The sequence below is a fragment of the Mobula hypostoma genome, chromosome 20, assembly GCF_963921235.1.
Source record: "Mobula hypostoma chromosome 20, sMobHyp1.1, whole genome shotgun sequence".
NCBI classification, from domain to species: Eukaryota; Metazoa; Chordata; class Chondrichthyes; order Myliobatiformes; family Myliobatidae; genus Mobula; species Mobula hypostoma.
In genome coordinates this window covers 35,401,703-35,473,791 of record NC_086116.1, presented here as the reverse complement: position 1 = coordinate 35,473,791, position 72,089 = coordinate 35,401,703, and positions in this window count along the sequence as shown.

Here is a 72,089-nt window from a genome sequence, read left to right as displayed (position 1 = left end):
ATGGCATAAAAAATGTTGCGAATCCCCTGCTATAAATTATTGTAAAAAATGTGGATTCTGGTTAATTGGGACACTTCAGGGTCAGTAAATTTTGACCCATTTAGGCAGCTGTCCCAGTTAACAGAAATTTTGTAGAAATAGAGTCTAGTGTTTTCCCAATGCATATGACTGATGAAGATGGCAGAGTTGGTCATCGAAACATCAGGTATAATCGATACCTATACCCAGCTGAAAGTCTGAGAAGAGTTTATTTTTAATGGAAATAATTAAAAAGGTTTAAAAAAGGCAAGCTACTACTTAACTGAGTAATAAATTATGTATTTAAATGACATACAGAACAAATTAGAGCACTACAGTACTATTAAACTGTGTATTAGATCCTAACAGTTTTTTAAATTTCAAAATATACTTTATTCAAAAATAAAATTGTACACAATAAACCATTCAATAACTTCCCATCCTTTACATATGTTTCCATTATAGTCAGTATATATCCATAATTATGGCCACCCACGTGGCACTCCAGTTGTTCACCTTACCATATCATTGTTGAGGGGTATACTCCCCACCACCCGACCCCTCCCACTCCCACGGGTGAAGAAACCTATACCGTGGTCCTTCCCCACCAGGCCCTTGCGGTGGCTGCACCGAGTTTCAGTGCGTCCCTCAGCACGTACTCCTGCAGCCGAGAATGTGCCAGTCGGCAGCATTCTCCCACGGACATCTCCATGTGCTGGAAGATCATCAAGTTTCGGGCCGACCAAAGAGCATCTTTCACCGAGTTGATGATCTGCCAGCAGCACCGGACGTTGGTCTCTGTGTGCGTCCCCGGGAACAGCCCGTAGATCAGAGAGTCCTCTGTTACTCAGCTGCTGGGGATAAACCGTGACACTAGCCCGTCCATCCTCCTCCACACCCTCTTTGCGAACTGACAGTGTGCAAAGAGGTGGGTCACAGACTCCTCCTCACTGCATTCCTCCCGTGGGCAGTGGGGTGCAGAGACGATGTTCCGGGCGTACAGGAGGGCTCTGACTGGGAGGGCCCCTCTCACCGCCAGCCAGACGAGGTCAGGTGAGATCTGGCGATGAGGCACTTTGGCAGATGAACTGGATGGTCTACTCAGGGAACCACCCCACTGTGTCCATCACCTCCTTCTCCTGCAGTGTCTGCAGGACATTACGTGCTGACTACTGCCTGATGGCCCTGTGGTCAAAGGCGTTCTCCTGGAAGAACTTTTCTACGTAGGACAGGTATGCTGGCAATGACCAGCTGACTGGGGCGTTGCGCAGGAGTGGAGCCAGAGCCATCCTTTGTAGCCAGGGCAACAGGTAGAACCTGGGCACATAGTGGTACTTGGTGCCCACATACCTGGGTTCTGCACACAACCTGATGCAGCCACATACGAAGATGGCCATCAGGGTGAGGGCGACATTGGGGACAGGAAATCGACAGAGGATTTTATCCAGTGTATGCTGCTGTGTTCTTTTGATTGACTGTAAATGAACAAAATCAGTGCAGACAACACACATCAAAGTTGCTGGTGAATGCAGCAGGCCAGGCAGCATCTCTAGGAAGAGGTACAGTCCATGTTTTAGGCCGAGACCCTTCGTCAGGACTAACTAGAGGAAGAGATAGCAAGAGATTTGAAAGTGGGGGGGGGGGGAGATCCAAAATGATAGGAGAAGACAGGAGGGGGAGGGATGGAGCCAAGAGCTGGACAGGTGATTGGCAAAAGGGATATGAGAGGATCATGGGACAGGAGGCCCAGGGAGAAGGAAAAGGGGGAGGGGGGGAGAAAAGCCCAGAGGATGGGCAAGGGGTATAGTGAGAAGGACAGAGGGAGAAAAAGGAGAGAGAGAGAAAGAATGTGTGTATATAAATAAATAACGGATGGGGTACGAGGGGAAGGTGGGGCATTAGCGGAAGTTAGAGAAGCAGAATTCCTCGTGTTTGCAGTTTTAAAATCAGTGCAGATAATGGACTGCCATCATTGCCTTTCTACAAGAATTAGTGTCAAAAATCACTGCTTTTAATTCGGCATCAATCGGCTCAAATGAATAATATAACACAAACATACACAACTGACACTAGTTAAATACAGTTGACTCTTAAGTACAGTGTAGTATCTAATGGCCACATAACTGCATGCAATGGACGCTGTTAGAAACTGTTGCACCTTCCAGATCTGCATTTTCATTGTAATATTCAAGATGATTGTCAATTCCTTCAAATTGTTCATAATTCCTAGCTCAATGAAGTAGTGAATTTGCTTCATTTTCACTGCCAACCATTTCTGACATGTCCGAGACTGAATGCTTGAAACAACAGCGAGCCAAACAATTCTGAATTGTCTTACTGCTTATTTCTTGTCAACTGTCCGTGACAAAAATCACTGCTTTTTGAACAGAAAAACATGCAACTGACGCTATTTAAAAACTGTTTGAATCTAGCACAGTGTAGTGTCTGACAACCACACAAACGCATGCGTCTGATGCTAGTTAGAGACTATTCAGCAACAAACTCCTGCCCCAATTAAGTGGCATAGTGTCCCAAATAAACAACAGGAATCCCAGCTATTCTCTTGATTTGTTTTTGTTCTTTAATATTTGTCCCAAACAAGCAGCTGCCCTGATTAACTGAATGTGTAATTAACTGGAATCTACTGTATATATAAAATTAAATTAACTTATTAGTACAAGAAGAGAGCAAAAAAAAAAGGAAAAAAAGATAGTAGGAAAGATAAAAGATAATAGATAAAAGAAAAAAGTTATTGTACATGGATTTAGTGCCCTGCCAGGGAACATAAAAACGGACTGTAAAAGCTTTTATAGATATGTAAAAAGGAAAAGACTGGTAAAGACAAATGTAGGTCCCCTGCAGACAGAAACAGGTGAATTGATTATGGGGAGCAAGGACATGGCAGACCAATTGAATAATTACTTTGGTTCTGTCTTCACTAAGGAGGACATAAATAATCTTCCAGAAATAGTAAGGGACAGAGGGTCCAGTGGGATGGAGGAACTGAGCGAAATACATGTTAGTAGGGAAGTGGTGTTAGGTAAATTGAAGGGATTGAAGGCAGATAAATCCCCAGGGCCAGATGGTCTGCATCCCAGAGTGCTTAAAGAAGTAGCCCAAGAAATAGTGGATGCATTTGTGATAATTTTTCAAAACTCGTTAGATTCTGGACTAGTTCCTGAGGATTGGAGGGTGGCTAATGTAACCCCACTTTTTAAAAAAGGAGGGAGAGAGAGAAACCGGGGAATTATAGACCGGTTAGCCTAACGTCAGTGGTGGGGAAACTGCTGGAGTCAATTATCAAAGATGTGATAACAGCACATTTGGAAAGCGGTGAAATCATCAGACAAAGTCAGCATGGATTTGTGAAAGGAAAATCATGTCTGACGAATCTCATAGAATTTTTTGAGGATGTAACTAGTAGAGTGGATAGGGGAGAACCAGTGGATGTGGTATATTTGGATTTTCAAAAGGCTTTTGACAAGGTCCCACACAGGAGATTAGTGTGCAAACTTAAAGCACACGGTATTGGGGGTAAGGTATTGGTGTGGGTGGAGAATTGGTTAGCAGACAGGAAGCAAAGAGTGGGAATAAACGGGACCTTTTCAGAATGGCAGGTGGTGACTAGTGGGGTACCGCAAGGCTCAGTGCTGGGACCCCAGTTGTTTACAATATATATATTAATGACTTGGATGAGGGAATTAAATGCAGCGTCTCCAAGTTTGCGGATGACACGAAGCTGGGTGGCAGTGTTAGCAGTGAGGAGGATGCTAAGAGGATGCAGGGTGACTTGGATAGGTTGGGTGAGTGGGCAAATTCATGGCAGATGCAATTTAATGTGGATAAATGTGAAGTTATCCACTTTGGTGGCAAAAATAGGAAAACAGATTATTATCTGAATGGTGGCCGATTAGGAAAAGGGGAGGTGCAACGAGACCTGGGTGTCATTATACACCAGTCATTGAAAGTGGGCATGCAGGTACAGCAGGCGGTGAAAAAGGCGAATGGTATGTTGGCATTTATAGCGAGAGGATTCGAGTACAGGAGCAGGGACGTACTACTGCAGTTGCACAAGGCCTTGGTGAGACCACACCTGGAGTATTGTGTGCAGTTTTGGTCCCCTAATCTGAGGAAAGACATCTTTGCCATAGAGGGAGTACAAAGAAGGTTCACCAGATTGATTCCTGGGATGGCGGGACTTTCATATGAAGAAAGACTGGATGAATTGGGCTTGTACTCGTTGGAATTTAGAAGATTGAGGGGGGATCTGATTGAAACGTATAAGATCCTAAAGGGATTGGACAGGCAAGATGCAGGAAGATTGTTCCCGATGTTGGGGAAGTCCAGAACGAGGGGTCACAGTTTGAGGATAGAGGGGAAGCCTTTTAGGACCGAGATTAGGAAAAACTTTTTCACACAGAGAGTGGTGAATCTGTGGAATTCTCTGCCACAGGAAACAGTTGAGGCCAGTTCATTGGCTATATTTAAGAGGGAGTTAGATATGGCCCTTGTGGCTACGGGGGTCAGGGGGTATGGAGGGAAGGCTGGGGCAGGGTTCTGAGTTGGATGATCAGCCATGATCATAATAAATGGCGGTGCAGGCTCGAAGGGCCGAATGGCCTACTCCTGCACCTATTTTCTATGTTTCTATGTTTCTATTCAGAAATTGGATGGCAGTGGGGAAGAAGCTGTCCCTGATACGTTGAGTGTGTATCTTCATTCAGAGTTAGATATAAGAAGCAGACAAAAGAAGACCACAGGAACGGGAAACAATGGCGATAAAGGGAATGAGGACAGGCATTGTTAACGTAACAGGAACAGGTTGTAAGGATCTCATTCTCAGGCTGTCCCTTTAGCCCACAGAGGGTCTCACTGAACCCCCATCAAAGAGAAGATTTAAACCTCTTCAAGGTAGGCATAACTCGATGAGAATTCTCAGTGGAGCATCAATCATAAACACGAGACACTCTGCAGATGCTGGAAATCCACAGTATTGGTATTGGTTTATTAAAGTCACCGATACCAAGAACCAGTGAAAGGCTTGCCTTGCATATTGTTCATTCAGATTAAATCATTACACAGTGCTTTGAGATAGAACAAGGTAAAACAATAACATAAAAGTTACCAAAAAAAGATCATAACGAGGCCAAGAGACCTCTTATCATATGAAAGGTCAGTTCAAGAGTCAGTCGACAGCAGGATAGAAGCTGTCCTTGAGCTTGGTGGGACGTGCTTTCAGACTTTGGTATCTTCTGCCCGATGGGAGAGGGGAGAAGAGAGAATATCCGGGGTGGGTGGGACTTTGACTATCCTGGCTACTTTACTGAGGCAGCGGGAAGTGTAGACAGAGTCTGTGGAGGGGAGGCTGGTTTCCGTGATGTGCTGAGCCGTGTCCACTACTCCCTGCAGTTTCCTGTGGTCATGAGCAAGCCCAGTTGTCATACGAAGCCATGCCGGAATGTATGTCAAAACCGGTGATGAAATCAGCTTAAGGTAAGTGGGCTTGGAACAAGGTGCTGAAAAGTTAAAAGAGAATGCTGGAAGAGCATTGACAGAGCGCTAATGCTTCAGGCTGATGAGCTAACATCAGATTAGTTCCTATTGGTTGGTTTTATTAGTTTCACACTGTATCAAGTCAGTAGTTAAGGTAGTGCTCACAGAGCTCACATTGAACCACTGTGGTGGGGTCAGCTCTAAAGTACTCACTGACTCTAGCCAATTTTCTGGAACAAACTTGTAACTCTGGCACGGTGGCCTCGCAGTTGGTGTAACCCTTTGCAGTGCTAGCAATTGAAGTTCAATTCCCTTCGCTGTCCGTAAGCAGTTTGTACGCTCTCCCTGTGACTGCGTGGGTTTCCTCCAGGTGCTCTAGTTTCCTCCCACATTGCAAAGTTAGGGTTAGGGTTAGTGAGCTGTGGGCATGTTATGTTGGTACCGGCAACATGGCAACACTTGTGGGCTGCCCCAACACATCCTCACTGATTTAACTTGATGAAAATTATGTACTTCAATGTATCCATGACAATTAAATCTAATCTGTCTTTAAATTTGTGCTCCTCAGAAGACAATGCTACCTGGATTTTTGTTCTTCACAGTGCTACGGTTGGAAGTTCAATATGTGGCTTCAGTGTTCATTCTCATATTTACAGGATACAGATGTTCTTTGACAGTGGCCTGTTTGTCATCTCAAAAGCAACAAGAGGAGCCTGCAACAACCAACAATCTGCTGAAAAAAATCAGTGTCTGTGGGGGGACGGGTGGTGGGGGGCTTTGGGTCGAAACCCTGCATCAGGACTTGAGGACTGGCCAACCAGATCATGGGTTCTCAACTCAAAACATGGCAATTCCTTTTCCCACACAGATGCTGCTCAGCGTGCTGAGTTCCTCTAGGTGGTTGTTTCTTTCTGCACGTTCCAGCATCTGCTGTCTCTTGTATCTGCGTGTGGCCTCTTCCTTCTATCTGGAGTCACAGACAGATCAGATCAGGGAAGGAGAACAAAATTCCATCCCTAATTACAGTAATAAGCCAGCTGGGATTTTCCAACGATCGGTCGTTTCACATTTCTGACATCCGCCTTGTTTTCCATTTGAATATCGATCCCTTAACAGCTGCAAAATAACTTAAAACCTTGTTTCAGATCAATACTTCACATATTTCTCTCATTACTCAGGCTCAGTGCCCGAGTCTCACTGCTGAGACACAACACCATCATTGGAACTGGTATTTCTTCAGATCCACAATTAAAATAAACTCGTTTTAATGCACTGCATGATGTTTTAATGCAGATATGCATGTGGACGTCTGTCGCAGTCAGACACGGACATTTGCACGCCAGCAGATGTCTGTGCATCTCACTCTCTTTGAAACGTTCTCCCTCCTCCACGGGTCTGTGTCTACGTTTACACCAGCATCAGATTGGTTATCCTGACAGCAATCATTGCTTTGCAGCAACGGTAACAGAACAAAGATATAATAATTGCTAGAAATTACAAAAGATAATAAGATGAGCAATGTAAAGAAATAATGAGTTCACGAGGACATGCCCTCTTTCATTACCACCATTAAGAAGGAGGTCCAAAAGCAATGTTATCAGAATGTTTTTTTCCTCTCTGCCATCAGATTCCTGAACTGCCCCTGAACACTACCTCACTATTCCTCTTTTGCACTATTAATTTATTTATCATTGTGATTTAATTGCATATTTTATGTCTTGCAGTGTATTGCTGCTGCTAAGCAATTATGGCATATAATACAGTTAAAAAAAAGTTAAAGACTGTCCCGGGCCTTGTGGCCCATCAGGCCGGTGCTTATGCCGGTTTCTGTGACGTGAAGCGACTGAGAGTACGAGACTCCCCCCCCCCCAGATAGGACGCCAGTCTATCGCGAGGTTAACCCCCAGCATTTGCCGGCACCCATTCTCAAATTGGGTGGACTGGAGCAGTGTGTGGTTAAGTGTCTTGCTCAAGGACACAACACGCTGCTTTGGCTGAGACTCGAACCCACGACCTTCAGATCATGAGCCCAACGCCCTAACCACTTGGCCACGCGCCACACATATAATACAGTTCGTCAGTTAAAATACACCTGATTCTGATTCTGTCGTTCAAGGTCCATTCAGGAATCTGATGGCAGAGGAGAAAAAGCTGTTTCTGAATCATTGACTGTGTGCCTTCAGGATCCTGTACTTCCTTTCTGATGGTAGTAATGAGAAGAGGGCATGTCCTAGGTGGTAAGTGTCCTTAGTGATCAATGTAGCATCCCTGAGGCACCACCTTTTGAAGATGTCCTTGAAGGGAAGAAGGTTGAGTCTACAACTCTCTACAGCCTCTGTGCATTGGAGCCTCCATACCAGTCTGTGATGACAATCAGTTGGTGACAATCAAATCTTCTCAAGCTCTTAACGAAGTAGAGCCACTGGTTTGCCTTCTTCATGATCGCATCAACGTGTTGCCTCATTGGCGGCATACTGATATCGTAATTGGTTTACATGCCATGCTTCCTAAGTGAGTTAAACCACAGGAGTTCACAGACAAGATTTCGGAAGAGCAATCAGCAATAAGGTAGGGTAACCAAATGTAGCTGGCAGCCGCAGAGTCAATGTTTCCAAGAGGCGAAGGAAGAAGGAAAAAATAATTGGATGTGTCAACAAAGTAAATCTGTGAGAACTCTGACATTTAATGCGGCAATGTAACTTCTAACAAAATGACATTTCCCATCAATTAAAATCTAATTTATTTAGTGTAACACTGCAAATAGAAACATAGAAACATAGAAAATAGGTGCAGGAGTAGGCCATTCGGCCCTTTGAGCCGCACCGCCATTTATTATGATCATGGCTGATCATCCAACTCAGAACCCTGCACCAGCCTTCCCTCCATACCCCCGATCCCCGTAGCCACAAGGGCCATATCTAACTCCCTCTTAAATATAGCCAATGAACTGGCCTCAACTCTTTCCTGTGGCAGAGAATTCCAAAGATTCACCACTCTCTGCGTGAAGAAGTTTTTCCTAATCTCAGTCCTAAAAGGCTTCCCCTTTATCCTCAAACTGTGACCCCTCGTTCTGGACTTCCCCAACATCGGGAACAATCTTCCTGCATCTAGCCTGTCCAATCCCTTTAGGATTTTATATGTTTCAATCAGATCCCCCCTCAATATTCTAAATTCCAACGAGTACAAGCCTGTCTTTCTTCATATGAAAGTCCTGCCATCCCAGGAATCAATCTGGTGAACCTTCTTTGTACTCCCTCTATGGCAAGGATGTCTTTCCTCAGATTAGGGGACCAAAACTGCACACAATACTCCAGGTGTGGTCTCACCAAGGCCTTGTACAACTGCAGTAGTACCTCCCTGCTCCTGTACTCGAATCCTCTCGCTATAAATGCCAGCATACCATTCGCCTTTTTCACCGCCTGCTGTACCTGCATGCCCACTTTCAATGACTGGTGTATAATGACACCCAGGTCTCGTTGCACCTCCCCTTTTCCTAATCGGCCACCATTCAGATAATAATCTGTTTTCCTATTTTTGCCACCAAAGTGGATAACTTCACATTTATCCACATTAAATTGCATCTGCCATGAATTTGCCCACTCACCCAACCTATCCAAGTCACCCTGCATCCTCTTAGCATCCTCCTCACAGCTAACACTGCCACCCAGCTTCGTGTCATCCGCAAACTTGGAGATGCTGCATTTAATTCCCTCATCCAAGTCATTAATATATATTGTAAACAACTGGGGTCCCAGCACTGAGCCTTGCGGTACCCCACTAGTCACTGCCTGCCATTCTGAAAAGGTCCCGTTTATTCCCACTCTTTGCTTCCTCTCTGCTAACCAATTCTCTATCCATGTCAATACCTTACCCCCAATACCGTGTGCTTTAAGTTTGCACACTAATCTCCTGTGTGGGACCTTGTCAAAAGGTTTTTGAAAATCCAAATATACTACATCCACTGGTTCTCCCTTATCCACTCTACTAGTTACATCCTCAAAAAATTCTATGAGATTTGTCAGACATGATTTTCCTTTCACAAATCCATGCTGACTTCGTCTGATGATTTCACCGCTTTCCAAATGTGCTGTTATCACATCTTTGATAATTGACTCCAGCAGTTTCCCCACCACCGACGTAAGGCTAACCGGTCTATAATTCCCCGGTTTCTCTCTCCCTCCTTTTTTAAAAAGTGGGGTTACATTAGCCACCCTCCAATCCTCAGGAACTAGTCCAGAATCTAACGAGTTTTGAAAAATTATCACTATTTCTTGGGCTACTTCCTTAAGCACTCTGGGATGCAGACCATCTGGCCCTGGGGATTTATCTGCCTTTAATCCCTTCAATTTACCTAACACCACTTCCCTACTAACATGTATTTCGCTCATTTCCTCCATCCTCTCCACTTTGCTTTGTCTCTGGCCATGTAACCCACTAAGTAACTCACTTAGTCTGCCATTATGTGAGAGACCTTTTCAGAATCAGGATCACAATCAGAATCAGGTTTACTATAATTGATTTATGCCATGAAATTTCTTGTTCTGTGTCACCAGTACAGTGCAATATATTAAAAAAATATAAATTAAAATAAGAAATACAGTAGAGTCTGATTAATTGGGACACATCGGGAGCAGAGCATTTTGGTCCAATTAGCCGAAGTTTCATGGAAATAGTTAAAAAGTTATTATAAAGACTAGCTGAGTAACACACTATGTAATTAAATGAAATACAGAACAAATTAGAACACTACCAATACTACTAGAGTACGATAAAACTATGTATTTGTTCCTAGTAGTTAACAACAGAGGAATTCATCCAGTGTACAGCAGAGGTACCTAGTGCAGAAAATGGACTGCCTTCATACAACGCTATCGATGATTGCAACCTCTAATTCTTCGTTTGCATTGTAACATTCAAGATGGGGGTCCTTAATGATGGATGCCGCCTTTTCAAGGCATCACCTTTTAAAGGTGCCCTCGATACTGGGGAGGCTGGTGTCTATGATGGAGCTGATTGAGTTAGTTACTTTCTTCAGTTTTTTCTGATTTTCTGTAAAGGAGTCTTCATACCAGGCTGGGAGCGCAGCTTTCAGAGGAGTTTCTTGGGGCAGGTCTTTATAGAGAAGATTATGACTTGAGTCCAAACTGTGACCACTAGTGGAAGAATCTGTACCCGGCACAGATCAGGCAGAAACAGTCAAAGCAGTGGGAGGCCATCCAGTAAATGGCAAAAGTTGCTGGGAGGACGTTCCACTCCCTGGCTTGTGTGGAATGTGTGTGGAATGTGTGTGTGTGTGTGTGTGTGTGTGTGTGTGTGTGTGTGTGTGTGTGTGTGTGTAATGTGTGTGTGTGTGTGTGTGTGTCTGTGTGTGTGTGCGCGCCCTTAACTCCTGGTGGAGTCGATGGGGCACTGTCATGACAAGCTTTTTGGTATGCTCATCATACAGCGTGTCTTGGGCATCTGAAACCTGGCAGAGCCCATCCCTCTCCAGGTTTTTTTTTTAATGAAGTCGAGTTGTTAGCTCGACACTCAACCCAGGCATGGATGGAGAGTGTGCAGGGGAGTTGGCCGGATTCGAACTCAGGAACTCTCGCCCCGAAGTCCAGCACTGATGCCACTACACCACCAGCCGGCTATTGTGTGGAATAGATTGAATTAATTAGTCACATCTATATAAAAAGGTACAGTGGAAAACACCATTGTTTTAACAGCCAGCGCAGTCTGAGGATGTGCTGGGGGCAACCCCGCAAGTGTCACCACTCATTCCGGCACCAATACAGAATGCATTCAATGTTCAGCAGAGCAGACAAAATACAACAGGACAGACACAACAACTCTGGCTCTGGACTTGCTGACTGAACTTAAACCTCTACACATGCCATCTGACCTTGGGCCCTCATGGGCCTCCAGCCCTGGAGCTCACTGAACTCAGGGGTCACTAACCCTTGTCCTAGAGGTCCACCGACCTCTGTCCTTGAGAACCACTGTCCTCTAACCTCAAAGTGGTCCAACGGACTCTGACCTTCAGCTCTCTCCTCTTCCTCTCACTTACTCACCCTCAGCCCTGTCCCCAAACCATAACTTGACCCCTAACTCCCAGCACCATCCCCAAGGCCACCTGTCAATCTAAAAACCAATTACATCTGAGCAGTGACTTCAATGGGCATTACAGCTCAGTGATACCTTGACTGGAAGTGGGTCAAGAATGCTCAGAGAGAGAGAGAGAGAGAGCGCCCATTCACTGCGCAGAAACTTTCCTTACCTTTATTGATCTCACAGAGCAGAGCACGACAGGGAAATACTTACCATGGAAAGAAAGTTCCAAAAATACCATCCTGGGAATTTGCAGCTTGAGCCTGACATTTGTGAAAACTCAGCAACCTGCTGCACAGGAAGCCGTCTGGGAACCCGGCCAGAGTGCAGAAACCACTGAACTTTAGAAGAATGGTGGAGGGGGGGAATCTTATTGAGATCTATTGATTATTGAAGGGTCTAGATAGTGGGGACGTAGAGAGGATGTTTCTAATAGTGGGCGAATCTAGGGCCAGAGGGCACAGCCTCAGAATAGAAAGATGTCCATTTAGAACAGAGATGTGGAGGAATTTCTTGAGCCAGAGGGTAGTGAATCTGTGGAATTCATTGCCATGGATGGCTGTGGAGGCCAAGTCATTGGGTATATTTAAAGCAGAGATTGATAGGTTCTTGATTAGTCACATTGTTAAAGGGTACAGGGAGAATGCAGGAAAATGGGGTTGAGAGGGATAATAAATCAGCCATGATCAAATGGCGGAGTTGACGCAATGGACTGACTGGCCTAATTCTGCTCCCATGTTTTATGGTCATATGTTCTATCCAATAAATGCCAGCAAGAACTTGCAGTAATATATTTGCACTTACAGTATAGTATTCGGTGTTGGATTCCTGGGGCATTCATTTGATGAAAGGCTCGAACTGTGTAGCTTTTCTGAAGAATCCTGGCTTTAGATGTATAGAACTAGAATAAGGACACTTGGCCATTGCGTCCATGGTAACCATCAGGGACAGGATAAACTTCCCTACTTTTGATTCTTCAAGTCCATGACTACCTACTGATTAAAGGTGAGGAGGGATTCTTCCTCCATCATCCGATCAGATGGCAAATTTCAGATTCCTGTCAGCTCCTCAGTGAAATATTTTACTTTATTTATTTAGAGATACAGTATTGTAACAGGACCTTCAAATGTTCAAAGGTACATTTATTATCAAAGTATATGACTGAAATTCCTCTCCTCCAGATAGTCACGAAACCAAGAAAGAAAAGAATCGCAACACGATCATCAGCCCTCAAACCCTCCGCCCCACACAAAAAAACAAACAAAAGCAGAACAGGCACATCGAAACCCATAATCCCCCTCCCAACACAAAAAAAGCGCAAGTTCCGGCAAAAAACATGGTATATAAAAACCTATAAGACTGAAAAAAGGTCTATAGCCCAAGTCCATATCCAAAACGCAGAAACCCTGGGTAACATTCTCCGAGCACAGAGGCAGGCTTTTCCCTCTGCAGCAGCAGAGCAATCCCACCAGTGATCAAAAGGCAGTCTTCCTCTCTAATACCAGAGCAATCTCCCAGTGGTCCAAAGGCAGTCTTCCTCTCCAATACCAGAGCAATCCCCCAGTGATCAAAAGGTAGTCTTCCTCTCCGACACCAGAGCAATCTCCCAGCAATCAAAAGGCGGTTTCCCCTCTCCGTAGCAGGACGATCCCATCAGCGAACAAAAGGCAGTTTCCCCTCTAGGGCAGCATAGTGATCTCGCCAGCAATCAAAAGGCAGGCAGCCAGCACTCACCTTCCACATTCGCCTCAATGTTTCAATCAAATAGAGTCTATCATCTGCTCGTGCCCCATAGCCGTCCCGTAGCCTTCTTGCCACAAGATTCACAGACATTGCCTCTGCCTCCCGGAATCCTCTCGGAGACTGCAGAGCGCTGAAACACCCAAACGATCTCCAAACTGCAAATCACAGGTTCTAGAGTTCTAGAATCTAGAATCACATCCGAGATGGGAAAACAAATGTAAAAGACATAAAAGAAGTGAAGTACTGCATATGGTTTCGTGATCTATCCAGAAGTTGTCCACTGAAGGAGCATTGTAAGCAGGCACCATCTTGACCTTCCAAGTCAATGAACCCGCACTACCAAATTAAACCCAGGTGTGAAGAGTTAACCTACCAATCGGTACATCTTCGGACTATGGGAGGAAACTGGAGCACCCGGAGGAAACCCATACAATGATGGGGAGAGCTTACAAACTCCTTACAGACACCAGCAGAAATGAACTCATGTTGCTGGCTCTCTAATAACGTTATGCCAATCACTACACCACCATGTTGTCCCAAAGTCTCCAAGACTCCACTAGTTCAAGACCACGCCCTCCCCCAGTGACCTCCCCCCTCTCCCCACCCACTCCATTCCCCACCACCCTTTCCCCATCACACCCCCTCGCCCCTCCCTCATCCACATACTCTTCAGCTCACTCCTCTTCACCCCCTCCCCCTCCCCTCTATCTGACTCCTTCACCCCTCACCCATCCACCCCCACACCACCATGCCCTACCAGTCCTCCCCACCTCATCCCATCACTGCACCCTCATGCCCTTTCCCCCTCCACCCCACTCCTTGCCCAACCCTCACCTTCTCACTTCCTCCTCATCCCCTTCTCACCCCATCACTCCCCTTCCCCACCCCTGCACTCGCTCCCCATCATTCCTGTCACCCCCCTCAATCCCGTCCCCATTCTCCTCTCCACCCTCTCTCCAACCCCACTGCCCATCATTCCCCCTCCCCCAGATGACACCCAGACCCAAAGGAGCTGTCCTTGAGGACGTTGTGACTCCACTGGCCCTTGGCCACCAAGTCCCCTTGGCCTATCGGTCACAGCTGGACAGCTGAGGTCAGTGGTTAAAGCCCAGATCAGTTCCCTCTGGCAGTATTTACATTTTTATATATTTATGGACATTTAGTTAACTTGGGAGTTGACCTAATGGGGCAGGAAATAAAAGTGTGTGAAATACCATGTCCATTTTAATTGGTTCCCACCATAAATGGGAATTAAAATCTTACTTCATTGTACATTCAACTGTGTCTGCACTTCATAAATAACATCAGTGTAACTGGCTATAACACAAGCAAATATATCTCTACCCCAATATAATTGTTTGCAGATTATATTCATCATACTTAATATATCCTTACACACAAATGATATTTACACACAGTCTAATTTTTCTTGTCATTTTTAGTTTTAATTGTGTCTCTCAGAATGATAAAATATTAATTTCCAAGTAAATTTAACCTAGTTTATCTGCCGCTTCTAAAAATAAAGCCTGATATATTCTGTTCTGCTAAAATTATATATTGTTTAAAGATAGATTGGTTCAGATAAACTTAATTGAATCATGTTTGCCTGTTTGTTCAATTGCAATATCTGCCAAAAATATATCTTAAATCTCTCTGTTCAGGCCTTTGCTTCCTCTGTTAGGCAGGTGATTCTTCTTCACTGTCTGTAGAAATGAATTGATTGAATTAGAAATGATCACCCTGGGATTCACTCAAGTTTGCCTGTGATGAAATGCTGGAACCACTCAGCAGGTCAGGCTGTGTCTGTATGGTGAGAAAGAGAGTTAATGTTCTGCATTCAGTCCATCATGGGTAAAGTCCTCCATCTGCAAGGAATGTTGCCACGGGAGAGCAGCATCTATCATCAAGGACCCCCATCACAATCCAGACCATGTCTCTATTCACTGCCACCATCAGGAAGAAGCCACAGGAGCCTTAGATCCCACACTACCAAGTTCAGGAACAGTTATTACCCCTCAACCACCAGGCTCCTGAACCAACGTAGATAACCTCATTCACCTCAGCTCTGAACCGATTCCATAACCTATAGACTCACTTTCAAGGTCTGTACAACTCATGTTCTCAGTATTATTTTAATGCATTTATTTGTTAGTTTGCTTGTTCATTTATCCGTCCATCCATCCATTTATTTATTTATTTATTTATTTGTTAGTTTACTTATTATTGCACAGTTTATCTTCTTTTGCACATTGGTTGTTTGTTGGTCTTTTTGTGCTGTTCTTCAGGGGTTCAATTGTATTTCTTTGTTCTGCTGTAAGTAACCAGAAAGAAAATGAATCTCAGGAGTGTACATGGTGACACATTCACACTTTGATAATAAATTTACATTGAACTTTGTTAAAATAACTTTCATCAGAGCTTTTCCAACAGGTCAGAGGTTGGGTATCTTGTCGGAGGAGCTGAGTGTTCTTGGAATCCACTTCCATTGTCATGGTCTGGTCCATGAAGTCCGTGTTCCAGTTCACAGCCCGATTTGTGGACTCTGGACTCCGGGTCTTCTGTCTGTCCCTTTGTTTCAGTTGGGCTTAATCATAGGCACCTGATGCTCGTCTTGGGGCTGGGAATATAAGTGGCCCTGGGTTCAAGTGTGGCTGCTGGTTTGTCTCTTCAGTATCCCATCCTTGCCTCTGTGGGGTAAGTCAGGCTGTCTTTACTGTCCCCTTCCCCTTCCCCTTCCCCTTCCCCTTCCCCTTCCCCTTCCCCTTCCCCTTCCCCTTCCCCTTCCCCTTCCCCTTCCCCTTCCCCTTCCCCCCTTGCCTGCAACCTCTGCTGAAGCCTTGGCCTGAAGACTTGTCTGCAACCTTGCCTGTGTCCTCGCTGTCAAGTTCTACTGCCAGAGCAAAACAGGAGCCTTGCTGTGTCTAGATAAGGAACTGTCTTTTGTTGTTTGGGACTGTCTGTTTGTATCTTCACCTTTGCTAGGTAGGTCCGGCTGTTGCCGCTACCTTGAGTTGGAACTGTCTCTGTGTCCACACCTTTGCTAGGTAGATCTGGCTGTTTGCTGCTACCTATTGATGGGAACTGTCTTTGTGTCCACGCCTTGCTAGGTAGGTCTGGTCATTTGCCGCTACCTAGTGTTGGGAACCGTCTCTGTGTCCATGCCTTTGCTAGGTAGGGCTGGCTGTTTGCCGCTACCTAGTGTTGGGAACCGTCTCTGTGTCCATGCCTTTGCTAGGTAGGGCTGGCTGTTTGCCGCTACCTAGTGTTAGGAACCATCTCTGTGTCCATGCCTTTGCTAGGCAGGTCTGGCTGTTTGCCACTACCTTGTCTTGGGAACTGTCTCTCTGTGTTCTGCGTATGAGTCCCGGCCCTGCGCCCTGCTCCCTAGGAGGGGTCCTGACTCTATGTAGAGCCTTGGCGCTAAGTCCTGTTCCCAAGGAGGGGTCCCAGCTCTGCGCTGCTGTCCCTCCCTCGACTGAGGCTCTGCGCTGCTATCCCTCCCTCAACTGAGTCAAGGCTTCTGGCTTTGTGTTCCGAGGTTCCTGTCTCCCAAGACCACGTCATGTCTTCGCCTAGTTCCGGAGTCTGAGCCCGAGTCAAGACCCAGGTTCTGGGTCCTTGTCCAGTCTCTGGCTCGGTCCGAACTCAGGCCTTGTCATATCCTTGACTCGAAGAACCCAGGCCTTGTCATGTCCTCACCTCAAGGAACCCAAGCCATGATGAACCCAAGCCACATTCAGTCCTGTAGCTATGTCTTGTCCTCACCTAAATCCGGAGTCCAAGCCTGAGTCAAGACCCAGGTTCTGGGTCCTTGTCCAGTCTCTGGCTCAGAGTCCAAGCCCAGGCTCCTAGTTTCTAGTTCCCAGTTCCTCATCCAGGTCCCACTTTCCTAGCCAAGTCCTAGCCCAAGTATGTGTCCTGTCTTGTCCCTAACTCTAGTCCTAGTCCTGTTCCTAGTACTTCAGTGTCTGTCTTGCATTTGGGTCCGCTCCCAGCGCCCCTCCATATGACATCCATAGATTCCTCAAAGTTGCCGCACGTGTTGATAGGGTGGCTAAGAAGGCATGTGGTGTGATAGTCTTCATGAGTTTGAGCATTTAGTCTGCAGCTCTATAAGATTCTGAATGGACCACAAAGGATGTGGGGGTATGACAGAGGGAGTAGAGGACAATCTGGCTTCTGCCTCCTTTCTTTCCAGTCTTGATGAAGGGTCTCACCCAAAACATTGACTCGTTATTTTCCTCCATAGACACAGCCTGACTTCTGAGTTCCTCCAGCACTTGATGTATGTTGCAGAGGAGATTTACCAGGACGCGGCCTGGATTAGAGTGCACGTCTTACCAGGAAAGGCTGAGTGAGCGAGAGCTTTTCTATTTGGAGTGAAGGAGGAGGAAAGGTGACGATAGAGGTGGATAAGATGACAAAAGGCATTGATCAAGTATGGATAGACTGCACCTTTTTCCTGGGGTGGAAATGGCTAATACCAGAGGACGTGCTCTTAAGGTGAGTGGAGGAAAGTTTAGGGGAATGTCAGAGGTCGGTTTTTACACACAAGAGTGGTGGGTGCATGTGAAAAAGACTAAGGAGCTGGTGGTAGACCTGAGGAGATCTAAGGTACTGGTGACCCCTGTTTCCATCCAGGGGGTCAGTGTGGACATGGTGGAGGATTACAAATACCTGGGGATATGAAATGACAATAAACTGGACTGGTCAAAGAACACTGAGGCTGTCTACAAGAAGGGTCAGAGCCGTCTCTATTTCCTGAGGAGACTGAGGTCCTTTAACATCTGCCGGACGATGCTGAGGATGTTCTACGAGTCTGTGGTGGCCAGTGCTATCATGTTTGCTGTTGTGTGCTGGGGCAGCAGGCTGAGGGTAGCAGACACCAACAGAATCAACAAACTCATTCGTAAGGCCAGTGATGTTGTGGGGGTGGAACTGGACACTCTGATGGTGGTGTCTGAAAAGAGGATGCTGTCTAAGTTGCATGCCATCTTGGACAATGTCTCCCATCCACTACATAATGTACTGGGTGGGCACAGGAGTACATTCAGCCGGAGACTCATTCCACCAAGATGCAGCACAGAGCGTCATAGGAAGTCATTCCTGCCTGTGGCCATCAAACTTTACAAATCCTCCCTTGGAGGGTCAGACACCCTGAGCCAATAGGCTGGTCCTGGACTTATTTCCTGGCACAACTTACATATTTACATATTGCTATTTAACTATTTATGGTTTTATTACTATTTATTATTCATGGTGCAACTGTAACGAAAACCAATTTCCCCCGGGATCAATAAAGTATGACTATGACTATGAACACACTGCTGGAGGCAGTGTTAGAGGCAAAAGCATCAGGGCATTTAAGAGACTTAAATAGGCACATGGATGATAGAAAAAAAGGAGGGCTATAGGAAAGGGAGGCGTTAGATTGAGCTTGGAGTAGGTTAAAAGGTCAGCACAACAATGTGGGCTGAAGGGCCTGTACTGTGCTGTACTGTCCTATGTTCTAAGTTCTCTGACTGAGCTCCATACACTCCAAGGCCTTTCCGCCATCTGCAAGGCAGAGTTCTGAGACAACTCCTATCCCACATACTTGTGAACAGATCTCTCATACACTAAAAGATATTTTCTTGATCTCTCAATCTACCTCATTATGGTCTTGCGCATTGTCTACCTCCACTGCACTTTCTCTGTAGCTGTTACACTTCACTTTGCCTTCTGTTTGGTTTTCATTTTGTGCAAACTCAATGTACAAAATGCAATGGTCTGTCTGAATTGCATGCAAACAAAACCTTTTCACTATGCCATAGTTATAGTCATAGAATACTATAGCACAGGAAAATGCCCTTCAGCCCATCTAACCCATGCTGCACTGTTATTCTGCCTAATCCCATCAATGCACACCTGGACCACATCTCTCCCATCCATGGGCTTATCCAAAATTCAAGATTGTTTAATTTTCAGTACAAAAGTGCAAAAAAAGAATGAAATAATTGTTACTCTGGATCTGATGCAGCACAAAAAAGACTCAATAAGATAAAGAACACAACAAAAAAACCCAATAAGCATAAATATATAAGATAGGTTATATACATAGATTGATTGTATGATTAAGTGTTGCTGGGCACAGGAGTGCCTGCGCATAAGGAGATTGACAGGAAATGATAAAGCAGTGGTGGTTGGAGTGTGGAGGAGTTGCCTAGTGCATGAAGGTGTTGATCAATCTTACTGCTTGGGGAAAGTAACTGTTTTTGAGTCTGGTGTTCCTGGTGTGGTTGCTACGTAGCCTCCTCGATGGAGGTGAGACAAGCAGTTGATGAGCAGGTGGGATCCTTCATTGGTGCTACTCCTGCTCCTTTCTGTACATGCCCCTGCTGGCAGGTAGGCTGGTGCCAGGGAAGTGCTGGGCAGTGTTAACTATCTGTGGTAGAGCCTTACTGTCCAGCGCAGTGCAGATTTCATACAAAGCAGTGACGCAGCTTGTCAGGATGTTTCCTACTGCGCATCTGTAGTATGACGTGGGTACTGATGTGTAAAGTCCAACTCTCTCCGGCCTCCGCAAAAAGTAGAGGCGTTGGTGAGCTCTCTTGACTGTGTAGGATGTGTTCTGGGACCTTGAGAGATTTTGTGTGACGTACACTCCCAAGAGTTTGAAACTGCTCACAGTTTCCACTACTGTGCTGCTGATGTGAAGTGATGTGTGAGCAGTGTGACATCTCCTGAAGTCAAGAAAATTTCTCTTAAATGTTTAAATCGAGCCCGCATCCACGACACACTCACCACCCTCTGAGGGAAGAAGTGCCCCCTCGTGCTCACTTTAAACACTTCACCTTTCACCCTTAACCCATGACCTCTAGTTCCAGTCTCACCAAACCTCAGTGGAAAAAGTCTACTTGAATTTACCCTATCTATACCCCTCATAATTTTGTACAAATCTATCACCTACACCTTTGTGTCGTAATGCATGTGCCAATAATAAAGTAATTACCTATTAACATTTTTTTAATCTTGTTTCATTTCTCTGAGGACCCTCCTCGTCCATGCCCTGCACTTTTCCAAATTACAGCATTTCACGATGCATTTCAAGATGTTTTGAGGTCATTAAATTGCAGAATTATTGCCAGTTCTGCCTCTGAGTTGCTTCCTAATTCTCTTGTCTTCCTGGAAATAAATGGTTGGGAACTGAGAAAATACCAGTCATGTAGTGAGTGATGTCCAGCAAAAATCAAAGCATAGAAGAGCTCAGCAGGTCAGCTAGCATCTGTAGAGGCAGAAGGGATCTGTAGACTTTCCCTGCTTCAGAAATCCACACTGGAAGGTACTGTTGGGCTGCAGAAACCATATTCTCTAAACAGGTGCAGACCGTTGTAGACTCAGCCAGCTGCATCACAGGCACAACCTTCCCCACTATCAAGGACATCTTCATAAGGTGATGTCTAAAGAAGGTAGTGTCCATCTCTAAGAGAACCCATCAGCTGGGACATGCCCTTGTCGCACTGCTACCATCAGGGAGGAGGTTCAGGAGCCTGTACACCCACACTCAGCAATTCAGGAACAGCTTCTTCCCCTCCATCATCAGCTTTCTGAACTGTTCATGAACCCATGAACGCTGCATCATTATTCCTTTTGATGTACAATTTTATATCTTTGCACTGCTCTGCTGCCACAAAACAGCACATTTCACATCATAAAACTCAGTGATGATAAACCTGATTCTGGTTCTGATGTTACCCGCAGTGACGAAGGGACAATGAGGTGCTTGGTTTTGACATTAGGAAGACAACATGATGTGTTCCACGCCAAATAATAACTTTTTATAGCTGATGAAGGCACAGTTTGGGAAAATAAGAGAATGTACAACAATGTCACATAATACAGTGTGTCAGTACACTATCTGCTCTTAACAATAATTCATGGATATGAATCAATTTAATGGACTTTAAAATGTATGCTTCTAATAAAATCTGCACAGTGCAGAGTTTATTGATATATTTGGGCTTATTGATAAATATGAAATCCGCACAGTATATTATTGTTGTTTTTTATGATTTTTGTTAATGGCTCTATTGTGTCTACAAAGTAGATAGTAATCCTGAAGGATCTTCCCCCTGAAACAGTAATGTTTCTCTTTCCAGAGATTACTATTTCCAGGTTTTTCTAGCTTTATTTGGTTGTGAATGTCGTTGAGTTGTCGTCAACTCATGGTGTCCCTGTGGATAGCGTAGTTGGCCATATGTGGAAGTAGTTTGCCAGACCTCTCTTCCATGCATCATAATGACCCGCCTGGATTTGAACTCAGGACCATCTGCCTCAAAGTCCAGTGCTGATGCCACTACACCACTGGCTGGCCCAGATTTATATTACTTATTCAGAAATCCAAACCAATGAGACATGAGTTTAAACCGACTGCTGGAAATAGGAAAATTAAATTTAAATAACTTGATTTCATAATTTGAAAATTAATGCCATTCTGAAGTTGCTGCCTTGACTCATATGTTTTGGTCTTGCCTTTTCTTGCATAAATATTGGAACGTTAGCTTTGTATTATTTCTACTGTTTTGCGTATTAATTTACAACCACACCCTGCTACTGCAATTCCGGGGTTAACAATGACGGAAGATAGTTATTTATCCCCTTCAGCCTGTCGGATGATTGCTTTTTTAACATTAATGGCTAGAAAATTTATCTTACTGAACTGGAAAGAGGTCAATTCCCCTACTACATTTTAATGGTTTTCTCAAACTATATCTTATTTAAATTTAGAGAAAATTAGAAGTGGCACCTCCGACCCTTCGATTAAATTTGAAGAAACTTGGAGACTATTTATTCTACATTTCCATATGACGTAGTTTGAACTTTTTGAATCCTTTTTTTAAACTTAAAATACACGGATAGAGAAGTGGAGTTAACGACATTAATGATTCCATCCAATGTAATATATTAGCCTGTCTTTTTTTTTCTATAATTCTGTTTTTTTTTAGTTTTATTTAGTTTAGGTTAATATCACTTAGTTAATTAATATGTCTTTTTTTTTCTTTTCTAATTTGGGGGTTATTTTTAGATTTTTTTTTCTCATTTATCCCTCAATCATGTTTAATGATATTTAGAGTTTGGGAAACTTTACATATCTATATTATTACCAATGCTATATTTGTAATGTCAATTATTAATAATGTAATCTCAATCTCTGTTCATTAATATTATTGTTATATATATAGTTTTGAAAATTAATAAAAAGATCGGAAAAGAATTTGCATATTAAAACTAATTTGTTTCACAAAACCCCACATGTTGTAAGAAATATGACATCCACCTCCATTCTGACTTTATTAGGTTAGAACCTTATTCCCTGGAACGTAGAAGATTGAGAGGTGATTTGATAGAGGTATATAAAATTATAAGGGGTATAGATAAGGTAAATGCACGTAAGCTTTTTCCACTGAAGTTATGCATTGAGGGTGAAAGCCCATAAGAGATTGGAGCAAAATTAGGCCATTTGGCCCATCAAGTCAGCTCCACCATTTCATCATGGCTGATCTATTTTCTCTCTCAACCCGATTATCCTGCCTTCTTACACATAACCTTTCATATCTTGACTAATCAAGAACCTATCAACCTCTGCCTTAAATTCAACCAGTTATCTGATCTTCACGACTGCCTGTGGCAACAAATTCCATAGAATCCTCATCTCTGTCCTAAAGGGATGTCCCTCTATACTGAGGCTATGCCGTTTGGTCCTAGACTCCCCCATTATAGGAAACATCCTCTCCACATCCACTCAGTTTAGGCCTTTCAACATTCAATAGGTTTCAATAAGATCCCCCTCATTCTTTTGAACTCCAGTGAATACAGTTCCAGAGCCATCAAACACTCCTCCTATGATAGCTCTTTCATTCCTAGAATTGTTCTCGTGAACCTCCTCTGAACCTTCTCCAATGTGAAATACTTACGGGGAACATGAGGGCAAACTTCTTCACTGAGTGGATGATGTGGATGTGGAATGAGCTGGCAGCGGACATGGTGGATGCGTGTTCAATTGCAACATTTAAGAGAAGTTTGGATAAGTACATAGATGGCAGGGGTATGGAGGGCTCTGGTCCAGGTGAATATCCATGGTGCTAGGCAAAATAAGAGTAGAGCATGGATTAGATGGGCTGAAGGGCCTGTTTCTGTGACTATGGTTTACATATAACTCCAAGCACGCGTGACTTCCCCCTCAAATGGTTGAGATCATCTTTCAATTCAATGGCAATTAGAGATGTTGTATAAATATTGCTTTTGTTTGGTATCCTTTATATTTCCTAGAATAAAAAGGAGGAAGCTGTATTCATTATGACTGAAAACAGAAACTGCTGTGAGTTCTCACTGGGACAGGCAGTGTCTGTGGAGAGAGAAACAACTTTAATATTTGTCATTGAGGAGGCTTTGTCAGATGAAATGTCAACCTTGACAAAGCTCCGCATTAATTACAAATCTGGTCATTATGATTCTTCAACTAAACTTTCCCTGTAATATGTGCAGCTACATGTAAATTAAATTTGACAGGCTTATAAAAACCAAAATTGTAGAGCTTATTATGGTTGGCAGTTGTTTAACTGATAATGATGTGCACCCTAATCTAGTTTAAAATGACTACGTGAAACTGAAAAGCTTGTTTTAACAGTGAAGTGAAATCTAAACGAAAGCAAAATACTGTAGAATCTGAAAATCTGAAAAAACACAGAAGAAGCTGGAAATTTTCAGTGGTGAATCAGCATCTCTGGGGAGAGCAGATGAGTGCAAGGAGATGACATTTCATCAGATTTAAAGCAGAGCAGAAACAGGTTTTGAACAAGACTTGTTGTATTTACAGTTCTAGTAAAGATGAACGAAAATCAAAGTTGCACAAGCTGAAAGTTGAAATAAAAAGAAAAAATGCTGGAAATACTCAACAGATCAGGCAGTATCTGTTGAGAGGGTATCCATTAACACCTCAGGTCAGAGTATCACCAGGGAGGACAACTACGGTAACACCTCGGGTCAGGCAGTACCTACAGAGAGGGTGTCTGTGTTAACACCTTGGGTCAGGCAGTATCTGTAGAGAGGGTATCCGTGTTAACAGCTCGGGTCAGAGACTCTTCAACAGGACTGAGAAAGAAACTCAACATTTTTGGAACAGCTTCTTCCCAAACTGCCATCAGATTTCTGAATGGTCCAGAAAACCATGAACATTGCCTCACTATCCTTCTTTTACACTATATACTTATCAGTTTTTTTAAATTTATTTAGAGAAACAACATGGTAACAGGTCCTTCTGGCCCAACAAACCTGCACAGCCCAATTACACCCATGTAACCAATTGGCCTACTAACTCGTACATCTTTTGAATGTGGGAGGAAACTGGAGCACCTGAGGAAACCCACACAATCATGGGGAGAACATGCAAACTCCACACAGACAGCAATGGGAGTTGAACCTGGATTGCTGGTGCTGTAATAGTGTTATGCTAACCACTACACTACCATGCTGCCCTATCTGTCCATCTGCCTGCCTATCTATATATTTATCCAGCTATTTTTTATAATTTTGAGAGCTATGGTTTTGAGAAGGAGTACAACACTTTTGGTCTAAGCCTCCTGGATGTGGAATGAACTCAGTATTTCACACAAAGGTCTGTTGGAGCTACGTACATCTCCTCCACATCTATCTTCTGTGTCCCAACCTGTCCCATCACCATTTGTCACTGTCACATTTCTTATCGTTTCATCTCTCCTGCCTTCCAGTCCAGCACATAGAACCTCTCTCACTCTCTGCACCTGATTAAAGCCTGTGTCTCCAACTTTCCCCAGTGTTAATGAAAATTCATCGGCCTGAAACAATCCTGTGTGCACTCTGAGGCTCTTATCACTTTTAACAATTTAACACCTTCGCTGACAGCTTCACTGTGGTTTCCTGTGCGAAGTCTGGGTCATTAGCTCTCCACAGATACTCTGAGTCTTTCTGAAGGGTTCCCACATCTTCTGCTTTCGTTCCGGTTCAATTGCCCTTGCTGCTTTATTGACAATATTCATCAACTGCTTGCTATGAAAAGTAATAACTACATTGCCAATACAAGAGGGGATAAAGTCCACAGCACACAGAGACACAAGTATCTTTTCTATTTCTGTAGTTCATAATTAAGTTTGAGGATTAGATGTTAGCACAGCTTAAAGTACAAAATTATTAAAATATTAAAGAAAGATTTAAAATTAATATTAAAAATGTTAAGAACAAAACATTAATAAAATAAATTAATCATTTCACTACTACAGCTTGGTTAATTATATTTTGGATGTATAGGGTAGCCAGTTCAAGCATTGTGAGATCTCTCCTGTGTGGTACGAGAGGCAAAGTTGTACTTACATTTAGCCATACCAGCTGCCGTCGGCTGTCTGAAGATTCAAGGTTCAGAATCTCAATCTGAGTCCGCTGGAGGCTGTAGAAGATATTTTTTTCTGGGGTTAAAGAACTGTGCATGTCCCTGGGTAGGTGGGAGGGAAGAAAGGGGCTTGTTTCGCTGTTGTTTCATTGCTAGTAGTGTTCTGTGTTGTCGTAATGAGTTTGCGGGATATGCTATGTTGGAACTAGAATGTGTAGTGACACTTACAGGCTGCCTTTAGTACACCCTTGGGTTTGTTGGCTGTTCGTGCAAACATCACATTTCACTTTATGTTTCAATCATCATCATCGTTATGTACCATGTCATATGACGTGGGTGATCATGGTCTTTCCATGCCCATGATTGTTCTTGACAAATTTTTCTGCAGAAGTGGTTTGCCATTGCCTTCTGGGCAGTGTCTTTACAAGACAGGTGACCCCAGCCATTATCAATACTCTTCAGAGACTGTCTGCCTGGCATCAGTGGTCACATAGCCAGGACTTGTGATGTGCACCAGTTGCTCATATGATCATTCCCCACCTGGTCCCAAGGCTTCACATGACCCTGATTTGGGGAAGGGGATAAGCAGGTGACCTGCAGGACCTACCGAAGGGTTTCGGTCCAAAACGCCGACTGCATTTTTTCCATAGATGCTGCATGGGCTGCTGAGTTCCTCCAGCATTTTGTGTGTGTTGCTCGGACTTTCAGCATCTGCAGATTTTCTCTTGTTTGTGACCTGCAGGCTAGCGGAGGGAAGAGGCAGCTTTCACCCCCTTTGGTAGAGAAGCATCTCCACCCTGCCACTCAGTATTTATCTTTAAATGGAGGGAGGAGAGAGAGCAGCACGCCACGTGTGCGCAGCCCTCCGGTGAAAAATGATACTGTATCCGTTAAATAGGGGCCGTGGACAATTCTGATTTGATGGAGACGGACGTGAAAGCACAGAGGAACATCTGAAGAAATTTCTGAAATGCCAGTTCACTGCTGTTGTTACTGCACAGTCGGGAATCTTCTGGAGGGAAGGCCTCAAAGTCCCTGGCTTTCCCTGCTGTTGGCGACCGAGATTGAGGTCGAATCGTTCGGACAGAGATGGCGCTCGGTACTCAGTATCGGAGAGCTGATCGGAGGCTGGAAGTTTTCAGATGACTCAGAGTCGGACTATGTTCGGGCATGGCAGAGAGAGTTTTTCTTCCTTCTCCCATCTGCGTGAGATGTGGGACATTTGAGAGACTTTGAACTTTTTACTGTGCTCATGGACTTCTTCATCAAGTTATGGTATTGTTACACTGTTGTAACTATATGTTATAATTATGTGGTTTTGTTACGCAAACAACAGGAATTCTGCAGATGCTGGAAATTCAAACAACACACATCAAAGTTGCTGGTGAACGCAGCAGGCCAAGCAGCATAACCTGACGAAGGGTCTCGGCCTGAAACGTCGACTGCGCCTCTTCCTATAGATGCTGCTTGGCCTGCTGCGTTCACCAGCAACTTTGATGTGTGTGGTTTTGTTAGATTTTTTTCAGTCTTGGTCTGTCCTGTGTTTTGTGATATCACACCGGAGGAAATATTGTATCATTTCTTAATGCATGCATCACTAAATGACAATAAAAGAGGACTGCGTGTCTTCATAATCTAAAAGCCTCTTCAACGCCACCATATCTCTGCAAAATTCTTCATTCCTTTTGGGAGGGCAAAGAAACCACTGAGCTAACACTGAACTTGTACTCCATGTTGAATAGACCACCCTGTCCACATGCTCAGCACCAGATCCCTGAAATGACAGGGCAGAAGATAATCAAGAGAACAGAGGAAGGGGTTGATGTATGTTATCAAAGTTTCCCAGAAAAAAGGGAGTAACTTCTGGAAATGCTCAACCCTTGACATTTCAACATGAAGGTGGATCATTTGGGATAGTACAGAGATCCAGTACACAACGGACTAGTGTAAATGCTGGAAGGAACACTTCATCTCCTAAATGTCCTATCTGCACATTCTCATCCAGCACTTCCCGATCCACCTGTACCAGGATGTGCAGGTCCCACATTGGGCCCCTGATTCCCTCCAATAAGAATGGCCATAATTCAATGTGATAGTATGAATATTGATTTGTCTAATTTCCAATAATGTCTCTCTCCGCTCTCATCCTCTCTCCATTCACCATTCTGATTCCCTTCTCTTCTCCGCACCTGCCTATCACATCCACTGGTGCCCCTCCTCCTTCCTTTTCTCCTGTCATCCAGTCTCCTCTCAGATTCCTTCTTCAACCCTTTACCTTTTCCACCGATCACCTCCCAGGTTCTCACTTCATCCCTTGTCCTCCTTCACCTATCACCTTCTAGCTGGTCCTCCTTCCCCTCTCCCCACCTTCTTATTCTGGCATCTTCTTTCCTTTCCAACCCTGACGAAGGGTCTCGGCCCAAAAGATTGACTGTTTGTTCACTTTCATAGATGGTCCCAGACCTGCTGAGTTCTTTCAGCATTTGGTGTGCGTCATTCTGTATTTCCTGCATCTGCAGAATCTCTTGTGTTTGCTCCACTGAGCTTGTCTTTTTAGGTAGTTTTTTTGTTTTAGTTTAGATTTAAAGATTGGTCTGCCACAGACTTGAAGCATTTAGTTGGGTGAAAGGTGCTTTTTAGGTCATTAATTAACCACTAAATGCTCATATAGGTCATTACTGCACTCCCGTTACTTCATTAGTGTCAGCCTGAAATGTCGACCGTTTATTTCTCTCCATAGATGCTGACTGACCTGCTGAGTTCCTCCAGCATTTTGTGTTTGTTGCTCTGGATTTGCAGATCTGCAGAATCTCCTGTGTTTATTCTTTTAATATCTCTCGTTTTAGTCATCTGATTTTTCAAGCAATGCAAGAAAGATCAAAATTTGTTTATTACCAGTAGATGAAACCATCCAGATGTCCTTTAGTTTTTAAAATATTTTCTGCTTCAGCGTGTTTTATCTTCTTATAAAAAAAAATGCTAAAATAATTGACAATACCAAAGGAGGTTCTCAGGTGTGGAATCAACAATTCCTCAGACCTGCATGGACATGGCTCATGTAGTTTTTCTAAATGAACTGTAAAGGTAACATATTCCCAACCTTTCAATGAAAGAGCAACTGTAACAAAAATATTTTAAGATTCATTTTGTGTTCTTTCCTGATTCAGCAGCAAAAAGTGTTCACAGAAAAAGGAGACACTATGCATGTTAAAGATTAGAAGAAATTACTTTATTAGAGTTATATAAAGATAATGCTTTCCGGATTAGAATGCATGTCTTGTGAGAAGAGGTTGGCGAGCTAGGGCTTTTTTTCGGAGCACAGGACGATCAGAGATGACGTGAAAGAGGTATACAAGATGATAACAGGCATAGATCCAATTTAGATTATGAGGACACTCAGTCCTCGTCTATTGTCATTTAGAAATGCATGCATTAAAAAATGATACAACGTTCCTCCAGAATGATATCACAAGAAAACACAGGACAAACCAAGACTAAACCTGACAAAACCAGATAATTATAACATATAGTCAGAGCAGTGCAAAGCAATACCATAATTGGATAAAGAGCAGACCATGGGCACGGTAAAAAAAAGTCTCAAAGTCCCGATAGGCTCATCATCTCACGCAGGCAGTAGAAGGGAAGAACTCTCCCTGCCATGAACCTCCAAGCGCTGCCAACTTGCCGATGCAGCACCATTGGAAGCACCCGACCGCAGCGGACTCTGAGTCCGTCCGAAAACTTCGAGCCTCCGACCAGCCCCTCCGACAGAGCCTCTCCGAGCACCATCCTTTGCTGAGCGCTTCGACCCTGCCCCGGCCGCCAAGCAACAAGCAAAGCCAAGGACTTGGGGCCTTCTCCTCCGGAGATTCTGGACCACACTGTAGCAGCAGCAGCGAAGCAGGCATTTCAGAAGTTTCACCAGATGTTCTTGCGTGCTCTCACGTCTGTCTCCACCAAATCAGGATTGTGCACGGCAGACTACTTGACAAATAACAAACATCACCACCGGTGTGGCCGCTGCGAGCTGCGTCGCGCCACCATCTTCCCTTCTGTGGATAGTCAGATCAAGTGGATAGTCAGTGATTTTATTTCCCAGGACAGATATGGCTAATATAAGAGGGCATAAGTTTAAGGTGATTGGGGAAAAGTTTCGGGGGGGATATCAGAGATGGCTTTTTTTACATAGAAAGTGGTGGGTACATGGAACACACTGCCAGGGGTGGGAGAGGCAGAAGCATTAGGGAAAGTGAAGAGACGCTGAGATAGGCACATGGATGATAGAAAAATGAAGATCTATGCGGGAGGTAAGGTCTAGATTGATCTTGGAGTAGGTTAAAAGGTCAGCACAACATTGTGGCTGAGGAGTCTCTATAATAGCCAATGATTACTTAGAGTCAGTAAAATAATTGTCTGATATTTGTTGTGTGCTTGCATCTTTATCTTTCTTGCCATGCCAATTGGCTCCGGTTACCTGTTGTGCAAACAGAAGATATGCTCTCAAGGACATTTCTTGCCTTGGTTGGCCGTACACCATCCATACCACATTTGCCCCACCTCCACTTTATTTTCACCCTTGCCTTGTCACAACACCATAACACCATCAGCACACGTTTCCCCAAAACTTTGATACATCTCTAGAATGTTTTGCAAATGTACGGACAACGGCAGTGTGAAGTGAATGCCAGTAGATGTGGTCTGGAACTCAAGGCCTAAGGGGCAGTGGAAAGTGGATCAACAGGAATTGAGCCATGGGAGGGTGAAAGTGCGGAGAGCGCAGCATTCCATTGTGTCGGCTGAGGAAGCGATGGTCTCTGATGTTCTCCCAGGTCATCGTGTTGGCTTTCATCGCAACCTTCTCTAACAGCAGACGTTTGTTATTCTAAGAGAGCCATAAAAATAAACGAGCATTTCGCTGATTAACTACAGTACATTGCTTCCTTTTCCCAAAGTACTCATTGACTTCAGCAACGTAGGTACTTGCGCGTCTGCTTTGAAATTACAATCAATGGAAAAAATATGCTGAGTTAATTATAAAATACTCAAGCACCGTCTTCAGAGGCTTTAATATCAAAGAGAAAAATTGCCTGGTGTGAAACAATCATTTGCTCCTTGTCAAACTCAAGTTAAAGAACTAATTTTGGAGCTACAATTCAGTGACTTTGTTCATTTGTAATGCTCTGCTAATCTCGGATGCAGCTGGTAATCTGGCAGAAGGTCTTTATTAGCTCTCTGGTGAACAGTAGCAATCTGAAGTGGTGTTATCTGCTGTTGAAGATGTGTGTTTAAAGACCTTTAACACCAAATTGAGAACTTTTATTCATTTTGACCAGCGTTCAGCTCTTTCACATTCACAGAAGATGGGGGAATAGAATTAGATTTCCTCCTTTCTGGAATGATTAATATAAAAGTGTGTTATTAGCTGTGGTTTCCAGCATTTTAATAGCTAGGCACTTGAGCAGCTTTGAGTTATCTGTACAGGTTTTAGCAAATTCTGCTGTCTATTAACTCTATCCACAAACATTTTTGACGTTCCCAGTGCAAATGCATATCTATTCCATGATAAACCTAGAAACATAGAAAACCTACAGCACAATACAGGCTGTTCAGCCCACAATGCTATGCTGAACATGTACTTAGAAATTACCTAGGATTACCCCAGCCCTCTATTTTTCTAAACTCCATGTACCTATCCAGGAGTCTCTTAAAAGACCCAATTGTATCTGCCTCCACCACCATGGCCGGCAGTCCATTCCATGCACTCACCACTCTCTGTGTAAAAAAAACATACATCTGACATCTCCTCTGTGCCTACTTCCAAGCACTTTAAAACTGTGCACTCTCATGTTAGCCATTTCAGCCCTGGGAGAAAGCCTCTGACTATCCACACGATCAATGCCTCTCATCTTATACACCTCTATCAGGTCACCTCTCATCCTCCGCCACCCCAAGGAGAAAAGGCCAAGTTCATGCAACCTATTTTCACAAGGCATGTTCCCCAATCTAGGCAACATCCTTGTATATCTCCTCTGCACCCTTTCTATGGCTTCCACATCCTTCCTGTAGTGAGGCGATTAGAATTGAGCACAGTACTCCAAGTGGGGTCTGACCAGGGTCCTATATAGCTGCAACATTATCTCTCAGCTCCGAAACTCAATCCCACGGTTGATGAAGGCCAATGCACCATATGCCTTCTCAACCACAGAGTCAACCTGCATAGCAGTTTTGAGTGTCCTATGAACTCGGACCCCAAGATCCTTCTGATCCTCCACACCACTAATACTATATTCTGCCATCATATTTGACCTATCAAAATGAACTACCTCACACTTATCTGGGTTGAAATCCATCTGCCACTTCTCAGCCCAGTTTTACATTCTATCAATGTCCTGCTTTAAACTCTGACAGCCCTCCGCACTATCCGCAACACCCCCAACCTTTGTGACATCAGCAAACTTACTAATCCGTCCCTCCACTTCCTCATCCAGGTCATTTATAAATGAAGAGTAGGGATCACAGAACAGATCCCTGAGGTAAACCACTGGTCACCGACCTCCATACAGAATATGACCCGTCTACAACCACTCTTTGCCTTCTGTGGGCAAGCCAGTCCTGGATCCACAAAGCAATGTCCCCTTGGATCCCATGCCTCCTTACTTTCTCAATAAGCCTTGCATGGGGTACCTTATCAAATGCCTTGTTGAAATCCATATACACTAAATCTACTGCTCTACCTTCATCAATGTGTTTAGTCACATCCTCAAAAAATCCAATCATGCTCGTAAGGCATGACTTGCCCTTGACAAAACCATGCTGACTACTCCTAATCATATTATACCTCTCCAAATGTTCATAAATCCTGCCTCTCAGGATCTTCTCCATCAACCTCCCAACCACTGAAGTGAGATTCACTGGTCTATAATTTCCTGGGCTATCTCTACTCCCTTTCTTGAATAAGGGAACAACATCTGCAACCCTCCAATCCTCCAGGACCTCTCCCATCCCCATTGATGATGCAAAGATCATCACCAGAGGCTCATCAATCTTCCCCCTCACCTCCCACAGTAGCCAGGGGTAGATCTCATCTGACCCAGAGACTTATCCAATTTGATGCTTTTCAAAAGCTCCAGCACATCCCTTTTCTTAATGTCTATATGCTCAAGCTTTTCAATCCACTGTAAGTCATCGCTACAATCGCCAAGATCCTTTTCCATTGTGAATACTGAAGCAAAGTAATTATTAAGTACCTCAGCTATCTCCTCCTGTTCCATACACACTTTTCTACAGTCACACTTGATTGGTCCTATTCTCTTACATCTTATCCTCTGGCTCTTCACATACTTGTAGAATGCCTTGGGGTTTTCTTTAATCCTGCTCGCCAAGGGTTTCTCATAGCCCCTTCTTGCTCTCCTAATTTCATTCTTAAACTCCTTCGTGCTAGCCTTATAACCTTCTAGGTTTCTATCATTACCTAGTTTTTTGAACCTTTTGTAAGCTTTTCTTTTCTTCTTGACCTGATTTTCAACAGCCTTTGTACACCACAGTTCATGTACCTTACCATCTTTTCCCTGTCTCATTGGAACTTACCTCTGCAGAACACCACACAAATATCCCTGAACAGTTGCCACATTACTGCCATACATTTCCCTGAGAACATCTGTTCCCAATTTATGCTTCCCATTTCCTCCCTGATAGCCTCATATTTCCCCTTACTCCAAGCAAACACTTTCCTAACTTGTCTGTTTCTACCCCTCTCCAATTCTATGGTAAAGGAGATAGAATTGTGATCACTATCTCCAAAATGATCTCCCACTGAGAGATCTGACACCCGACCAGGTTCATTTCCCAATACCAGATCAAGTACAGCCTCTCCTCTTGTAGGCTTATCTACATATTGTGTCAGGAAACCTTCCTGAACACACCTAATAAACTCCACCCCATCTAAACCCCTTGCTCTAGGGAGATGCCAATCAATATTTGGGAAATTAAAATCTCCCGCCACAACAGCCCTGTTATTATTACACCTTTCCAGAATCTGCCTCCCTATCTGCTCCTCGATGTCCCTGTTACTATTGGGTGGTCCATAAAAAACACCCAGTAGAGTTATTGACCCCTTCCTGTTCCTAACTTCCACCCATAGAGACTCCGTAGACAATCCCTCCATGACTTCCTCCTTTTCTGCAGACAAAGATGCACATACTTATGTGGTCAACATAAAAGATTTAACATCATGTTAAATTGACCAAAGAATTGATTGTGGATTTCAGGGACGGGAAATCAAGGGAAAATACACCAGTCCACATCAACAGATCAGAGATGAAATGGGCAAGCAGTTTCAAAGTTCAATGCTCGAAGCAAATATTATTATCAAAGTATATGTCACCATATACAACTCTGAGATAAATTTTCCTGTGGGCATACTCAGCAAATCAATAGAATAGTAACAATAACAGGATCAAGGAAAGATCAACCAGAGTGCAGAAGACAACAAACTGTGCAAATGCAAATATAAATAAATAGCAATAAATAACAAGAACGTGAGATAATGAGATAAAAAGTCATGAAAGTGAGATTATTGGTTGTAGGTACATTTCAAAGATGGGGCAGGTGAGTATAATTATCCCCTTCTATTCAAGAGCCTAATAGTTGAGGAGTGGTAACTGTTCTTGAACCTGGTGAAGTGAGTTCTGAGGCAGTTGTATCTTCTACCTGATGGCAGCAGTGAGAAGAGAGAATGACCTGGCTAGTAGGGATCTCTGATGATGGATGTTCCTTTTCTATGACAGTGTTTCATGTAGATGCTTCAAGTTCCTGGTGTGCCAACATCCTTGAAGATCTATCCTGGGACCAACATATTGATGCAATTATAAAGAAAGCATGGTAGCAGTTAATTTTTGTAATGAGTTTGAGGAGAATTTGTATGTCACCAAAGACACTCACAAATTTCTACAGATGTAGCGTGGAGAACATTCTAACTGGTTGCATCACCATCTGTTACGGAGGGGCCACTGCAAGGGATTGAAAAAAGCCTGCGCTAAAAAGACGACATCCATCATTAAGGCCCCCCATCACCAAGGACATGATGTCCTGTCATTGCTACCATCAAGACAGAGGTACACGCGGTTGAAGACACACACTCAATGTTTTAGGAACACCTTTGTCCCCATCGCTATCAGATTCCTGGATGGACAATCAACCTATATACACTATATCACTATTTTTATCTTTCTTTGCTCTATTTTTTGCATGACTTATTTAATTTATCTATCTGTTTGTTTTTTATGTATTTATTTATTTGTGTGTCTATTTGTTTATCTGTATATTTCTGTATTTATTTGTGTGTTTATTTATTCATGTGCCTATTTATCTATCTATCCATTTACTTATTATCATTTATAGTTCTTTTTTATTGTGTATTACAATGCACTGTACCACAAAGCAACATATTTCACAACGTATGCCAGTGATATTAAAGCTGATTCAGTTTCTGACTCTGAAAAGAAGGGCATATTGACAAGGGCTGATGGAAAGGCATTTTGGCAAGGGCTGATGGAAGGAAATATTGGCAAGGGCTGATGAAAAGGCACATTGACAAGGGCTGATGAAAAGGCATATTGACAAGGGCTGATGGAAGAGCATATTGGTAAGGGCTGATAGAAGGACAGAGGATTGAGAAGTTTTAAGGACCTAGCAACAAAAGTTTAAGAAGAGAGAAAATTCTAACCCCTGTAGAATTTCTACCCTTTAGATGATGAGGAGGCATACAAGAGTGAGATAGATCAGCTGGTCAATTAATATTGTACCAACAACCTCATACACAATGTCACAAACTGAGGAGTTGATTGAGGGAATTCAGGAAGAGGACATCAGGAGAAAACACACCAGTTCTCATCAAGGGGTCAGCAGCGGAAAGTGTGGACAGCTTAATGTTCTTGGCCATCAATATCTCAAAGAGTCTATCCTGGGCCCAGAATATCGATGTGATCAAAAAGAAGGCATACTTCAGCTATACTTCAGTAGGAATCTGATGAGATGTGGTATGTCAACAAATACTCTTGTAAATTTCTTCAGAGCATTCTGACTGAATGCATCACTGCCTGGTATGAAGGCCCCAATGCACAGGATTGTAAGAAACTGTAAAGGGTTGTAGACTCAGACAGCTCTGTCTTGGGTACAACCCTCAGCAGCATCGAGGCCATAGATTGCTGCAAATCCCCAACAGGCTAAGTATCGTCCATGGAGTGAGAAGTGGAGTTAATGTTCTGTACAGATGAGCTTTCATCAATGTCTTTCGCAATATTGCCAATCTTTTCTTTTAGGTCACACACAATATACTACTTATTGAACTTAAAAGTTTGCACTATTTCCTTGTGTATGAAGCACCATCATTTTCATTCCCATATAATTCTTTTTTTTGCAATTTACTTCTTATTGAATTTCATCATCAAACAAACATTTCCATAAGACGTATTTCAGATACTGTACATAAATATCGTATACTCATATTTGTCACAAATCTCCACATAATATTTATCTGAGGTATGTACTTATAGGTTGATAGACATGTCTGCAATGTAATGGACCCAAATACTACGGACATGTAATGCTCTCACATACTAGTGACATCAAATACACCCACGTAATACTGATGTGTAATACTCCCAAATACTACTGATGTATAATACTCCCACGTAATACTGACATGTCGTATTCCCACATATTACTGATGTGTAGTACTCTCACATACTACTGACATGTAATACTCTCATACTATTGACATGTAATACTCCCACATACTATTGGTGTGTAATACTCCCACATGCTGCTGACATCTATTCAACATTGACCATCTGTGCAGTGGTAGCCCAATTTGATTCTATTTAATTAATTGTCAAATTGCTTTTGCAAATCAAAATGCTCAGAAGAATGAGTTAGCAGCCAACAGCCTTATTTCATTTTGGGCCTGAGATTTGATATGTCATAAGAGAGTCATAGACCATTATAGCACTGAAATAGGCCCTTTGGCCCATCTAGTCCATGCTGAACTATTAATCTGCCTCCGGACCATAGGCGTCTATTAAAACTATTAATCTGCACTCGGACCATTGACCTCCATACCCCTCCATCCATGTACCGATCCAATATCCTTTTTGGCAATTTTGGCTAGAGTGTGTTCAGGAGGGTTGAAACTAATTTGACAGGGGATGGGAACCAGAGTGATAGTGCTGAGAATGAGGTAGCTGGTTTACAAACAAAGGCAATGTGTATTGAGACTCCCAGCATGGTGAGGCTGATGACAGGGCAACATTCCAGTCAACAGGATAAGATGCAATGTAAAAGGCAGACAAAATTTAGAATGGTGAATACAGTACTGGAAGTGTTATATTTGAATGCGTGCAGTATACAGAATAAGGTAGATGAATTTGTAACACAGTTACAAATTGGCGGGTATGATGTTACAGGCATCACTGAATCATAGTTGAATGATTATAGCTGGGAGCTTAATGTCCAAAGATACACTTTGTATCAAAAGGACAGGCAGAAAAGCAGAAGGGATGGTGTGGCTCTGTTGGTAAAAAATGAAATCAAATCATTAGAAAGAGGTGACATAGTGTCAGAAGGTGTTCAGTAGTTGTGGATAAAGCTAAGGAACTGCGAGGATAAAAAGACCCTGATGGGAGTTAATCTTAGTCTTAGTTAGTCATAGTCATACTTTATTGATCCCGAGGGAAATTGGTTTTCGTTACAGTTGCACCTTAAATAATTAAATAGTAATAAAACCATAAATAATTAAATAGTAATATGTAAATTATGCCAGGAAATAAGTCCAGGACCAGCCTATTGGTTCAGGGTGTCTGACCCTCCAGGGGAGGAGTTGTAAAGTTTGATGGCCACAGGCAGGAATGACTTCCTATGACACTCAGTGTTGCATCTCAGTGGAATGAGTCTCTGGCTGAATGTACTCCTGTGCCTAACCAGTACATTATGTAGTGGATGGGAGACATTGTCCAAGATGGCATGCAACTTAGACAGCATCCTCTTTTCAGATACCACCGTCAAGAGAGTCCAGTTCCATCCCCACAACATCACTGGCCTTACAAATGAATTGTATACTGTTACGTACCCCATAACTGGGTTGCCAAACCAGCAGAAATGGACCACTTAGTTGGAGTCTGGATTACTGGAACTAAGAAAGTTTTATTAAAGAAATAAGCAACACAGTACTCTAATCATAAGGATATAAATGCAACAGGTTAGCAATGATAAAACACACATGTACACAGAACTAGGATAGTAGGATCAATCAAACTCTATCGCAGTCTAGGGGTAAAATGATCAGTCTCAAGTGACAGAGTTCAGTTCAATTTAGTTCAGTTCGCAGTAATCGCTGTTGTGCCATTGGCGGGGGGGAGAGAGAGAGAGCAAATGATGATATTCAAATCAGATTCAAACAGACCTTTGATATTCCTCGCAGTTAGCTTTCGGGCGAGCTCTTTGTAATGTCTTCTGAGGTCACCGACTGTGACCCCTCCTTTCCGGATACGATCGTTCTTCTGCTGTGAACCCGGCGCCCAGACAAGGGCGGACACACACACCAGGTTCCCGCCGATCGTACCTTTTCACCCTGTGCGTCTATGGTCGGTCCCACGACCAGACCTCCAAAAACCCCCACCAACTTGTGGGGGGGGGGCACAGCGCACTTCCAGGGTCTCGTTATCTCGTGGTGTCGTGATGTGTCGCTTGCCTTAGCGAACCTGTTCCGTTTATCCCCCTGCTGGGGTATTGCCTGTCCATCAAACTTCAAACAGTTCAGGTTCAAAGCAACCGGTCTAAGCAATATTCGGAACTGTGTCTCTTTTCGTCAATCTCTCTCGTCTCTCTCTTATTAGCATTTTGAATGTTTCCCCCATTTGTCTCTCTGTTATCTCTCTTATCGGTATCAATCTTCTGATAATTTGGTCTGTTGTCACAATACAAATCCCAAAACAGTAGTAAGGATGTGTTCTACAAATTATAATGGGAGTTAGAAAATGCATGTCAGAAGGACAATGTTACTATGGTCAGGAGGGATTTCAATATGCAGGTTGATTGGGAAATTCAGGCTGGTGCTGGATCCCAAGTAGGAGAATTGCTAGAATGCCTGCAAGATGACTTTTTACAGCAGCTTGTGGTTGAGCCTACTAGGGGATCAGCTATTCTGGATTGGTCATTGTGTAATGAAGCAGAATTGATTAGAGATCTTAAGACATAAGAACCTCTAGGATCAAATTCACCCTGATATCTGAGAAGGCGAAGCTAGAGTCAGATGTATCAGTATTACAGTAGCATGAGAGTGGAGTTGGCCAGAATTGATTGGAAAAGAACACTGGCAGGGATGATGGCAGAGCAGCAATGGCTGGAATTTCTGGAAGCAATTCAGAAGGCACAGTATATATACATCCCAAAGAGGAAGAAGTATTTTAAAGGAAAGATGACACAACCATATGGCTAACAAGAAAAGTCAAAGCCAACATAAAAGCGAAAGAGACGGCATATAAAAGAGCAAAAAACATAGCGGGAAGTTAGAGGATTGGAAAGCTTTTAAAAAACAACAGAAGGCAACTAAAAAGTCATTAAGAAAGTAAAGATGGAATGAGAAAGTAATCTAGCCGATAATATTAAAGAGAATACCAAAACTTTCTTCAGAAACATAAACTGTAGAAGAGAGGCAAGAGTGGATGTCAGACTGCTGGAAAATGATGCTGGGGTGGTAGTAATGTGTGACTAGGAAATGGTGGATGAACTGAATAAGTATTTTGCATCTCTCTTCACTGTGGAAGACACCAGCAGTATGGTGGAAGTTCCAGAGTGTCAGGGGGTAGAAGTGAGTGAAGTTGCCATTACTAGGGAGAAGGTTCTTGGGAAACTGAAAGGTATGAAGTTAGATAAGTACCTGGACCAAATGGTTTACACCCCAGGGTTCTAAAAGAAGTGGCTGAAGAGATTATGAAGGCATTGGTGCTAATCTTTCAAGGATCAATTGGTTCTGAAGTGGTTCCAGAACCACTTTACAGACTGGAAAATTGCAAATATCGCTCCACTCTTCAAGAAAGGAGAGATACGGAAGAAAGGCAAGTTAGTCTGACCTCAGTGGTTGGGAAGATTTTGGAGCTGATTATTAAGAATGAGTTCTTAGAGTACTTGGAGGCACAAGATAAAATTGGCCATAGCCAGCGGGGTTTCCTCAATGGAAAATCTTTTCTGACAATTTTGTTGGAATTCTTGTAAGAAAAGACATGCAGGATAGACACTGGAGAATCCGTTGATGTTGCCTACTCGGATTTCCAGAAGGCTTTTAACAAGGTGCCACACATGAGGCTGCTTAACATGTTAAAAGCCCATGGTATTACAGGAAAAGTACTAGCATGGATAAAGCAGTGGCTGATTGGCAGGAGGCAAAGAGAACCTTTTCTGCTTGGCTGTTGGTGACTAGTGGTGTTCCACAGGGTCTGTGTTGTGACCGCTACATTTTACATTATATGTCAATGATTTGGATGATGGAATTGATGGCTTTGTTGCATAGTTTGCAGATGATAAAAAGGTAGGTGGCGGGGCAAGTACTTTTGAGGAAGTAGAGAGGCTACAGAAGGACTTAGGTTAGGAGATGGGCAAGGAAGTGGCAGATGGAATACAGTGTTGGGAAGTGTATGGTCATGCACTTTGATGGAAGCAATAAAAGTATAGACTATTTTATAAATGGAGAGAAAATTCAAAAATGGGATTCAAACAGACCTTGTTTTGTGGATTCAGAATTGGCTTTCCCACAGAGGGAAAAGTGTGGTTGTAGATGGATCATATTCTGCATGGAGGTCGATGACCAGTGGTGTTCAGCAGGAATCTGTTCTGGGACCCCTCCTCTTTGTGATTTTTATAAATGACCTGGATGAAGAATTAGAAGGATGGGTTAGTAAGTTTGCCGATGACACAAAGGTTGGGGGTGTTGTGGATAGTCTGGAGGGTTGTCAGAGGTTACAGTGGCCATCTATAGGATGCAGAACTGGGTTGAGAAGTGGCAGATGGACTTCAACCCAGATGAGTGTGAAGTGGTTCATTTTGGTAGGTCAAATTTGAAGACAGAATAAAATATTAATGGTAAGACTCTTGGAAATGTGGAAGATCTGAGAGATCTTGGGGTCCATTTCCATAGAACACTCAAAGCTGTTGCGCAGATTGACAGTGTTGTTAAGAAGGTGTATGGTGTGTAGACATTCATTAACCATGGGATTGAGTTCAAGAGATGTGAGGTAATGTTACAGCTATATAAGACCTTGGTCAGACCCCACTTGGAGTATTGTGTTCAGTTCTGGTCACCTCACTACAGGAAGGATATGGATACTATATAGAGAATGCAGAGGAGATTAACAAGGATGCTGCCTGGGAGTACCTTATGAGAATAAGTTGAGTGAACTTGGCCTTTTCTCCTTGGAACAATGGAGGATGAGCGGTGACCTGATAGAGGTGTCTAAGATGATGAGGGGCATTGATCGTGTGAATAGTCAGAGGCTTTTTCCCAGGGCTGAAATGGCTAACACGAGGGGGCATAGATTTAAGGTGCTTGGAAACAGGTACCGAGAGGATGTCAGGGGTAAGTTTTTCACAACGAGAGTGGTGGGTGCATGGAATGCACTGACAGCAGTGGTGGTGGAAGCGGATACAATAGGGTCTTTTAAGAGCCTCTTAGATAGGTACATAGAGCTTAGAAAAATAGAGGGCCTATGCACTAGGGAAATTCTAGGCAGTTTCTAAAGTAGGTTACATGGTCGGCACAACATTGTGGGCCAAAGGGCCTGTAATGTCCTGTAGATTTCTATATTCTATGTTCTATGTTCTATCTCACGTGCAAAGGGATTTGGGAGTCTTTGTGTAGGATTCTCTAAAGCTTAATTTGCATGTTGAGTCTGTGGTGAGGAGGGCTAATGCAATTTTAGCATTCATTTTAAGAGGACTAGAATATAAAAACAAGGATTAGAAGGATGAGGGGAGATCTCATTGAAACATATCAAATATTGAAGGGCCTAGACAGATTAAATGTCAAAAGGATGTTTCCCATGGTGGTGGTGTCAGGACAAGAGGGCAAAGCCTTAGGATAGAGGGGCATCCATTTAAAACAGAGATGCAGAGAAATTTCTTTAGTGAGAGGGTGGTGAATTTGTGGGATTTGTTACCACAGGCAGTTGTGGGAGCCTGGTCGTTGGGTGTATTTAAGGCGGAGATTGATAGGTTCTGGATTGACCATGGCATCAAAGGTTACAGGAAGAAGGCCGGGGAGTGGGGCTGAGGAGGGAAAGAAAAAGGATCAGCCATGATTGAATGGTGGAGCAGACTCGATGGTCAAATGTTCTAATTCTGCTCCTATGTCTTATGTCTTATGGATGTAAGGTTGAAGCTTTATAAAGCACTGGTGAGGCCTCACTTGGAATATTGTGATCATCTTTGGGCCCCTTGTCTTAGAAAGGATGTTTTGATACTGGAGAGAGTTCAAAGAAGGTTCACGAAAATGATTCCAGGATTGAACTGCTTGTCAGATGAAAAGCGTTTGATGGCTCTGGGCCTGTACTCACTAGAAAACAGGGGTGACCTCATTGAAAGCTATCAACTTGTGAAAGGCATTGATAGACTGGATGTAGAGAGGATGTTTTCTATGGTGGGAGAGTCTAGCACGAGAGTACAGAGCCTCTGAATTGAGAGGTGTCCTTTTAAAATGGCGATGAGGGGGAATTTATTTAGCAAGACAGTGTTGAATCTGTGGAATTCATTACCACAGGCAGCTGTGGAGGCCAAGTCTTTATGTATTTAAGGCAGAGGTTGATAGAGTCTTGATAGGCCATGGGGAGAAGGCAAGAGATTGCTTGGTGGGCGGAGGGTACTGATGCTGAAGTAAGTGGGGAAAGGGGAGGGTCATTGCTTTGGTCTGCTTATGCATGGAAGTGAGGAGAAGGGTGCTTTTGGGTTCTAACTTTTTCACTGTCACTCATTCTTTGGGGCACTCTTCTGTTTTCCTGGATGTCTCTGAAGAACAAGAACTTCAGGTTGCATACTGTATGCGTTTCTCTGAGAGGAAAAATGGATCAGCCATGACGAAATAGTAAAGCAGACTCGATGAGCCAATGATCTAACTTTGCTCCTATGTCAATCATTCAATGGTTCAATGGCCCCATTTAACATTAGAGAATGTATATGGTGTACAACCTGAAATTCCTACTCTTCACAGACATCCACAAAACAGAAGAAAACCCCAATGGTTGAATGACAGAGAAACATTAGAACCCCAAAGCCTCTCACCCCCTCCCATGCACAATCAGCAGCAAAGCATCAACACTCCCCCTCCCTCTTCCCCAACTTGTTCCAGCAGGGAGCATCAGTGCCCACCACACACCAAGCAAGCAATAGCAAAGTCCCCAAAGAGCCCATGATCTGCAGTCCAAGAAAAACTACAGTCCATAACCCAGCATTCTGACATGCCACAGGGTCTCTCTCACTAACTAGGGACAGAGATGTGTCACCCTCTCCACAGCGAGAGGGAGACCATCAGATCGCTGTTTCGATATAACAATCAGAAGCGAAGCTCTCCTGACTCAAGAATCAGCAGACTCTCTCCTCAATGCCCATCGATCAAGAGACAAAAAGAGTAATCGCCCAAATGCATAGGCTTCCGACAGCTGCACCCTTTGTCCCAATGACATTTCAGTTTTGTGGTGACACCAGCAAGGAATCGAGTTGTCCAGAGAGGTCTCCCGAGGCCGCACACCTGAAGGCGCACATCTTCCAGGCCGCTTCTGGAGATAGCGAAAACGCTAGCCACTTGGCAAGCTTTGGAAGCAGGAACCCACTGTCGTGTCGAACCGCAGTTTGAATGCAGCTGTAGATCACGGACTCCAACAGGGCCCCAGCCACCTTGAAAAGGGAAAAAGACCAAACGGTCTTGTGGTCTACGACAAGCTTCCCTTAAGCATTGAAATTGAACCCACACCCTCCACTTGAACTGGGAGCTTGTTTCACACTATCACCACCCTCTGAGTGAAGAAGTTTCACCTCATTTTCCCCTTAAATATTTCACCTTTCACCCTTAACCCATCACCTTTAGCTCTAGTCCACTTTAGTGGATATCACCAAGGACTCCTAGAACTTCTATTGTATTTCCCTCTATATTCCTTCTATTTGCATGATTTTTTTGTGATTTTTAGCAGGTTATTGAGTTTGCACTGTATATTGTGCACCACTGTAAAGTAGCGATTAGCGCAACGCTATAACATCTTGGGGGTCAGAGTTCGAATATTCTTTCCGGTGTCATTTGTAAGGAGTCCTCTGCGTGGAATGCGAGGGTTTTCTCTGGGTGCTCTTGTCTCCTCTCACAGTCCATAGACATAATGGGTAGGTTAATTAGCCATTGTAAATTGACCCATGATTAGATTAGTGTTAATTGGGCTTGGGTTTGTCATGGGTGGCATGGGTGAAAGGGCCAGAAGGACCTACTCCGCACTGTATCACTAAATAAATAAATCAAACAAATTTCAGTGTCTGCAAGACAAACCTGATTCAAATTCTAAATTAGAACAAGGATTTCATAAGATAATGTTGTCATGGAGATCTACAGCTCAGAAACAGGCCCTTCTGCCCACCACGTCCATGCTAACCCTTTTGCCCATACACGCTGATTCCATTTGTGTCCATAAACACCATACCTTTCCCTGCCTTGTCTATTTAACTCTCTGTATAGATGTCTCTTGAACTTAGTAATTATTACTGATTCCACCAGAATGTGGGGTTTCTGGCTTCCTTGAGTCTCATCCATCTCATCGGTATTTGGGCAAAGTTTGTGTTTTGAGTTTCTCATGACAGTCATACAAAGTTGAAAGTAAATGTATTATCAATGTACATATACGTCACCATATACAACCCTGAGATTCATTTTCTTTCAGGCATTCACAGTAAATACAAAGAAAGGCAATGAAAAACCATACACAACAAAGGTGAACAGCCAATGTTCGAAAGACAACAAAATGTGCAAATACAAAACAAAAAAAAAAGAAAATACAAAATAATAATAAATAAAGAAATAAGCAATAAATATTGAGAACATGAATTATGGAGTTCTTGAAAGTGAACCCATAGGTTGTGGAACCAGTTCAGTGATAGGGTGAGTGACGTTGAGTGAAGTTATCTCCTCTGGTTTAGAAGCCTGACGGTTGAGGGGTAATAGCTGTTCCTGAACCTGGTGATGAGGGTCCTGAAGCTCCTGTACAACCTTCCTGATGGCATCAGTGAGAAGAGAGCATGACCTGGGTCGTGGAGTTCCTTGATGATGCATGCTGCTTTCCTGCAACAGCGATCCTTGTAAATGTGCTCAAAGGCCGGGAGGGCTTTACACGTGACGGACGGCATAGAACCACAGCTGTTAGTGACATGCCAAATGTACACAAAATTCCAAAAGGTGAGGAGAGAGCTCATCTTTACCCTCTCCCCCCAGCCAGGGCACTTGTATGTCTCAGCCCTAACCATCAACTATTTATCCCTCTCCATAGATGCTGCGTGACCTGCAGAGTTCTCCCAAGGTTTTGTGTGTGTTACCGAGTATAAATCTCCACCTTAAAGCACTCAGTGACCACATCCTCCACTACCCCACTTGATTAGAGAGCTCACTGATCAGAATTCAGTCTCAGAAGAAGAACATAGAACGTAGAATACAGAACACAGAACATGGCAGAGAAAAGCACAGCACAGTTTGTTGTGCCTGCTCTTAGATGAATCTAACATTTTCCTTTCACACAACCCTTCATTTTTTTATTATCCATGGGCCTATCTCAGAGTCTCTTAAATGTCCCTAATGCAATTGCCATTACAACCACCCCTGGTAACATGTTCCATGCACCCACCACTCTGTGTAAAAAAACTTACATCTGACATCCCCCCTATATTTTCTTCAAATCACCTTAAAATTATACCTCTCATATTAGCTATTTCCACCCTGTGATAATGTTTCTGGCTATCCACTTGATCCATGCTTCCTATCATTTCATACACCTCAGTCAAGTTGCCTCTCATCCCCCTCAGCTCCAAAGAGAAAAGCCCTGGCTCGGGCGATTTATCTTCATAAGGCACGCTTTCTAATCCAGGCTGCATCCAGGCAAGCTGGTGGAGGCAATTGTAACTCTTAATGCTCAAATCTCAGAGTTCTCTTTTCTATGTAAGCAGAGAATTACCATAAAATATTCCTCTTTGTTGTAAATACGATGGCAGAGAGGCAGTTGATAGACCTTTGGCAATGTGCTACTGAATCTAACAAATGGAAAGACTATGATTCTAAATAAGTAATTGTGCCTTTTGGAGGGAGAGTGATTCTATCAGAAGGCGCTCATGGGGGTTTCAGAAGTAGGAAGAGAATGGGCCAGTACTGCTTTTGGAAACTTTATGCGTTGCTGCAAAATGATGATTGAAGTCTTTGTGAGTACTGTCAAAAGCGACCTGTGGTATAGTGGATCACTGACTGATCCCATTGTAAACGAACTGCAGAGGAGAACAAAGCAACAGCCCAAGAGCTGATAATACCGATAACAGCAGATAAAGAAACCTCTACTACAGTCACCATCTGGCTCAGCTTCACATCAATAGCACCAGCAACATTTTATATTCAAGGCAGAATACCAAATAATGTATGTCCACAGACTATCTGAATTTTCGCCCTATGTCCAGTTAGTTTTTTAAATCTCCAAAGTTCTAAGTGACTTTATTATCAAACGCAGCAGAAGGAAACAATTGGATTTGGATTAAAAGGAAAGACAACAACTAGGCTGCAAGATGAAGAAGGGTATGGAACTGAGGGGGGTGTATCTGGGACACCAGGTAGCACCGTTGAGCCGTCTGGAGACATTGTGGGCTTATCAACAAAACGTCAAAGAAGGAGGGTGCCCACCTGATGACCCCAGTGACGTACCTACCCCCCCTCCTTGTCACCACTCCAAGCCCACTGCCAACATCGAGAGTGCCAATTTACCATAGGGATTGAAACATCAAGTCCTAGTAGCTCTACTAATATCTATTATGTCACTATATGCTACCCTGAGATTCATTTTCATGCAGATATTCATAATAAATACCGAGAAACATAAATCAATGAAAACTGCAGACATAAACAACCAATGTGTAAAAGAGAACAAATTGTACAAATACAAAAATGAAAAAATAATAATAATAAAAAAAACATTGAGAACATGAGTTGTAGAGTCCTTGAAAGTGAGTCACTAGATTGTGGAATCATTTCAGAGTTGAGGTGAGTGAAGTTACCATGTCAGTTCAGCAGACTGATGATTGTAGAGTAATAACTGTTCCTAGATCTGGTGGTGAGAGACCTAAGGCTCCTGTACCTCCTGCCCAAAGGTGGTATTAAGAAGAGAGCATAGTTTGGGTGGTGGGGTCCTTGATGATGGTTGCTGCTTTCTTGTGGCAGTGCTCATTGTAAATGTTCCCTGTGGTAGGGATGGCTTTGCCTGTGATGGACTGGGCTGTTTCCACCACTTTCTCTACCTTGGACAGTTCCTTTAAACTTTCCCTCCTCTCACATTGAATGCATTTGAAGGGTACTTCTTGTCCTCTGGTATCTAAATACTTTTAGTCCTCTGCTATTGAAGGAATCTGTAAAATAAAGTCCCACTTTGATCATTTGTAAACCAATGAAATGACTAAATACCCAAAAAGGAACACAGTTATCACAACTATCAGTCTCTTGAACCAACATGAATAACTTCTTTATTTATGAGGATTAGGTCCTTCTGGCCCCTTAAGGCCAGGAACCCCCCAATCTAATCCTAGCCTAATCACGGGAGCATATACAATGACCAATTAACCTACCAGCTGTTAGGTCTTTGGACTATGGGAGGAAACTGGAGCACCCGGAGGAAACCCATGCGGTCACGGGAAGAGTGTTCAAACTTGTTACAAGCAGTGGCAGGAATTGACCCAGGTCGCTGGTAATATAAAGCCTTACACTAACCACTACCCTAGTTCTTTCACTTCAACTCTGAACTGATTCTACAATCTACAGACACACTTTCGAGGACCATACAACTCATGTTCTCAGTATTATTATTTTTATTTGCTGTTTGTCCTCTTTTGAAATTTGGTTGTTTGTCAGTCTTAAATTATTTATGAATTTTCATAGGTTCTATTACATTTCTTTATTTCTCCTGTAAACGTCTGCAAGAATCTCAGTGCAGTATATGGTAACATTTACATAAGGAGGCGGGAGGAGAAGATGGCAGCGTGACGCAGCGCGTGCAGCTCTCCGGTGAAACGATATCGTATCTGTTAAATAGGGGCCGTGGACAATTCTGATTTGATGGAGACAGATGTGAAAGCACAGAGGAACATCTGGAGAAATTTCTGAAATGCCGGTTCGCTGCTGCTGCTACTGTGCGATCGAGAATCTTCCGGAGGGAAGGCCCCAAAATCCCCGGCTTTGCTGGCGACCGAGGCCGAGGTCAAAGCGTTCGGATAGAGATGGTGCTTGGTACTCTGTGTCGGGGGGCTGATCGGAGGCTTGAAGTTTTCGGACGACTCAGAGTCCGACTGTGGTAGGACATGGCAGGGAGAGTTTTCTTCCTTCTCCCGTCTGCGTGAGATGTGGGACATTCGAGAGACTTTGAACTTTTTTTACTGTGCCATGGCCTGTTCTTCATCAAGTTATGGTATTGTTGCACTGTTATAACTATATGTTATAATTATGTGGTTTTGTTAGTTTTTCAGTCTTGGTTTGTCCTGTGTTTTGTGATATCACACCGGAGGAATATTGTATCATTTCTTAATGCAGGCATTACTAAATGACAACAAAAGAGGACTGCGAGTCCTCATAATCTAATCTAATAACTTGATGATAAACTATGAACTTTATACTTTGAACCAGTCTGTTTGAGGTGGAGACCGGATCCTTCGGAGTGGAACCCAGAAACTGTGTGGCAAGTGACAGAAGCTCGTCTTGATGGTACTTTCTCTGACTGTCACCTCAGCCCAGCTCTGCTGGCCGCTGGTCAAGGAGGACTTGAAGAAACACGAGACTGTAGATGCTGAAATCTACTGGAGGAATTCCTAATGGAGGATCTTGACCTGAAACATGGACAATTCTTTCCCCTCCCACAGATACTGCTCAGCCTGCTGAGTTCCTCAAGCAGATTATTTAACTTGGACGACCTCCCTGTTATATTCTACGGTGTCCCAAACTTCTCTGTGAAGACCACCCAGTGAATAAACAGTTACCCCCAAAATTTAAACATTTTGGAGATATACTCAATTTCCTTAAAAAAGTTCAAGCTGTTATTTTCCCTGTAAGATTATTTTAGTTTTTTGGAGAAAGAGTACAGAATAGGCCCTTCCAGCCCTTGAGCCACACCACCCAAGGAACCCAACAAACTCAATTTAATCTTAATCTAATCATGGGACAATTTACAATGAGAAATCAACCTACCCGGTACATCTTTGGATTGTCGGAGGAAACCAGAGCACCCGGGGAAAACACAGACTTTCCACAGGGAGAATGTACGGAGACTCCTTACAGAATAGTGCAGGAATTGAACTCTGAACTTTGGAATGCTCTGGGCTGTAATAGCATTCCGCTAACCGCTACATTACCCTTATTCGAGGCTATCAGTGTTGAGAGAGATTCTGTAATATTGCGAGATGGAGCTGGGTCTAGTTGACCTCATTAAATCCTAATTTTTATTGCATAATGAGGTTTCGTTCACCACAGCCACCCACCTTCTGGGTGGGGACAAGGAGGCTGCCTGCAAATTCACAACAATAAAATACCCAAAGGTCCTTGTTAGAAAAAGCACCTAGCAGTTGTTCATTATATCAGAAAGTGGTTGAACTGTGAGGTCAAAACATATTGATGAGATATTTATTTTTCACCAGCTTATATTTACATCAGTAATCAGAGTACATACATAGATGGCTGCAAAGATGCTCTCAATTGCAGGAGAGAGATATCTTTTCTAAAGATTTTGCAGTTTGCTGTTTACAGTAAAGTTTGTTATTAAACCTGAGCTTAATTATTACTGTGCCCATTAGAAAAATCACCCGATCATCCTTACCTCTTCACTAATGCACCTAAATATATCACTTGTCTCTTCATACTGACCAGCTCCCTTCTCCATCCTCAGACCTGATGCAGGGTGTTGACCTAAAGTGTCAACAGCAGCTTTCCTTCCACAGATGCTACTCGACCAACTGAGTTCCTTCAGCAGATTGCTTGGTGCGCGTAACCATGATGATGGATAAACATCATTTAGAAACATAGAAACATAGAAAATCTACAGCACAATACAGGCCCTTTGGCCCACAGAGTTGTACCAAACACATCCCTACCTTAGAAATTACAAGGCTTACCCATAGCCCTCTATTTTTCTAAGCTCCATGTACTTATCCAAAAGTCTCTTAAAAGACCCTATCGTATCTGCCTCCACCACCATTGCCGGCAGCCCATTCCACGCACTTACCACTCTCTGAGTAAAAAAACTTACCCCTGACATTTCCTCTGCACCTACTCCCCAGCACCTTAAACCTGTGTCCTCTTGTGGCAACCATTTCAGCCCTGGGGAAAAGCCTCTGACTATCCACACGATCAGTGCCTCTCATCATCTTATACATTATCTTATTTATTGAGATACAGTACAGAATAGGCCTTCCCAGCCCTTCCAGCTAAGCAAACCCCCGATTGAACCCTAGCCTAAACACGGAACAATTTACAATGGCCAATTAACCTACCAACCGATATATCATTGGACTGTGGGAGGAAACCAGAGCACCAGGTGGAAACAGGAGAAGGTCTGTTGATTCTTGAGTCAGGAGAGCTTCGCTTCTGATTGTTATATCGAAACAGCGATCTGATGGTCTCCCTCGCGCTGTGGAGAGGGTGACACATCTCTATCCCTAGTTAGTGAGAGAGACCCTGTGGCATGTCCTTGATCTGCTGCTAGGGAATGAGACAGGACAGGTGATGACGTTTGTGTAGGGCAACACTTTCATCCGGTGATCACAATGCCATTAGTTTCAAAGTAAATATGCAAAAAGATAGGTCTGGGTTCACAAGCTGAGATTCTAAATTGGAGAAAGGCCAGTTTTGTTGGAATCGGAAAAGAATTTGGCAAGTGTGGACTGCGACAGGCTGTTTTCCAGCAAAGGTGTACTTGGTAAGAGGGAGGACTTCAAAAGTGAAATTTTAAGAGTACAAAGCTCGTATGAGCCTGTCAGAATAAAAGGCAAGGGTAACAAGTGTAGGGAACCTTGGTTTTCAAGAGATATTGAAGCCCTGGTTAAAAAAAAGGAGGTGCATAGCCAGTAGGAACAAATGAGGCACTTATGCAGTAAAAGAAATGCAAGCGAACACTTAAGAAAGAAATTAGGAAGGTTAAATAAAGGCATGAGGTTGCCCTAGCAGACGAAGTGAAGGAGAACCCTAAAGGATTCTGCAAGTACGTTAAGAGCAAAAGGATTGCAAGGGACAAAACTGGTCCTCTGGACGATTAGAGTGGTAATCCATGTGGAGAGGCAAAACAGATAGGGAGATCTTAAATAATTATTTTGCACAGGAGATGGACACAGAGTCTATAGATTTGAGGCAAAATGGCGACTTCATGGACCTGATACAGGTTACAGATGAGGAGGTGTTTGCTGTCTGAGACAAGTCAGGGTGGATAAGTCCCAAGGGCCTGACAAGGCATTCCCTCAGATGCTGCGGGAGACAAGTGCAGAAATTGCCCGGGTCCTAGAAGAGATATTTACAGTCAATCATCCTTTGTGACAGGTGAGGTACCAGAGGATTGGAGGACAGCCAATGTTGTTCCGCTGTTCAAGAAAGGCTCTAAAGGTAAACCAGGAAATTATAGGCCTGTGAGCCTGACATGAGGGGCCAGATATATAAGCATTTGGATAGACATGGGCCGCTTAAGGATAGTCAGCATGGTTTTGTGCGTGGTAGGTCATGTCGAACTAAACTTATAGAGTTTTTCAAGGAAAGTTGATGAAGGCAAGGCAGTGGTTGTTGTCTGCATGGACTTTAGCAAAGCATTTGACAAGGTCCCTAATGGGAGGTTGGTCAAGCAGATTCAGTCACTTGGCATTCAAGATGAGGTAGTAAAGTGGATTAGACATTGGCTTTGTGGGAGAAGCCAGATAATGGTAGTAGATGGTTGTTTCCCTGACTGAAGGCCGCAGGGGTCGGTGCTGGGTCTGTTGTTGTTTGTCCTATCAATGAGCTGAGTGATAATGTGGTCAACAGGATCAGCAAATTTGCAGATGACACCAAGATTGGGTGTGTAGTGAACAGTGAGGAAGGCTATCATGGCTTGCAGTGCAATCCGGACCAGCTGGAAAAATGGCAGATGGAATGTAATGCAGACAAGTGCGAGTTTCCAGGAGTACCAACCAGGGTAGGTCTTACAGTGAACGGTAGGGCACTGAGGAGTGTGGTAGAACAAAGTGATCTGGGAATACAGGTCCATAATTTGTTGAAAGTGGCATCACAGTTTGATAGAGCCGCAAAGAAAGCTTTTGTCACATTGGCATTCAAAAATTAATGTACTGAATCAGGAAGTTATGTTGAAGTTGTATAAGGTGTTGGTGAGGCCAGATTTGGAGTATTGTGTGCAGTTTTGGTCACCTGCCTATAGGAAGGATATAAATAAGATTGAAAGAGAGCAGAGAAAATTTACAAAGATGTTGCTGGGTCTGGAGGACCTGAGTTATAAGGAAAGATTGAACAGGTTAGGACTTTGGAATGTAGAAGATTGAGAGGAGATTTGATAGAGGTATACAAAATTATGAGGGGTATAGATAGGATAAATCCAAAAAGGCTTTTTCCACTGAGGTTGAAAGAGACTACAACTAGAGGTCATGAGGTAAGGGTGAAAGGTAAAAAGTTTAAGGGGAACACAAGGGGAAACCTCTTTACTCAGAGGGTCATGAGAATGAGCTGCCAGCACAAATGATGCGGTTTCAATATTTAAAAGAAATTTGGATGAGCGAATGGATGGTAGGGGTATGGAGGGCTATAGTGCCGGTGCGTTTCAATGGGAGTAGGCAGATTAGATGGTTCAGTATGGACTAGATGGGCCGAATGGTCTGTTTCTGTGCTGTATTTTCTATGACTGTGATGTCACTGACTCCTTTGGGTGTTTTTTGTTCTCTGGAGTGGTGAAGGTTTAGTGCAGACCTGATAGAGGTCTGTAAGGTTATGAGAGCCGTAGATACAGTAGACAGTTGATATCTGCTTTTTTCCCGAGGGTCATTTAATGCCAGAGTGAATACATTTATGCAAGAGGCGGTAAATTCAGAGGAGATGTGCAAGGCAAGATTGATTAGACAGTTATGGGTGTCTGGAATGTGCTGCTTCAGTTGGTGGTGGAGGCAGATGTGTCTAAGCGCCTTAGACTGGCACGTGAATGTGCAGAGAGTGGAGGAATATGGACATTATGTCGGCACAAGGGGTTAATTTCGTTGGGCATTTAATTAATAGTTGAATTAGTTAGACACAACATCATGGGCTGAAGGACTTCTTCCTGCATTTTGTTCTTCTACGTTCCAACAAGGTGAGGGGGGGATTTCTAAAGGGATGTGGAGGGTATGTTTTTTACTCAGAGAGTGGTGGAATCCTGGAATGCACTGTCTGGTATGGTGGTAGACGCCAATACAGTAGAGGCTTTTCTTCTTCAGCCGTCCATCGATTTCGATGTTGGCTGAGGCCTGGGCAAGGTTGTATGGAAGACCGGCAGATGCCCATGCTGCAAGTCTCCCCTCTCCACGCCACTGATGTTGTCCAAGGGAAGGGCACAAGGACCCATACAGCTTGGCACTGGTGTCGTTGCAGAGCAATGTGTGGTTAAGTGCCTTGCTCAAGGACACAACACGTTGCCTCTGTTGAGGCTCGAACTAGCGACCTTCAGATCACTAGACCAACGCCTTAACCACTTGGCCACACACCAACACAGTAGAGGCTTTTAAGAGACATTTAGATAGGCACAATGGATGCGAGGAAAATGGGTGGACATGGGCATTGTGTAAGTAGGAAGGATTAGTTTTTTGTGGGGGGGTTTGATTTACTTTTTAGTTGGTTTGGCACAACACTGAGGGCTGAAGGAACTGCTCCTGTGCAATACTCTTCAATGTTCTAACACCTGATGGTTTATTTTTACAACTTAATGCAGCAGATCTTCTGGCAGCAACTCATCACATTAAGCACTTCCTGAAGTCTATTCCGCAGAAGGTTTCCTTTACATTCTGAGCCACACAGTTACAGAATCACATTGCTATGGGTGAAATATTTCCTACAGCCCCTTTACACTTTCAATGTCAATTCCCTTCTCAAACTTGCTTTTACATATCAACAATTCAAAACAAGAAAATTAAATTATTGTCACACAAAAGATTCTGCAGATGCAGAAAATTTTGAGCAACTCACACAAAAATCTAGAGGAACTTTGCAGGCCAGACAGCATCTATGGAAGTGAATAAACAGTTGACGTTTCAGACCGAGACCCTTCATCAGGGAATGGCAACTATTCATTTCCCTCCATAGATGCTGTCTGACCTATTGAATTCCTCCAGCATTTTGTGTGTGTTGCATTAAATCACTGTCATCTCTGTCTTAGACCTTTGGACATAAGAGTAGAATTAGGCCAGAGATGGACAACTTTGGAAAGAGAGTACATTTTTTTTTCTTGCAGTTATAAGCTGAAATTGGAACCCTTGTTTCTGTATTAAAGATTACTTTTTTCAAATATCCACTAGACTTGCCAGATGAAAAAAAGTTTGACTATTTTAGCAGAGATCAGGCAAACAGCAGTGTCAACTGTCCTGCATTGATAAAATATTTAGAGTATCCACAATGCCAGGAACTGATTTATCTGAAGCTTCAACAGGAAGACATCACAATACTTGGCTAGAGGTAAAATTCTGCATAATAATGGAAGTGAAAAAAAGTTCTTTTTTCAAAATTGCTTAGAGTTGGTGAAAAACTGTGCCTTTACGATAGCCTCAGAGATATTGGAAGCATCCAGTGGTGTCAGTATTGGGTGCTTGACCCCCAGTCTGAGGAACTAGTATCGTTAGCATTGGGTGCTTGACACCCCTGTCCAGAGGATGAAGCTTGTGTTCACAATGGTGCTTGGTGCCCAGTCTGAAGGATCCAGTGTTGAAGTTTTGGAAGATGAGAGTTGACTTTATAGAGATGTACAAAATATTAAGAGGTATTGATCAAGTGGCCGGCCAGAGATTTTTTTTCCCAGGGTGGAAATGGCTAATACGAAGGGGTATAATTTTAAGGTGAACAGAGGGAAGTATAGCGGGGGTTATCAGAGTAAGTATTTTACAAAGAGTGGTGGGTGCGTGGAACACGCTGCCAAGAGTGATGATAGAGGTAGATACATTAAGGACATGTAAATAAATCTTAGATAGGCACATGGATGATAGGAAAATGGAGGGCTATGTGTCAGGGAAAGATAGATTGATCTTAGAGCAGGTTAAAACATCAAGGACTGAAAGCATGTACTGTGTTGTAATGTTCTATGTTATATGTTCTTAAAAATTACTGGAGGAACTCAACAGGTCAGTTGGCATCTATGGAGGGAATTGAGTAGCCAATGATTCTGTTCACTTCCTTCCACAGATACTACCTGACCTGCTGAGTTCATCCAGCACTGGTGTGCTTTTTCCATCTTAGTCTCTCTTGACAATCTGAAATACTCACAGTCCAGTCACCACTCTCTTCTGAATTAGCTTCACTCTCTCAGTAGAGTGAATCGGCAATCAACTTGGCAAAGAACATTCAGAAAGGAATTACTGAGTGGTAAGAAATAGGCAGAAAAGGAATCCCACAGAATTGGGCAGAAACTGAGGTTTGCCTGAACAGTGCTACTATATATATATATATACACACACACAGAATGCTGAGGGAGCTCAGCAGGGCAGGCAGCATCTATGCAGAGGAATAAATAGTCGACATTTTGGGCTGATGCTCTTCCTCAGCTCTTGGCCTGAAACATCATCTGTTTACTCCCCTCCACAGATGCTGCCTGAATTACTGAGTTCCTCCAGCATTTTGTGTGTGTGGCTCTAGACCTCCAGCATCTGCAGAATCTCTTGTGTTTATGCATTGTTATTCTGTAGTGTCTTCCATCAAAGCAAGCTAGACTGCAATAAGTGCATTATTTGACATCAGTTATACAATGCAAGAAGTACCCAATCATGTCTAGCCATTGGGTTTCTATTTATTCTAATTTTCAGATCTGGGCAATACAGACAACTCAGCATTTATTGAACATCCCGAACTGATGGATCATGCCTGTCCTGTGGGTTAGTGGACTGTGTAGGTGCATTGTGTTAAGGCTGATTTACACTTGTGCGTACAGGCTACGCTGTAGGCCTGATTTATACTTTAACATAGCCCTACGCCGTAGCAAGCATGCAAGTTGTGTCTGCGTTGCTCTGCAATTCACCGCCAAAGCGCTAGTTGGTGGTGGGGTTTCTATGCCACTGTGTTGAGTTTCTTCGTGAGAGACATGAACAAGGAAATGCATTTCAAATATTTTCGGATGTCAGCAGGTAGATTTGATGATTTGGTTCATCGTCTCCAACCATTTATTTTGCATCAGTGTACAGACATGGCGAAGAAAAGCAACCGGAAATGCGTAGGAGGAAATGCGAAGCTACCAAACAGACCAAGCACAGTTGTTGAGGTCTGCGTCGCTGCGACGTGTGAGTTACATTTTTGGGGAGGTGCACATCACCCTACACTGTATGGTACTGTGTAGGGTACGCGGTACCTATGACGTACGTTTGACGCAGAAGTATAAATTGGGCTTTAGGGCGGAATGGGGCTTGTTTCACCGTGGTTGTTTTGTTGCTTGGTATGTTTTGCTTTCTTGTGTTCTGTGTTGTTCTGCTGAACACTGTGGGTGTACTATGTTGGCCCCGGAATGTGTGGCAACACTCGCGGGCTGCTCCCCAGCACATCCTCGGATCTGTTGGCTGTTAACACAAATGAAACACTTCACTGTATGCTTCCATGTACATGTGACAAATAAATCCGAATCTGAATCTGAGTCTGGAAGTTTTTGAGTCTTAGGTCCCACACCACCAGGTTCAGGAACAGTTATTACTCAACAACCATCAGGCTCCTGAACCGGTGTGGGACCTAAGACTCAAAAACTTCCAGACTCAGATTCAGATTCGGATTTATTTGTCACATGTACATGGAAGCATACGGTGAAGTGTTTCATTTCACTCACCTCAACACTGAACTGATTCCACAACCTGCAAACTCACTTTCAACAACTCTTTACCACTCATGCTCTCAGCATTATTTTATATTTGCACAATTTGTCTTCTTTTGGACAGTTTTTGTTTGTTATGTATATTTTTCATAACTACTATTGTATTTTGTGTTTTTCTATAAATACCTGCAAGAATATGAATCTCAAGGTGGTATATGATAACATATACTGTATGTACTTTGATAATAAATTTTACTTTGACTTTGCCTTCTTTGTTGTTAGGATGTTGCTTGAGGTACAGACTCTGTGATAATGAAGATCAGTGATACCATTCCAGTTCAGGAAGGTGCATTGCCTTGGAAAGCAACCTGGAGTTGGTGGTGTTCCCCTGCACTTTATGAAGTGTCTTGGCCCAGAACATTGGAGTTTATTCCCCTCCATTGGACGCTGCCTGACGCTGCTGAGTTGCTCCAGCATTTTGTGTATGTTTCTCAAGGTTTCCAGCATCTGCTGAATCTCTGTGTTCTGTGACCTGCTGCTCTCGAGCTCCCCATTAAATGCATTCATACAGAGGTAATCACGAATCATATCTAACTTTCCAGACTAATAAGTTAGAGACGACAGGAGAAGATGGTGGCGCGACGACAGCATGCACGGCCTCTCTGGTGATGAATATCTGTTATCTGTCAAGTAGGGGACCGTGCACAATCCTGATTTGATGGAGACAGACGTGAGTGCACAGCGGAATATCTGGAAAAACTTCTGAAGTGTCTGCTTTGCTACCGCTGCTACTGTGTGGTAACCGGATTCTCTGGAGCTGAAGGCCTCGAAATCCTTGGCTTTGCGTGTTTCAGTGGCCGGGGAGAGGTCGAAGGCGCTCAGCAGAGGATGGCGCTCGGGAGGCTGTATCGGAGAGGCTGCTCGGAAGCTTGGAGTTTTCAGACAGATGGACTCAGAGTTGGCTGTGGTTGGCTGCTTCCAAGGCATCAGCAAGTTGATGGTGCCTGGAGGTTTATGGCAGGGAGTTTCTCCCTTTTGCCGCCTGCTATTGGGGACTCGGAAGTCGATCGAGTCGGGACTTTGAGACTTTTTTTTACTGTGCCTATGGACTGTTCTTCATCAAATTATGGTATTGCTTTGCACTGCTGTAACTATATGTTATAATTATGTGGTTTTGTCAGTGTTAGTCTTTGGCCTGTCTTGTTTTCTGTGATATCACGCCGGAGAAATATTGTATCATTTCTTAATGCATGTATGCATTTCTAAATGACAATAAAAGAGGACTGAGTGTTCTCATAATCTAATACCTTTAGCAGGAGAGGGAAAAGAACATAAAAGTGATGCTGAGAGGTGTGAACAGCCCTGAGAGAGTGAGGAACAATCTCGACACTATTGTGTCTCAGTGTTCCTCCTACAAGATTTAATAGTTAGTTTAGAAATAAGTTAATTAACAATTATTTTCCAGCATTTCCCATGCTTTGCTTCTCAAACAATAATTAAGATTTTAATGATGTTTGATAAAACAAAGACACAAATACAGTATAGGATTAATTTACCAGACCATTAATGTTCACTTTCACATACATTACTTTCAAATAATCTTAGAGTCATAGATTCATAGAGCACTGCAACATAGAAACAAGCCCTTTGATCCAATACTCTGTGCTAAACTCTTATTCTGCCTAGTCCCATGAACCTGCACTTGGACCATAGCACTCCATAACCCTACCATCCATGTACCTATCCAAATTTCTCTCAAATGTTAAAATCAAAACCACCTCCACCACTTCCACTGGCAGCTTGTTCCACACTGTCACCACCCTCTGAGTCGAGAAATTTCTCCTTGTGCTCCCCTTAAATATTTCACCTTTTACCTTTAACCCATGACCTCTAGTTCTAGTCTCACCAATCCTCAGAGGAAAAAGCCAACTTGCATTTACCATATCCATACACTTCATAATTGTGTGTACATCCATCAAATCTTCCTGCATTCTCCTATACTCCAGGGAATAAAGACCTAACCAATTCAACCTCTTGCCTATCATTCAGGTCCTTATGGTCGGGCAACATCCTTGCAAACTTTCTCTGCATTCTTTCAATCTAATTGATATATTTCCTGTAGGTAGATGACCAGAACTGCACATAATACTCCAAATTAGGCCTCACCAATCTTTTATATAACATAACATCCCAACTCCTAGACTCAATAAATTGATTTATGAAGTGTTTTTATGACCCTATCTACGTGTGATGCCACTTTCAGGGAATTCTTGATCAGTCTTCTCTGTTCTATTGCACTCCACTGCACTCCTTAGTGCTCTACCATTCACACAGTAAGACCTACCCTGGTTGACCTTTCAAAGTACAACACCTCACACTTCTCTGCAGTAAATTCCATCTGTTGTTTTCAACCCATTTTCAAGATCCCACTGCAAATTTCAATAGTGTTCCTCACTGTCCACAATTTTCCCGAATCGTGGTGTCATCCACAAATGTGCTGATTTAGTTTACCAAATGATCATCCAGATCATTGAGAACACAATAGACCCAACACTGATCCCTGTGGCACACAACTCTTTATTATATTCTTGATAAATCAGTGGAGTTTGTAGCAAACAAAAAAGGATCTAAGTGTTTTCCTAGAGTATATGATGAATAAATTCTTCTTGGGCTTCCAGCCAGGTACAGCGATCAATTTTAACTGACGTTTCAATGATAAACTCTGCCATCTTCATCATGGATGATGCCTGGGCATGTCTAGTCCGGTGGTATTTAGACCCTATCGTCCACCCTTCCTGATTGGTTAGTTCTCATCCATTCGGGTTTCTGCTACTATGCGGTGTCAGTGGTTTTTGGGAATGGCTGGTGAAAGAAGCCATTGAAATAAAACTAGAGAAAAAGACTTATCAAAGATGAACGTCTCGCTCTAAGTAGCAACTGGAATTCAATTGTAAACAGGGTGGGAGAACGGAAACCTAATTGGATGAGGACTAACCAATGAGGAAGGAGGGACAATGGGGGTATATATACTGCTGGACTAGACATGCCTAGGCATCATCCCTGATGAAGATGGCAGAGTTTGTCATTGAAATGCCAGTTAAAATGGATGTCTGTACTCGCTGGAAACCCAAGAAGAGTTCATTTGAAGCAAATGATTTTAAGATATGTACAAGTAGCATGGACACATTTTAGCTTTGCAATCATACAACTGTGTGTTGCCAGAAAACTAAGGATGGCTAAGCACACACCCTGTGGAACTTTCACCATTTGACAGGAATTGATTTGTGTGTATGGATAATGATAGGGCTGTTTAGTGAAGACTTTCAAAAGCAGAATCAATTGTCATTTTCCAGTATGGTGTCACTGAACAATGGTTAATCGCCAAATCAATCATGGAAGCAACTAAAGGATATTTTATTCCACAAAATTGAGTAGTTTTAACTCCATTGAAAGATTTTTTTTTTACTGCACTTTTAAAAAGATTTGCTTTTTTTGTCAGAGGAACAAACAATGAAATGCGTTGTTTGAGTCAACAACTAACACAGTCAAAAGATGTGCTGAGGGCAGCCCACAAGTATCGCCATGCTTCTGGTGCCTGAGTAGCATGCCCATAACTTATTAGCATAACCGTTATGTCTTTGGAATGTGGGAGGGAACAAGAGCACCCGGAAGAAATCCAGGGGTCACAGGGAGAGTGCACGAACAACACATAGACAGCTCCTGGAGTCAGGATTGAACATCATTCTCTGGCATTTCAAGGCAGTGGTTCGACCAGCCTCACCACTGCTCCCAGTGGGCTCATACCATCGTTCCCTCCCATGACCCACCGTTCCCACCCAGACCACTGCTCCCTCAGTGACCCACCGTTCCCACCCAGACCACTGCTCCCTCAGTGACCCACCGTTCTCACCCAGACCACTGCTCCCTCAGTGACCCACCGTTCCCACCCAGACCACTGCTCCCTCCCGTGACCCACCGTTCCCACCCAGACCGCTGCTCCCTCAGTGACCCACCATTCCCACCCAGACCACTGCTCCCTCAGTGACCCACCGTTCCCACTCAGACCACTGCTCCCTCCCATGACCCACCGTTCCCACCCAGACCACTGCTCCCAGTGGGCTCATACCATCGTTCCCTCCCATGACCCACCGTTCCCACCCAGACCACTACTCCCTCAGTGACCCACCGTTCCCACCCAGACCACTGCTCCCTCAGTGACCCACCGTTCCCACCCAGACCACTGCTCCCTCCCATGACCCACCGTTCCCACCCAGACCACTGCTCCCAGTGGGCTCATACCATCGTTCCCTCCCATGACCCACCGTTCCCACCCAGACCACTACTCCCTCAGTGATCCACCGTTCTCACCCAGACCACTGCTCCCTCAGTGACCCACCGTTCTCACCCAGACAACTGCTCCCTCCCGTGACCCACCGTTCCTACCCAGACCACTGCTCCCTCCCGTGACCCACCATTCCCACCCAGACCATTGCTCCCTCCCGTGACCCACCGTTCCCACCCAGACCACTGCTCCCTCAGTGACCCACCGTTCCCACCCAGACCACTGCTCCCAGTGGGCTCATACCATCGTTCCCTCCCGTGACCTACCATTCCCACCCAGACCACTGCTCCCTCAGTGACCCACCATTCCCACCCAGACCACTGCTCCCAGTGGGCTCATACCATCGTTCCCTCCCATGACCCACCATTCCCACCCAGACCACTGCTCCCTCAGTGACCCACTGTTCCCACCCAGACCACTGCTCCCAGTGGGCTCATACCATCGTTCCCTCCCATGACCCACCGTTCCCACCCAGACCACTGCTCCCTCCCGTGACCCACCGTTCCCACCCAGACCGCTGCTCCCTCAGTGACCCACCGTTCCCACCCAGACCACTGCTCCCTCAGTGACCCATTGTTCCCACACAGACCACTGCTCCCTCAGTGACCCACCGTTCCCACTGAGTCCACTGCTCCCAGTGGGCTCATACCATCGTTCCCTCCCATGACCCACCGTTCCCACGCAGACCACTGCTCCCTCAGTGACCCACCGTTCCCACCCAGACCACTGCTCCCTCAGTGACCCACCGTTCCCACCCAGACCACTGCTCCCTTAGTGACCCACCGTTCCCACCCAGACCACTGTTTGTACACATATCACTGTTCCCATTCATCACCAGCTGTTCCCTGCTGTGTCGCACCGATCCCACCTATGACCCACTGTTCCCTCCCATGACCCACTGTTCCCACTCATGACCCATTATTCCCATCCATTACCCACCGATCCCACCCGTGACCCACTGTTCCCACCCGTGTCCCTCCGTCCCCACCCGTGACCCACTGAGTGTCTCCTGTTTTCTATTGCAAATGTTTATTTATTTATTACATTTATTTAGAGATCCATCATGGAGCAGGCACTGTTGGCAGCTACCGATTTAACCCTGGCCTTATCATGGGACAATTTACAATGAGCAATTAACTTACTATACAGTAGACCTTTGTACTGTGGAATGAAACCAGAGAACCCAGAGGAAACCCACACATTCCAAGGTGAGGAACATACAGACTCCTTCCAGAGGATGCCAGGATTGAACTGCAAACTCCCAAGTTCTCTAAGTTCAGCATCTTCAGTTTTTTTTGTCTCAGTAGTCATCAGGTACAGACCAATGTTATTAAGACCCTCTTACTGCGGAAGTTTCAATACTGATTGTCCAGTGAATTAAAATTAACCTAGAGAAACCTGTCCCGATAATGGACAAATTGCTTAATTTTGTAAAGGACATTAAGGATTAAGGAGCTGCACGTTTATCTTTTCTCACCAAGCATAGTTTTTGTTATTAAATTAATGCATTCTGTTATGGAAAAACACATTAATCATAATCTCCACATACACAACCTCTCAGCCAAATAATTAAACTTGCATTTAATTAGATAAGCAATGAATCAAGATATAAATAGCTAATAGCAGAGCTTCTACATAATTGGCTGAATTAAATAAGTAAATGCTACTATAAGTATGCCACAAAATATTACAATGAGTATAAATCGGTCTGCACCGAGGTAAAGTGACAGTGAATTGAAAGACATTTGAACAGGTTTACGGATCAGAAAAGTTTCAGGGGATATGGACAAAATGAGGATAAATGCTGTTGTGTTCAGTTCCGGTCGCCTCACTATAGAAAGGAAGAGAAAGCTTCAGGGAGGGGTGTAGGGGAGATTTACCAAGTGCAGCCTGGATTAGAGAGCAGGTCTTTACGGGGAAAGGCTGAGTGAGCTAGGGCTTTTCTCTTTGGAATAAAGGAGCAAGTGAGGTGACTTGACGGAGGTGTACAAGATGATTGAAGGCATAGATGGAGTGGATATTCTGAAACTTTTTCCCAGGATGGAATTGGCATAACTTTAGGGTGATTGGATGAAAGTATACAGAGGATGTCAGAGGTAGTTTTTTTAATACAGTGTGTGGACCCATTCTGCCAGGGGTGTTGATAGAGGCAGATACATGAGGGACATTTAAGAGACTCTTAGATAGGCACATGGATGATAGAAAAATGGAGGGCAATGTAGGAAGGAACGGTTAGATTGATCTTAGAGTAGGTTAAAAGGTTGGCACAAAATCATGGGCTGAAGGGCCTGTACTGTGCTGTAATGTTCTATGTTTTATGGTCTAAATTGTAAGTAATGTACTGGTTTAGATAAGAATATTAGCGGACATGGACCCATTGGACTGCAGAGCCTGTTTCCACGCTGCACCGCTCAATGATTCTACAGCTCTGTTCCTTGGGACAATCTCTAATTAATCATCACACACATTAATATCGCTGCCAGATTCAACATGCCTTGTGCAGCCATCCCAGCTAACACCTCCAATGTTATTCAGAGACAGATTCAGGTTTATTTATTATGTGTGACATCAAAGCATACAGTGAAGTGTGTCTGTGAAGTGAAGGCGAGGAAAGAGGACCAGGTCGAGACAACAGAGACTTATGGAGAAGAGGAGTTATAAGCCGTGTCTTCCCTCTCTCATTATGGGCAATGTGAGATTGCTGGGTAATAAAATGGACGAGTTGACGGCGCTAGCCAGGAGTCAGAGAACATTTCGGGAGAGCAGTGTTATGTGTTTTACTGAAACGTGGCTGCACGAGGACATACCCGACCAAAACATTTCCATAGAGGGCTTCCAGACCGTTCGGGCTGACCGGAAGTGCACTGAGAGCGGTAAGCGTAAAGGAGGGAGGCTTGCTGTTCTGGTTAACAACAGATGGTGCAATCCTGGGTCATATTACAATCAAGGAATGTGTTTGTAGCCAGGATATTGAACTTTTTGCTGTTGGACTCCGGCCATATTCCACCGAGATGCAACACTGGGCGTCATGGGAGGTTGTTCCTGCCTGTGGCCATCGAACTTTGCAGCTCCTCCCGTGGAGGGTCAGACACCCTGAGCCAATAAGCTAGTCCTGGACTTACTTCCATCTAGCATAGTTTGCATATTGTTGTTTGATTGTTTGTGGTTCTGTATTGCTGTAATTATGCTCTATTCTTGGTTGGTGCAGCTGTAATGAAACCCAATTTCCCTCGGGATCGATAAAGTATATCTATCTGTCTATCTTAACAACCAACACAACCTGAGGATGCGCTGGGAGCAGCTGGCAGGCGTCGCCACACGTACTGGTGACAACACAGCATGCTCACCACGTTCAGCATAACGACACGATCAGCAGCAGCAACAGCAACATTACCCCCATTTCCACTCACCCACTCTCGCACACAGATAGCCCTCCACTCCTATGACAGGACGCCTCTGGCCCTCAGGCCTCCAGTCCTTGGCCCAGACTCACAGAGTGACAAACATCAGGCCTCTGTCCTCCGGACAAGCTGCCCTCAGGGCTTCAACCTCTGGCCCTCGATCTCTGGACTCGGTGGGCTCAGAAAGTTTCACTAGGACGCAGTCTGCAGCCTTAGAGCTACAAGTTTTAGGCTTACAAAGCTGAGTCTCGGCAACCTTCAGTGGGACGTGAACCATGGCTGCAGTAGTGCTTAAGTTTTAATTCCACAAGTAAGCTCTGAACAGGCCACATGTGCAATTTACTCAGCTTTCACAAATGGTCCCAATGTGTTCAATGTTTTCAGCTTATTCAACTGAAAAATTGCAGATTAAAGCTCGAGAAAACTGCGGTAGCTCCCCAGGGATCTGAAATGTGGGAATATTTCCAGACCCAATCAGACTCCATTTACACTCAGTGGCCAGCTTATTCATCATCTCCTGTACCTAATAAAGTGGCCATTGAGTCTATGTTCAAGGTCTCTTGCTGCTGTAGCCTATCCACTTCAAGATTCAACGTGTTGTGCATTCAGAGACACACCACTGTTGTAACACGTGGTTGTCTGAGTTATTGTCACCTTCCTGTCAGCTTGAACCGGCCTGGCAATTCTCCTCTGACCTCTCTCATTAACAAGGCTTTTCCACCCATAGAACTGCTGGTCACTGGATGTTTCTTGTTTCTCGCACCATTCTCCGAAAACTCTAGTTTAGGACTTAATCACAGGAGCGTAGGAAAATGAGGGGTGATCTTATAAATGAGTACCAAATTATGAGGCTATGAATAGGGTGAAAACAGTCCTTGCACTCTTTCCCCTGAGTTTGGGTGACAGTAGAACCAGGGTGAAGGGTGAAATATGTCTGGGGACGCTGAGATGGGACTTTTTCACTCAGTGTGTGGAACAAGCTGCCAGTGAAAGCGGTGGAGAGGGGTTCAATTGTAACAGTTCAGAGAAGCTTGGACAGGTACATGGATGGGAGGGGTGTGGAGGAACTATAGAATATTACAGCACAGAAACAGGCCTTTTGGCCCTTCTTGGCTGTGCCAAAATATGTTTCTTGCCTAGTCCCACTGACCTGCACATGGACCATATCCTTCCATACACCTCTCATCCATGTACTTGTCCAAGTTTTTCTTAAATGTTAAAAGTGAGTCTGCATTTACCACTTTATCTGGCAGCTCATTTCACACTCCCACCACTCTCTGTGTGTGAAGAAGCCCCCCCCCCCACAATGTTCCCTTTAAACTTTTCCTCCTTCACCCTTAACCCATGTCCTCTGTTTTTTTTTTCTCCCCTAGCCTCAGTGGAAAAAGCCTGCTTACATTCACTTTATCTATACCCATCATAATTTTATATACCTCTAATGATGAGCTGGCACTGATTAGAAAGAGTGGCTCTGTTATAGAAGAAGGGTCTCAGCATAAAACATCGACTGTTTACTCTTTTCCACAGATGTTCCCTGACCTACTGAGTTCCTCCAGCATTTAGTGTGTGTTGGGTTGATATATGGTCCTGAAGGAGCATCTCAGCACAAAACGTTGACTATATTCTTCTCCATGAATGCTGCCTGACCTGCTAAGTTCATCCAACAGTCTGTGTGTGTTACCTTGGGTTTCAAGCATCTGCAGAATCCCTTGTGTTTATATATGAGGAGTGTTTGCTATTCCTGGGCTTGTCAGAAGCATGAAGAGGATTTCACTGAAATCTACTGGATATTGAAAGGCCTAGATAGAGTGGACATGGAGAAGATGTTCCCTGTAGTGGGGGAGTCTTGGATTCAAGAGCAAAGCTTCAGAATAAAGGAATGTCCCTTTAAAACAGAGATAAGAAGGAATTTCTTCAGACAGAGGGTGGTGAATCTGTGGAATTCATTGCCACAGATAGCTGTGGAGGCCAAGTCATTGGGTATATTTAATATGGGGATGAGAGTGATATTAACTCAGCCATGATGAAATAGCAGGGCAGAATCAATGGGCCAAATGGCCTAATTCTGCTCCTATGTCTTATGATCATATACACACCACCGTCTGTGTGAATGAGTTGCCTCTCAGAGCCCTCTAGATGCCAACTCAATTCGGTGTATTTAAGTCAGAGATTAAGAGGTCCTTGATAGATAGATAGATACAGTAGATACTTTATTGATCCCAAAGAAAATTATAGTGTCACAGTAGCACTACAAGTGCACAAATATACAAATATTAAAAGAGAAGTAAGAAAGAATTTTTAAAAAGTTATCTAAGAAATAATATGTTCAAGATTTACAAGTCAAAGATTACAAGATTTGCAAGTCCACACTGACAAGATGGTTGTGCATGAATTACCATAAAATTATACAGTAATGGGTGCACATTCACACCATCCTGATAAGAAGTGATGGTAGCATTGCACAGTACTGCAGAGTATTGCACAGGGTATCCGCAATAGCAGGGTGTGGTAAACAGAGCAGAACAGAGCTTAAACAGAGATTAATAACAGCCTAACAGGAGGGGGTCATCACTTGCCCAGCTATAAGTTCTTATTATAGAGCCTAATGACCGAGGGTAAGAATGACCTCATATAGGGCTGTTCGGAGCAGCGCAGTTCTTATAGTCTATTACTAAATGTGCTCCTCTGTTCAGCCAAGGTGGCATGCAGGGGGTGAGAAATAACGTCCAGAATTGCCAGGATTTCCGTAGGATCCTTTGTCCTAACACAGCCTCCATTACGTCCAGTTTGAGTCCTATTACAGAGCCAGCCTTTCTAATCAGTTTATTGAGCTATGTTGATGCCATAGCCCAGGCCATCACCGCATAGAAGATTGTCCTGGCAACAACAGACTGGTAGAATGCATGGCTGGTACTATATCTCCTGTTTACTTGTTTCTTGTGTTTAATGAGGAAAAGGGGAGAACGAAGTGAGGTTATTTTCACCTATCCCCAGTGAGTACAGATCCTCTATTCAGTCAAGTCAGTGACTTTCCAAACACTTCTGATGCAACCTCCTCTACATTGGTGAGACACAACATTGATTGGGTGACTGCATTGTCGAGCACCTCAGCTCCATCCACAAAATCAGGACTTCACCTTGGCCAAAAATTTTAATTTCTAACTCTATTCCCATTCAGACTTATCAGTCCATGGCCCCCTGCCATTTTGAGGCCACCCCAGGTTGAAGGAGCAACATCTGATATTCCATCCAGGTGGCCTCTAACCTGATGGCATGAACATCGATTTCCCCAAACTCCAGTAATTTTCCGCTCCCCCTTCCCTCTTCTTCCCTTCCCACCCTGACCTCTTACTTCTTCCCCTCACCTGAATATCAACTCCTCCGGTTGTGCCTCCACCTTCCCTTTCTCCATGGTCTACTCACCTCTCCAATCAGATTCCTTCTTTTCTTTCCCTTTACCTTTCTCACCTTTCACCTCCTAGCTTTTTACTTCAACCCCTCCCCCACCCACCTGGCTTTACCTATCATCTTCCAGCTTGTCCTTCTTCCCCACCCCCAACCTTCTTATTCTGGCATCTTCCCCTTTCCTTTCCAGTTCTGAAGAAGAGTCTTGGCCTGCAACCCCAACTGTTTATTCATTTCCATAGATGGTGCCAGACCTGCTAAGTTTGTCCAGCATTTTGTGTGTGTTGCTCCAGAACGTTGCTTGTTATCACTGTGAGGTTAAGTGAGACCAGCAACTCTCACACGCCCTCCAATGACATTTCAGCAATTATAACCTTAAGATCAATAAATCTATTGTATATTGCTCCATTATGCTGCAGCTCAATTAATTTATTGTCAGCAATGAAGTGTAAAATTGATTCCAATTAAAATGTTTACACCTTGGAAGCATATCTTCCTCCCAAATCTCCGAGGGTTAATTTGCTTGTGAAATAATTGCTTTCACAAATAAATATGAATACCATTACACTTAAACAATAGCATGTACTTTTGATTATGAAATTCCTCATGATTATTAAAAGATTAAATGAATCATATTACATTAAAGATTGCTTCAGGCATGAATGGGGCAGTTGCAGGACTGAATCATTCCAATTTACTTATATAAAAGATTTAAAAAAAATTATTTTGGCTGTTCTAAACTTGCGCCCTTTCATTGATTTTAATTAAGCTGTGCGGGTATAATTTTATGAGGATGTGATTTCCTTAATTTGATGAATGTGGTTTTGCAGCTGTGTTCTCAACATCACAGCTGGATAAGAACATTTCTAGACTTGACAATGTTCAGTCATGTGAAGCTGACTTTTAATTTTATATCATGATTATGTTCAATAATTTTATAAGAAGTACTGTAAACCACTGATAAATGAACAGTTTATCCCTCCACCATCTGATTTCTGAGTGGACAATGAACTCATTTACACTACAATTGCTTTCCTCTCTTTTTGCACTACAGTACTTATTTAAGTTATTTTTAATGTTTTACAGCACTGTGCAAAAGTCTTATTCACATATATATAGCTAGGGTGCCTACGACTTTTGGACAGACTATATATCGGTTAAAATAGACATGTGGTTGGGAAACAGAAATAACAGTACCTGGTTTTGTACTAGCTCAGTAGTATTACGTGTTATTTGGTAACTGGAAAGACGTAACACAGAGCACTGTGCAAAAGTCTTAGACACACACACACACACACACACACATAAATAGGGTGCCTAAAACATGTGCACAGTACTGTAATAACTTCATATATTGAAATGTACTGCTGCCACAAACAAAAGCAAATTACATGACATATGTGGGTGATGATAAATCTGATTCAGATATTGGTCCCCATTGTGGACTGAGGATGGGAAGGAGGCAGGGAGAGGGGATTCATGGTTGGGAAAAAGTAAGGAAGAGTGGAGGGAGTGGGAAGCACCAGAGAGACATTCTGTAATGATCAATAAACCAACTGTTAGGGATCAAATGACCTTGCCTGGTGTGTCAGGGCTGGGAGTGTCTACACCCATGCCACCTCACCCCATCCTGGGCACTCCTTCTCTGCCACCTGTCTCATTCCCCTTCTGTGGCTCTCCACCCTTGGCATTTCCAACATCCTTTGCTCCAGGCAGCTTCACAAACTTGCTCTCAATTCCACATTGACAATACAGTACTATGCCAAAATCTTAGGACCCTAGTTATATATACTGTATGTGCCCAAAACTTTCACACAGTACTGTATTTCTTACTGTAATTTATTGCTTAATTTATTATTATGTATTTCATTGTCCTACTGCCATAAAACGACACATTAACCCTGATTCAGATTCTTGTTCAGTTATCTTCAGTTGTGTTCAGTTCTGGTTTCTCCATTATAGGGCAGGTGTTGAAGTTTTAGAGAAGGTGCAGAGGAGATTTACCGGGACGCTGCCTGTGTTAGAGAGCATGTCTTGTGAGGAGTGATTGAGCAAGCTGGGCCCTAGAGCAAAAGAGGGTAATGAGAGGTGACTAGGTAGAGGTGTTCAAGACGATAACAGGCATAGGTAGAATGGACGGCCAAAGACTTTTTCCCAGGGTGGAAAGTTTTTCATCAAGTCTCTACACCCACAACTCTATGGCTAGTCACAGCTCAATCACCATCTATAAATTTGCCAATGACACAACTATTGTTGGCAGAATTTCAGATGGTGACAAGGAGGCGTACAGGAGCGAGCTAGATCAGCTGATTAGGTGGTTTTGAGGCAACAACCTTGTACTCAATGCCAACAAGACCATAGAATTGTGGACTTTAGGAAGGGGAAGTCAAGGGATCATAACTGGAAAGGGTGAGCAGTTTCAAGTTCCTGGGTGTTGACACATTCACCCCATGACTATATGGTTTCCTCTTGGTGCTCTGATTTCCTCCCACATTCCAAAGAAGTACAAATTAGGCTTAGTGAGTTGTGGGAATGTTAAGCTGGTGCTGGATAGGTGGTGTTACTTGCCCCCAGAATATCCTTGGACTGTGTTGATCATTGACACAAACAACATATTAGACTGTATGTTTTGATAGAAACATAGAAAACCTACAGCACAATACAGGCCCTTCGGCCCAGAGAGTTGTGCCAAACATGTCCCTACCTTAGAATTTACTAGGCTTGCCTGTAACCCTCTATTTTACTAAGCTCCATGTACCTATCCAAAAGTCTCTTAAAAGACCCTATCGTATCCGCCTCCACCACCGTTGCCGGCAGCCCATTCCACGCATTCACCACTCTCCGAGTAAAAAACTTACCCCTGACATCTCCTCTGTACCTACTCCCCAGCACATTAAACCTGTGTCCTCTTGTGGCAACCATTTCAGCCCTGGGAAAAAGCCTCTGGCTATCCACATGATCAATGCCTCTCATCATCTTATACACATGTACATCATCTTGATGTACATGTGACAAATAAAGCTAATCTTTAATTAGTGATTTGTACTGATAGTAATGAGAAGACTGCTGTTTAAATCCACAGCCCTGACCTCAAACAATTCAGACCCATCCTGTGCAACCACAATGCTCCGACTTTCAACTCGATCATTGATTTTAGCACGTCAAGCAATTCTAAGAGATTATACACATCAGCGACCATTATTAGTAAAATGACCAATATATCAGCCACTTATGGTTTTTAAATGTACCAATTCCTGGCAGCTGACAATATTTTTTGTTGTTTTACCTATATTGAACTTGACTCAAGTTCCAGACTGGTTGCCATCCTCTCTATGCTTGAGTTCTCCGAGGATTGTCCCCTTGTCATGATGGAGAGACTTGTGAGTTTCTGAGATCCCAAGAGCGATGTCGTCTGGAGTTTAGCTCCTGGTAGGGTCACCCATGGTGGGAAGGTCAAGGGATAGTTTGCAGATGAAGATCCCAGCAGAGGAGCTGGCGGAAGATGACGACACATCCCAATAGCTGAGAAAGTGGAGGAAGGCTGTTGTGGTGAGGGGTCCCCAGTCATCTTATATTCCACGTCATTGGTTCCTGACCCTGATCTGTCAAGGACCGTGTGCTGGTTACCCGTGCATCAACCTCCCCACGTCAAAAAAAGTGAGGTGCAGGCATTCTCCATTAAGGGAATAACCCTGGAGGAGAACGTTATACTCAACTCTAAATGATCGTACTACTGCTGTGAGGGCCATGAGATATTTTGAAAACTTTAATCCACGTGCACATTACTTCACTAAAGGTTCAGAGGAGATATTTTACTGAATTCACTGAGTTAGTATACATCAACGAGCTGATACCAGATGATGCTCCTGGACTCACTTCACTGAAGACCATTCAGTTCA